The 72089-nt window shown below is 46.0% G+C and overlaps 1 protein-coding gene across 1 annotated transcript; it reads left to right on the top strand.

Annotated features, from left to right (window-relative positions):
- Positions 1-7431: 7431 nt before the first annotated feature.
- Positions 7432-32236, top strand: LOC139275663 (apolipoprotein A-IV-like). Its single transcript, XM_070892831.1, has 6 exons — positions 7432-7474; positions 9576-9729; positions 12902-13359; positions 27218-27280; positions 28646-28709; positions 31756-32236. The coding sequence occupies exons 1-6, from the start codon at positions 7432-7434 to the stop codon at positions 32234-32236; spliced, it is 1263 nt and encodes a 420-aa protein (XP_070748932.1).
- The last annotated feature ends 39853 nt before the right edge of the window (positions 32237-72089 follow it).

Consider the following 72089-nt stretch of genomic DNA (forward strand, 5'->3'; position numbering starts at 1 on the left):
GCAAAAGATCTGTTTATTGTCCTTTATTCCAGTATTGATAAGCATCCATATTGCACTAATTTCATTTCTTCCACTTCTCACCCAAGCCATCGTCATGCGAAGCCGTTCTGGCAACAACAACTTGTAGTTATACCGAACCGCATAAGTAGAAATTAGTGCAGGTGAAGGAGGTATGTTTTAAGGAGCGTCTTGAAGGAGGAAAGAGACGTAGAGAGGCAAAGAGGTTTAGGGAGGGAGTTCCAGAGCTTGGGGCCTAGGCAACAGAAGACACGGCCACCAATGGTTGAGCGATTATAATCAGGGATGCTCAAGAGGGCAGAATTAGAGGAGCACAGACATCTCGGGGGCGGGGGGGGGGGGGTTATGGGGCTGGAGGAGATTGTAGAGATAGGGAGGGACGAGGCCATGGAGGGATTTGAAAACAAGGATGAGAATTTTCAACTTGAGGTGTTGCTTAACCAGAAGCCAATGTAGGTCAACGATCACAGTGGTGATGGTACCGGACTTGGTGCGATTTAGGACAGGGGCAGCTGAATTTTGGATCACCTCTAGTTTACGTGGGGTATGTGGGAAGCCAGCCAGGAGTGCTAGCCAACAGCCCTTTAAGAACTGCTGGATTTCCAAGCTCATGGAGCATGGCAGGAGGCAATGGAAGATGAAGTGGATTCCTCTCAAGTTGTTCATATATTCTCCCATTCCACCGAGGTCCCTCAAAGAATTGATGAAGGGACAGAGAATGGGGAATTATTGGCAGCTACTACTTTGTCAGACATGGCTGTAGGCTTTCACCACAATTGACCCTTTCACTCAAATATCACTTAAATATGGTCAAAAAACACTTGAACATCCCTTCCTGTTGAGTTATGCATTGTAGCCCTGATGGTCATATGGGTTCTACTGATACCTGCCTAACTCTTGAAAGCCTGACAGCTGGCAAAGGTTCGGTGTCCTCACTGGTTGCTGTCTCCTTGCCACTGGGAAAGTGATAATGGTTGGTCTGTCAAACATGGGACCTGCCACTTTCCCTATACAGGTATGAGTTCCAGTTGGCTTATCTGGCAGAGTCTCCTGGTGTGGTGCAGAAGAATTATGTTGCTTAGAGGCATTGTGATCTTTGCCCTAACGGAAAGAACCATCCCAGCCCTTGAAGTTATCTGCAAGTTAGCCCACAGCAGATGACGTGGCTCAGTCACTGCCTCTTGAAGTGGAGGTGGTGAAGAGAGGCCTCTGTTGAGATACCCAGGTTGGAGTGGCGTGGCCTGGCAATACAGGTCCTTGGGTATTGACACGAACACACTTACCACCTGAGGTTTCTTTCAATTTGAATCCTTTCGTGAAATTTCCAAACTCAGCAAATTCATGCAGCCCAGTGGCAGCAGTAAGAGAGATTCTCACCCTCCCAAGTGTATGAGCTCCCAATTGTAGGACGTGCAATTGCCAAGGTTGCAAAACAGTCAACTATAGACTTGGCAAACCCCAGAAATGCACAGGAAAAAATATTATGCAAGATGTTTAAATGCAATAGTAGATAAACGCTCACTGCCAAAATAAATACAGTTTAGCAACTCAAACAACAACAACCTTGCTTTAAGAATTGGGCAAAAGCAGACGAGGTCCGTTGGGCTGTCATTAGCTAATTTAAATGGGCGACTTGCATGCTGGGGAAGGCCCAGGAGTCACGTAACCCAGTGTCGATCTCCTCTGAATAATTGTTGTTGTTACAGTGGGGGTCATCTGCCTTTGGTCCCCAGAAATTACCGAGCTCGGTACGCTACGAATACGGCCTGAGGTTGTCACTAGTGGGAGCCTTGTAAAATTGAGGCTGTTGTACAGGCTTTGCTGGTTGTATCTTTCCACTTTGTAAAACAAACTGGCGCAGAACAATTCTGCTTCAGGCTGTTATTTTGTCTTTTAAAATGTTCTTGTCTGTGATGCATAGAATTGCAACTGCCCTTATGTTATAAAAATTAAAGTAGATAGTAAAAAGCGGTTAAAAAAGCATACGGGATCCTGGGCTTCATAAATAGAAACATAGAGTACAAAAACAAGGAAGTTATGATGAACATGTATAAAACACTGTTTTGGCCTCAACTGGACTATTGTGTCCAATTCTGGGCTCCGCACTTTAGGAAGGATGTGAAGGCCTTGGAGAGGGTGCAGAAAATATTTACAAGAATGGTTCCAGGGATGAGGGACTTCAGTTACGTGGATATATTGGAGAAGCTGGGGTTGTTCTCCTTGGAGCAGAGAAGGTTGAGAGGAGATTTGATAGTGGTGTTCAAAATCATGAGGGGTCTGGACAGAGTAGACAGAGAGAAACTGTTCCCATTGGGAGAAGGGTCAAGAACCAGAGGACACAGATTGGATTGGCAAAAGAACCAAAGGCGACATAAGGAATAACTTTTTTACGCAGTGAGTTGTTAGAATCTGGAATGCACTGACTGAGAGGGTGGTGGAGGCAGATTCAATCGTGGCTTTCAAAAGGGAATTGGATAAGTACCTGAAGGAAAAAAAATTGCAGAGTTAGGGGATTTTATACGTCGACCAGATAGGGCAGACGGGGCCTCAGTTTAATATCTCATCCGAAAGACGCCACCTCTGACAGTGCAGCACGCCCTCAGTACTGCACTGGCGTGTCAGCCTAGACTTTTGTGCTCAAGTCCCTGGAGTGGGACTTGAACCTATGAAGGAGACAGTTGAGAGTAGAGGAAAGAAGACAGAGGTTGTTTTTGCTCTCTGGAATAATCCTGGAGCAGTGGGCAGTTTTGACGAAGGCGGGTGTGGCCAGCTAGCGCTTGATATGGTCCAACCAGATTGGATGATGAATGGCTAAACCAATTCTGCACCAGATATGCTCTCCCTGAGACGTGAGAAAGTGAAGATGGGAACGACCGAGTCGGGAGAGAGTGAAGGTTTTACTGGGGAACAAGGGTGGAGACGAGGGAATGATTGAGCACCCCACAGACCAGAGAAGGGACCTGGAACCTGAAGCCTTAGTACCCACTTTGCCATTGAGAGTGCTCCTTCATCTTACAGTCTTAAACATGCTGTGCATTATCAAGTGTGTTCCTCAATGTCAGAAATAATTATATTAAATGTTCTATTTGTGCCTGCAAAAGACAATTGTGGCACACAGCTTGTTATGAATGAACATGATAAACTTGGTGGGGAAGCCCTATGTCAATGTAATTGGGATTTATCCATATTGTAGCACTTTTCAGCCATTAAGCACTTAGCCAGCAGTTGTAAATCTTACTCGAAGGGCCGAATGACCTACTACTGCTCCTATTTTCTATGTTTCATATGTGGCCTAAAATCAATACAATTGCAACCTGATGATGAACTGGCTGTTTTGAGAAGGGCTAGTTCTGCATGTACTTTCTGAGCAGATTGAATTGTACTTGGGGGCAATTTCAGCCTAACCCCCACCCTCCCCCTTGTAGGAAACGGATGAGATCATACGAACGCTGATTGTACACTCACCCAATTTTCATCACCATTGACGTCAGTGGGGAGTAAAACCAGGGTCCAACTCAAAATAGTTTCCCGCTGGGCGGAATAAGTTAAAATGACCTCATAACGTTGATTTTGTCTGTCTCAAAGATACTTGAAGGGAGAAAGAAATTGCAGGGATATGGGGAAAGAGCGGGGGTGTGTGGGACTAACTGGATTGCTCTTCAAAAGAGCCGGTGCAGATTCGATGGGCCGAATGGCCTCCTTCTGTGCTGCATAATTCTAGGATGTGACCTGATGCGATGTGAAGTGGCTTAACATGACTCCAATCCACTTCACTTGGTCTGCTCCTGAACTGAATTGGGATCAACTTTATTACTGTGACCAGGAGTTTTCAGAAGCATTCATTCCAACTTTGGGTTTACTTCTGTCTCTCAAGGACAGGGCTGTTTGCAACAACTTTACAGCCACACACAGATACAATAGACCACAGTGAAGTAACTAGTTTACTGTTTAATTAGATTAATGTGCACCAACATCAGCCGGCAACTTTGTTCAACCTTCTGTTAATATTTGCTCGACGCAAACAATGACAGGTCAAAATCTTGATCCTTGACCCTACGTTTCCACATGAAAGATAAAATGTAACTCAAGTTAGTTAACTGTTCCTTCCCTTATCAGATGTGATAGATAACGTCAAGTTAATAAACCTCATAAAGCTGAGGACCAGAAAGCAGGCATACAGCAAGCAAGAGGACTGGTTTGAGCCGGGTAAGTGATGTTTCTGGTATTTTCTGAGCTTCAGACAGCAGTGCAGGACAATCTAGTAAAGTGATCAGAAAATGTTCCTCAGAGACGGTTCAATGAAAAGCCCTTTTCGGTATCCCATTTTGCTCAGGTCCTCAAATGGCCCTGTGGCTAGATGCCTAGTTTGACTCTGAGCCACATGGACTGGGGAAATCCCTGGTCCAACATTTGGTCTGGGTTGAGTTAGTTTGTCCGAACCAGCGGAGTGACAGTGGGCCCTGCCATTATCGTCAGCATCCCTGGACAAGGGTTAGAAATAAAACACCCAAGCTTCCCACTCCTGGTGGCTTGTCCCCTTAAGACCACAGGACTTATTGTGGTAAGTAGTTAGATGCTGAGGCCATGCTCTGTTGCTGAGGGAGCTTCTCTACCTGTAAGACTGCCTGGCTTTCTTTTTTTATATACTATTATTTACATAAGTGTGACAGACGTTTGCACAATGTGATGCCTGAAGTGTGATGGATGCATCCCAAGTTATTACAGATCTATAGATAGATAGATAGATAGATGGAATCAACTCCTTACAGGGCATGTTGCTAATAAAATGGTGATCATTTATATTCAGTTGATTCCTTCTGGGTAGTCACAGGATCAATTTGTGATAACTGACCACGTCACTCTGACTGAGGTTGATCCATTACAGGAATGACCACCTCCTACAAGAAACCAGCTATTTTAAATTTCTCTATTTCATACAGCCCAACAAGCTAATTTCATGTGAAATGTCTATTAGATTTTAAAGGGTCCATTCATAAAGCAGCGTTTATGTCGCTGCATCGCGACTGCTTCGCAGTGATACTAACATTGCAGTATAACTGCGGAGTCAAGTCCTGGTCCAACTCTGGAGAGCGGTGGTGTGAGAGTTCCTGGAGGAGGCATCCTCATATCACTTGGGGTTTGGTAAGTCCTTGGACTGTGACCAGTGCGGTGTCAGCCTTGGTGTTAAAAGTCTCGGGGGAGTCCTGAGCACTTTTTCCATTGACTCATTGGTATTTGAATATTTAAAAAGAAAGACTTGGATTTAGATAGCGCCTTTCACGACCACCGGACATCTCAAAGCGCTTTACAGCCAATGAATGTACTTTTTGAAGTGTAGTCACTGTTGTAATGTGGGAAACATGTGAGCCAATTTGTGCACAGCAAGCTCCCACAAACAGCAATGTTTAGAGACTGTAGACGCTCCCACTTACACTCCGAGCAGCTCCTGATAACTGAGAGTTCCGCATCATGCCTGTAACCTAGGTCAGAGCTCTCTACCTGGGCAGAGCCAGGCAGTCCATACTGGCAAGCTGTTAGTCTCAGACTGGTATCTGCAGCTTACATGCATCTTGATACTTGTAACTGCAGCGTTTTGGGTCATTTTTTCTAACGATTTAAGAAAAGGAACTGCAAGTTCAGGTTAGGTAGCCCAGAACATAGAACCATAGAAAATAGGTGCAGGAGTAGGCCATTCGGCCCTTCGAGCCTGCACCACCATTCAATATGATCATGGCTGATCATGCAACTTCAGTACCCCATTCCTGCTTTCTCTCCTTATCAGATTTGGCAAGTGAGCTTATCCCTGCCCAACATCATTGCTTCATCACACAACACAGGGAAGCAACACTGCCCTGCGTCATTGTAAACTCTGTGTTCTGCACCAACCTTTGTTGCAGCCTCTCTGATTGAGTTTGCCAAGTTAGTGCCAACCCTTACATGTGGCTGTGTGCCCACTGGTACTGGATTTCACACAAGACTTGGCACATTAATCTGCATTGAACTTGAGCCCAGAGGTAGAAAGGCATAGTGCTAATTCACATAGACCTAATGCTGAGCACATTCTTCACCAGGTACTGGAGCAACAGATGAATCTGTATAGGTTTTTGCTGGGATTACTGTCACCAAGCATAAATAAAAGTATTGGCTTAAACAGAAACATCCTCTAACCATCAATTAAAAAAATATATATTTCTCCAAATTTAATATTAGTAATTGTGGAAAATGAATGGTTTCATTGCAGATTTCTTTAATATTTAAAAGCCTGCTGTGTATAATCTTTTTTACAATAATTCTTATGGCATTATCTGCAGACTATATAATAGGCACAGTCTTTTCAGTGCAAATGGCTGTTTTTCTGAGAGTTCTAATATATGGAATCACCAATGTGAGGCTGATAGCACGGTTTAAAAGATTAAATTGGTGATTGGGGGGGGCCAAACTTGAGTGTTAAAAGCCTGACTGTTGGAAAAAGAGAATATAGGAATAGGAGGGGGCCATTCAGCCCCTTGAGCCTGTTCCGCCATTCAATGAGATCACGGCTTATCTGCGACCTAACTCCATAGATCCGTCTTTGGCCCATATCCCGTAATACCTTTGGCTAACAAAAATCTATCAATCTCAGATTTAAAATGAACAATAGATCTAGCATCAATTGCCATTTGCGGAAGAGAGTTCCAAACTTCTACCACGCTTTGTGTAAAAGTGTTTCCAAATTTCACTCCTGAAATGTCTGGCTCTAATTTTTAGACTGTGCCCCTAGTCCTAGAATCCCAAACCAGCAGGAATAGTGTCTCTCTATCTACCCTATCTGTTCCCCTTAATATCCTGAAAAGTTCAATCAAATCAGCCCTTAACCTTCTAAATTCTAGGGAATACAGGCTTAATTTGTGTTATCTCTCCCCATAATTTAACTCCTTGGGTCCGGATATCATTCTGGTAAACCTACGCTGCACTCCCTCCAAGGCCAGTATATCCTCCCTCAGGTGTGATGTCCGGAACTGCTCACAGTGCTCCAGGTGTGGTCTAACCAGGGCTTTGTACAGCTGCAGCATAACTTCTACCCCCTTGTATTCTAGTCTAGATATAAAGAGGAAGTTTCATAGTTTTGATGTGCAGAGAAAGAAATATCTGCAAACTTAAAAGGGTGAGTAGGAAAGGGAAAGTTAAAGAATGATTATAAGAATGAGATGGCAGGGAAGCATAAATAAACATAGTCTGTCAACTACCTAGGAGCAGTGAACATCTCTCACACAGCCTCCTTACTCCAGTGATTTAACTCCATGTTTATTTTGTATATTTGGTAATGAATTGCATAGTTGGAAATGAATCCTTAATTCTTAAAGCACTCTAAATATAATGATTATATCCATTCAATTCTCTCGTCTTTACAAGGTTTGAGAATCAGGTGCCACTATGAAGATACTTACAGTTGCTTTGGTGATCCTTGTGGTCAAAGGTATGTATCAAAAACTCTTTAACTAACACAAACACAACTAGCAATGAAAACAGAACAGAAAAGTGAAACCACAGCAATATATCACATTGGTAGACTTTCAGCTTGTAGATTCCATTATCCGCTTAGCGCGAGGAGCGCTTGGTGTTATAAACAAGAATGTAGACAGTGCAGCGAATTAGAACACCAATGTCCTACATCACTGAGTGGCAGAACGCAAAAATATATAAGACCATAAGAAATAGGAGCAGGAGTAGGCCATCTGGCTCCTCGAGCCTGCTCCGCTATTCAATATCATGGCTGATTTGATCTTGGCCTCACCTCCACTTCCCCACCCGCTCCCCATAACCCTTGACTCCCTTATCTCTCAAAAATCCGTCTATCTCCACCTTAAATATATTCAATGACCCAGCCTCCACAGTTCTCTGGGGTATAGAATTCTAAAGACGTACGTGAGGGACAACAACACTGGGGTCAAACATTTCTCCACACTGCAGGTCAGCATCAAGCAATCCCAGCTCGCTACAGAATGACAGCAGATGCAAAGTAAAGCTCCCGACAATCTGCCCCCCCCATGTGTTTGCCATGGTGAAGGACATTAGCGCTGGAAAATGGAGCACTTTTCCTTTCAGTTATCCATTTGAGTTTGCGATTTCAGCTGTGTTTGTTAAACGGGACGGATTCAATGGAAGCATCTCTCCCTAGGAGGAGCAGAAGTTGAACAAAGGCCCTCCTCGGGCAGCTCTTGTGCAGCCATCTTGGTAAGGTCATGGGAACAAGGCAACCTAACACCTGACCCAGTTAGACTGGAGGCAAGCTGACAAATGGGCAATTGCCAGACCACAGATGATGGGCTCATCTAATGTTATGACTTTGATTGTCAGCTCTAAATATAAACAAGCATAATAAATTGGGAATTATTATACATCACAGATTGCTTTTTTAAAATTAAGGTTATTTTTGTGAAATGGTCCAAAATTAAAGCGAATTTCTTCAATGTGATCTTCAGTTCTCCTTTAAATGAGGCAATCTTCAAAACAAATTGCAGTGGGATTACTTGTTGGCACTGCTGTGAGGAAGGAGATGCTGCCTTGCCAGAGTTGCTGTTCTTTGGATGGGACTTGAGGCTGACACTCTGGCTATTCTGGTAGCTCAGGATCCCAGGGCACTATCCAAGAAAAATCTGGGAGTTTTCCCAGTGTCCTGGCCAACATTCCTCACTCAGCCAGGATCATCTAAAGAGACGTCTTCATTCGTTCCTTCTCAGTGCTGGTTTTTGGGGAGTGGGACCTTGCTGTGCACAAAACGGCTGCTTCAAAGTCATTCGTTGTTTGTGAAGCACTTTGAGATGTTTCCGTGAGGTGGACACACTTGATTATTAAAGCTAGTGTTAGAAATGTGTAAATAGCAGTCGGGAGAGAGAGGGAAATCTGCCAGGGCTCCAGCTCCTCGTTGCTATCCGGTGCCCTCTGCTGGAAGATGTGTGTATGGACAACAGGTGAGAACGTTGTGCAGGTTGCAGGCGCCCATTGACCTGTACAGCAGCAAAGGTCACGTCTTTAGCACAGGAGACTGAGGAGCAAATACACAAATTAGTACAGGTACAACGTCCAAAATCCGGAATCCTCGGGACGGGGGTCTGTGCCGGATTTTGGGTTTTGCCGGATTTAGGGCCTCATTGCCCGCCGATCCATCGCTCCTCGCTGATTCCCACCGCTCCTCCTCTCGCCGATTCCCTCCGCTCATCGATCCACCGCTCCTCGCCGATTCCCACTGCTCCTCTCGCCGATTCCCACTGTTCCCTCCGCTCCTCATTGATTCCCTCCGCTCCTTGCCGCTTGCCAATTTTTGCCGCTCCTTGCCAATTCCCACCGCTCCTTGCCCCCTGCCGATTCCCGCGGCCCCCCGGCGCTATGTTTTTTTTTACCGGTTTCCTCGTCCCTCGCCGCCTGATGTCGCCATCTTGGCCGCCTCAAAAATGTCCGGTGTTCGGAATTTCGGATTCGGGACGTTGTACCTGTAATGGCATTCGGGAGGTAGCTATTCAATAATCATGCTTTAAAGGCACACTAAACACTGTTTTTTTTCCTATGTCCTTGCCCAGGAACCCAGGGTGCTGTCATTCCCCAAGAGGAAGCCACATCCAACAAGTCCTGTTTCTGGCTGCAGCCCTTTTTGGACTTGTTCAATATCGGGAATGACATAGCCAAGGTTGCTGTTGGAATCTTGTCACAGTCTGGGGTCGCCAAATCAGCCATGTAAGTAGTCAGCTCCCAGCTATTAAAGGAGCTATCTTCAGCCGGTAGTTCTACCTGTCTCTCCTCCTTTAAGATGCTCCTTAAAACCAACTCTTTGACCAAGGCCTGCCCTAATATCTCCTGTGTGGCTCAGTGTCAAATTTTGCAGCGCCTCGTGACATTTTACTAAGTTAAAGGCGCTATGTACTTGCAATGATGTTTGTGAGTGAGAGAAGGTCAGAATGTTTTTATGGGTTAAAAATAGATATAAGGAGCTTCCCCTGAAGTCTGAGGTGGTCGATGCTGGACCACGCAGACTAGGAAGATCTGGTCAATGCTGAGTTCGCTGATTGCGAGTCAGGACAGCAGGAATTGCACTAAGCCCAGCAGCGAGGTGGGGGACCCGAGGCCAGTATACGCGTGGTAACCAACCGCCAAAGCGTGAGCGGCTGGAGAGAGCGCGGTAAAAGGTCAGCAGAGTCTGTGCATGGAGAGCAGCGAGCTGGGGCCGGGGGGCCTGGGGCACAGGGTCAGTATTCTATGGACAAATATCACAAAAAGTTCCAAAATTAATGCACACTGCAATCTCTGAAAACCAGGGAGAGAGGATCTGAGGGAGGGAGTAGGTCAGTGGGAGTGTGTGTGTGTGTGTGTGTGTGTGTGTGTGTTAGGCCCGTGCAGCAGAGCTGGTCTCCAATTGTCTTGGATCCCCTTGCCATTGGACCAAGGCCGAGCTCTGTCAAGCCCATGTGGTGGCTGGTGTGCAACGGCCACCCCACGTTAAAAAAATTCACGCACAGTCATCTTCCACCCTTTAAAATGAAGTTCGGGACCTGGCCCACGTTGATCTCATCAGTCACTTTAAAACTCATTTTAGTGTGGAAGCAAGTCATCCTCGACTCTGGGGGAACTGCCTAAGAAGATGATGTAAATGCTAATTGTTGCTGCCGTATTAATATAAGTTAGCTGGGGGATGTACAGAGGGTTGATTCCCCAATCAAAGCAACGCTAGTCAGGAGACCATGTCCCTGCAGAATGTTCCCTATAATTTTCTTTTTGAGTGCGTGGCCCCTTTAAGGGTCAGTTTTGTGCCTGCGCGAACTTTAACATTGCGGAAGCTGATCTCGGGCTGCGCGGGACCAATAGAGAGCCTCGCGGCCTGTTGGGAATGTTGTCCTGCAGTCCCTGATTTTTCATCCATTGAAATGACTGGGGCTGCCGGCCACAGTTTGCTGACTGGGCTCCCTGAGATTGCTGGGAAACCCAGGCGGAAATCAGCCCTAAAGGCTCATCACTTTGTGCTCTATCACAAATTAAGTTCCACCAGAAAATACGAGTATTTAGCAACAGATAAATGCCATTAAGTCCAACACGCCCATCCCTTTTCCATACCCGATCTTCTCGCTTTCTCCCTCAGCCTCTTCTCTCTCAGAAGTGAATCTAACACAATAAATGGTAGGACATTGAGAAGTGTAGAGGAACAGAGGGACCTTGGAGTGCATGTCCACAGATCCCTGAAGATAGCAGGCCAGGTAGATAAGGTGGTTCAGAAGGCATACGGAATACTTGCCTTTATTAGCCAAGACATAGAGCAAGGAGGTTATGCTTGAACTGAATAAACCACTAGTTTGGCAACAGCTAGAGTACTGCGTGCAGTTCTGGTCACCGCATTACAGGAAAGATGTGATTGCACTAGAGAGGGTACAGAGGAAATTTATGAGGATGTATTTTCACAGGATCATAGAGAATTTTAGCTATGAGGGAAGATTGGATAGGCTGGGATTATTTTCTTCGGAACAGAGGAGGCTGAGGTGAGACCTTATTGTGGTGTGCAAAACTATGAGGGGCCTAGATAGAGTGGATAGAAAGGGCCTATTTCCCTTAACAGAGGGGTCAACAACCATGGAGCATGGATTTAAAGTAATTAGTCGGAGATTTAGAGGGGATTTGAGGGGATTTCTTTTCACCCAGAAGGTGGTGGGGGTCTGGAACTCACTGCCTGAAAGGGTGGTAGAGGCAGAAACCCTCACTACATTTAAAAAGTACTCAGATATGCAGTTGAAGTGCCGTAACCTACAGGGCTATGGACCAAGAGCTGGAAAGTGGGATTAGGCTGGGTGGCTCTTTGTTGGCCTCCTTCCATGCTGTGAATCGTTTGGATTCTGATTCTAACTATCTCTTGCAGATTTCAATGCTTTCCCCGGTAACGTTATTCACAAGTCTAATCGTTTTTAAAGTGAAAAACTCCAGTTGACTTTCCTTCTTCTTTCTAATTTTGAACTTGTATCTCGTAGTGTTTGAGCCCCTTCACCATAATGAACTACTTCGCCTGGTACAAATTTGTCAATTCCCCTCCTAATCATGACAATTTCAATGAGGTCACCTCAAAGTCAAGGATAACAAGTGCAGCTAACTTTATCAGACCAACTTTGTGACAGTGAACATGATCTTTGTTGCTCAATTCACTGCCCTCTCAAGAACAATAATATCCCCCCAATCTCTCCTTATGGGCTTTCTCAAACATGAACATCAGTAGGTCATTATTATACATTCTACACTATTCCTCTGATTGCATGCTGTGTGTCCTCTCGTGTGCTTGTATCAAGAAAGGAGTGAAGAAGCAGAGAGATGTACAAAGGATCGCTTTGAATAAGCAGATAGTAGTGATGCATTCAAAGAAAGCAAGACTTGCATTTATATAGCGCCTTTCATGACCACTGTACGTCCCAAAGTGCTTTACAGCCAATGAAGTACTTTTTGAAGTGGAGTCACTGTTGTAATGTGGGAAAATTAGCAGCCAATTTGTGCACAGCAAGCTCCCACAAACAGCAATGTGATAATGACCAGATAATCGGTTTTAGTGATGTTGCTTGAAGGATAAAATATTGGTCAGGACCCCGGGGAGAATTCCCCTGCTCTTCTGCGAAATAGCGCTATGGGATCTTTTACCTGAGGTCGCAGACAGGGCTGCGGTTTAACGTCTCATCTAAAAGACGGATTTAAGGGGAGGCGTGCTGCGTATTTGAGGGAGAAGGGAATAAAGGGATATTTAGGGGGCAGGGTGGGAAGAGGTAATTAGAATGGGATCATAAACACCGGCATAGACCAGGGATCGGAAAGACCTGTTTCTGTGCTATAGATTCTATGTAAAATGTGCAAACTTCACTATATCATTTTTTTTCTCCCTCCAAAGATCAACCCTATCAAATAATAATGGCAGTCTCGATGACTTCATTGAAAACTTAGTGAAGGAGCTGTCCTCTGTGGTGGAAGATCTGCAGTGGAAGGGGGTTTCCATCAGCGATCATGTTACAGCGCAGACTAAGGTGGCCTACGACAAGCTGTCCTCTGCCGACAAACTGCTGCACCAAACCTTGGGCAATGAATCGTATGCTGCCGTTCACCAGAAACTGGGGAACCTCCACAGAGACTTTCGTCAATACACTCAGCGCCTAAGCCTGATCCCCGAGCGCCTCAATCAGACGTACGTGGACACCACCCACCAGCTAGAGGCGTGGCACAAGATGGCCACTCCATACACCGAGGGTCTCCGGCAGAGAATAATCAAACAAATCGAAGAACTTAGGCTATACCTGTCTCCTATGATTCATGAAGTCAAGGAGAATCTCTCAAAATTAGGAAATGATTCGAGTAACATCCCAGTGCTTTAAAAGTGTACCTGAAGAGTTCTGCCACCAATGGGGTTAATTAGGGACTTAACACCAGCACAGGCTCGACAGGCCGAATGGCCTCCTTCTGTGCTGTAACCGTTCTATGATTCTGTGAAAATACAAATTAAACTTCAATAATGTGAAAGACCTTTGTAACCAGCCCCCATTTAATATCGATATTTATAATTAATATAAACATATTCAAGTTGCTGTGGCAAAAAAATTGGCCTGAACTGAATGATTTTGTTGTTTATTTTTAAAACCAACACTGTTTTTCCCATGAATGAGCGACCTTCACGATTCCTCCTGTTGACCCCTGAGTCAGTGTTAGTCCTGTGATGTCATAACACCGACCATCCACTCTGCCAATCTGATGACGTCATATTATTCCTCCAATCAAATTATCGTGAATCTGAAACCAATGTCATAAAAGCAGACGAATAAAAAAATCTTAATAACTAGTGATATTAAAGCCAAATTTTGCCTCCCTGGATAGTGTCTGCAATTGGAACTTCAAATATAAGCTGTCTGGGGCTTATGAGTTCTGTTGCTATTGTAACATGCAGGAAATTACTTGGCTAATGAGAGGATTCTTGGATTGGATTAAGAGAGAAATGAGGAGACAAATTATGATCAAATTGTGATGCTATTTGGGAGTCACTAGGAAAGTTGTTACTGTTCGAAAAAGTTTGGCAATGCATCAAGAGGCAGGCATGGATGAAAGTGGTTGGATGAGGTGATAGAGTGGGCAGGCGGATTGCCATAGCTCATCCAACCCTTCTGTACAGAGATCAGAAAATATGGAGCACACTGGCTGCAGAGGCACAGAGAGAGAGTAGTTGAGATATAGTAATTACTGCCCATTCTTACAGATAGGGTGATATAATGTGATAGTCAGTCAGGCAAATGGCAGCTTACAATCACGTCCCTTCAAGCCTGAAGAATAAAGATAAACCACTGAACGAGAAATATTTCTTCGACAATCCCATAAGATGATAGAAACGAGCCAACAGCCAACTGGAATAGGGTGCATGAGATATTCAAGTCTTAATTCTCTCTGCCCATGTCTAATCTGAAAAATATACCTAAAAATTGCTGGGGTCATATAAATATGTAAAACAAATCCAACTAACTCACCTATTATTGATTAATATCACTAATTTTGTTCTTTCTGAAAATATGTAACAACTTGAGATGCTTATATTTTAGAAACTGAATTTCTGTGTTAACATTAATAAGAATGCTGAATTGTTGTAATGTCATCAAAGGTTGCAAATGGATTTTGAAAGTGCACAATATCTTATGTACTGTATTCATCATAATACACAAAATAAAAGTGAATTGTGCTCAGAAGCAGAAACTCGCCTATTGCAATGATCTCCTGACTGGCCTTCCACCTTCCTTCCTCCGTAAACTCGAGCTCATTGGCCCAGAAATCCCAGCCTCCCCGGGTCCGTACAGAGTTTCTACGGACCCGAGAAGGCATCTGAAAAGCGCGTACGCTGAAAACCGGCTTTTCCGATCTGTCAAGTTTCTGGCTTGCCCGATCTCCCGCATATCGAGAGAGAGGACATTCCTACGGCAGACATTGGGTTATTTGCCCATCTCTTGCCCTGCGAATGTCCTTGAAACTCTTGCGCCTGGCGAAAGCAGGCGTATGGCCTTTTCCCAGCATCAGAGTTTAAAAACATATCAAAAACATATTAAAATAAAATTTAAAAATACATATTTAAGTTTTAAAAACTCTGCACACTCAGGTAATTTTATTTTAAACCATAATTAAAACTTTTTTTAAAAATCCGGCAATTTTTTTTTTTAAAAACATTTTTATCAACTTTAATTTCTATAGTGTATTTATGTGAGGTGTTTTTTTTAAGGTTTTATGTAGTGTTTGGGGGTGTTTCTCATTCATAGAAATAGGCGTTTCGGACTTACGAAACTCCTATTACTATGAATGAGAAAATACTTTACCGTGATTGGGTGTCCAGGCCCATGTGACTCCTGCTGGCGTCCCAACGTGAACATGCTCCGTTGCACAAGAAGAGGAGGTCTCAGGACCGTGATCTCTGGCAAGCGTACGACCAAAATGTAATTGCGCATCTTCTATCCGATTTTTAGTTGAACGCCCACGGGAAGAAGAAACCGGGATTTCAGGGCCATTAAAAACTCTGCTCCCCGTGTCCTAACTCGCACCAAGTTCCGTTCATCCATCAACCCTGTGCTTGCTGACCTACATTGGCTCCCAGTCAGGCAATGCCTCGATTTCAAAATTCTCACCCTTGCTTCTGAATCCCTCCATGGCCTCGCCCCTCCCTATCTCTGTAACCTCCTCCAGCCCTACAATCCTCTGTGTTCTCGATCAGGCCAACATCCCCAGCATCGAAGCACTGACCACACTCGACCAGCTCCGTTGGGCGGGCCACATTGTCCGCATGCCCGACACAAGACTCCCAAAGCAAGCGCTCTACTCGGAACTCCTACATGGCAAGCGAGCCCCAGGTGGGCAGAGGAAATGTTCCAAGGACACTCTTAAAGCCTCCCTGATAAAATGCAACATCCCCACTGACACCTGGGAGTCCCTGGCCAAAGACCGCCCTAAGTGGAGGAAGTGCATCCGGGAGGGCGCTGAGCACCTCGAGTCTCGTCGCCGAGAGCATGCAGAAAACAAGCGCAGGCAGCGGAAGTGTCATGTATTCAACTATCATTGTAACCCATGTATAAGCTGACCTAAGTTGTACACCTTGAGAACATTGACCACAAGGGGGTGAACTTGTGGGAGGCACTCCAAACCTGAACTTTCAGTATAAAAGGGGAAGCTCCACCCATCTTCATCACTTGAGGTCTTGGTAATAAAGGTTACTGGTCACAGAGTGACCTTCTCTCAAATATGGGCCTCGTGTGCATCTATACTGTATAGTAAGGACATATTATTGGCGACGAGAAACTGGGATTTAAACCACGCGAGCATGGCCACTGGCAGCACAGAAAAGAGGTACTGTGTTGGTGATGATGCGGCCAGTAATGGGGCCATCAACCCTGTTAATGGTGCGCTTAAGGACAGTTACAGAGACAGTCAGAGACGATCGACTGGTAATGGACCTTTTGTTGCCAACAACGGGGCCTCCAACTCATGCTGGAGGTGTGGAGGCAAACACCCAGCCAGAGCTTGCAGGTATCAGCAATATACCTGCAGAAACTGCAACATCAGCGGTCACTTGGCGCGTATGTGCAGGAAGCCTGCAGCCAGGTTGATGTATGAGGAGGACGGGCCTGATGTAAGCCCTACGAGGCCAAATGAATACTGGGGGAAATTGCTGGAAGCTGAAGTTCAGTGAGTTCATGTGGAGCACGTATACAGATCATATACCAGGACGCCACCGATAATGATGAAAGTACTCCTCAATGGCATCCCAGTATTAATGGAGCTAGACACGGGGGCTAGTCAATCCCTGATGAGTATCAAACAGTTCGAAAAGTTGTGGGTGTCCAAGGCCAGGAGGCCAAAATTATTGCCAATTGACGCACAGCTACGGACATATGCAAAGGAGATCATTCTGGTGCTAGGCAGCGCCACGGTAGTCGTGACCCACAAAGATTCGGAGAACAGGTTGCCACTCTGGATTGCCCCCGGGGACGGTCCCGCACTACTGGGGGGGGAGTTGGCTTGCTGTCATGAACTGGAAATGGGGCGATGTCAATGCAATTTCTTCTGTGGAGCTCACAGATCCTGGACAAATTTGACTCATTATTTCAACCTGGTATCGGCACTTTCATGGGGGCCAAGGTAAACCCGGACGCCAGGCCAGTACACCACAAGGCCAGAGCGGTGCCAAACGTGATGCGGGAAAAGATAGAATGCGAATTGGACTGCTTTCTGAGGGAAGGCATCGTCTCGCCAGTCGAATTCAGTGACTGAGCGAGCCCGATTGTACCGGTGCTCAAGGCGGATGGGTCGGTCAGGATATGTGGTGATTACAAGGCCACCATCAATCAGGTGTCACTCCAAGACCAGTACCCGCTACCGAGAGCGGAGGACCTCTTTGCGACGCTATCCGGTGGCAAACATTTTTCAAAATTGGACCTGACCTCAGCTTACATGACCCAGGAGCTGGCGAGTGAGTCGAAGAAGCTGACCACCATCATGACACACAAGGGGTTGTTTGAGTATAACAGATGTCCGTTCGGGATTCGCTCGGCCGCCGCGATCTTTCAGCGAAATATGGAAAGCCTTCTCAAGTCGATTCCAAGGACGGTGGTTTTTCAAGACGACCTCCTCATCACGGGTCGTGATACTGAAGAACACCTCCACAACCTGGAGGAGGTGCTACGCAGACTGGACCGGGTAGGGCTGTGACTGAAAAAGGCGAAGTGCGTCTTCTTAGCTCCAGAGGTAGAATTCCTGGGGAGGAGGATAGCAGCAAACGGGATCAGACCTACTGCGTCCAAAATGGAAGCTATCCAGAGGGCACCCAGACCCCGTAACACGATGGAGCTGCGTTCGTTCCTGGGGCTCCTGAACTATTTTGGTAACTTTCTTCCCAAATTGAGCACGCTGTTAGAGCTGCTACACGTGCTCCTTCGCAAAGGTCACGATTGGGTCTGGGGGGACAGCCAGGAAAGGGCTTTTGATAGAGCACGCAATTTGTTATGCTCCAATAAACTGTTAACGTTATATGACCCATGTAAGGAACTTGTTTTAACGTGCGATGCGTCATCCTATGGTGTCGGGTGTGTGTTGCAGCATGTGAATGCCAATGGTCAGTTACAGCCGGTAGCTTATGCCTCCAGAAGTCTGTCCCAGGCAGAAAGGGGTTATGGGATGGTAGAAAAGGAAGCGCTAGCATGTGTATATGCAGTAAAAAAAAATGCACCAGTACTTGTTTGGCAGGAAATTTGAGCTGGAGACAGATCACAAACCCCTAACGTCCCTTTTGGCCGATAACAAGGTCATAAATGTGAATGCATCGGCCCACATACAGAGGTGGGCACTCACGTTAGCCGCCTATGACTACACAATTCGGCACAGACCAGACACTGAAAACTGCGCTGATGCACTAGCCACCACCGAGGGGGCAACTGAGCATGATGCTGAGATGGTCATGGCTTTCGAAAGCGAAGGCTCACCTGTGACAGCCCGTCAGATTAAAGTCTGGAAAATGAAGACCCGCTACTGTCTTTAGTTAAGAAATGTGTCCTGAATGGGAACTGGACAGCCATGCACGGGGAATGCCCTGAGGAATTTAAACCATTTCATAGGCGCAAGGATGAACTCTCGATTCAGGCCGATTGCCTACTGTGGGGAAACCGAGTAGTCATGCCCCAGAGGGGCAGAGAGGTGTTTATCAGAGAACTTCACAATGAGCACCTGGGTATTTTCATGATGAAGGCAATTGCCAGGTCACACGATTGGTGGCCAGGGATAGATGCAGACCTGGAACTTTTTGTTCGCAGGTGCAACACGTGTGCCCAGCTGGGCAACGCACCCAGGGAAGCCCCCCTTAGCCCCTGGTCCTGGCCCGCCATGCCATGGTCACGCATCCATGTGGACTACGCAGGTCCTTTCATGGGAAAAATGTTTTTGGTTGTAGTGGACGTCTACTCCAAATGGATTTGAGTGTGCCATTTTAAATTCAAGCACATTCTCTGCCACGGTAGAAAGTCTACGGGCAATGTTCGCCGCCCATGGTCTACCGGACGTCTTGGTCAGTGACAATGGCCCGTGCTTCACAAGCACTGAATTCCAGGACTTCATGGCAGGCAATGGAATTAACCATGTCAGAACGGCACCGTTCAAGCCGGCCTCAAACGGCCAGGCGGAACGAGCAGTGCAGATAATCAAATAGGGGATGCTCAGAATCCAAGGGGATTCCCTACAAAGCCTCTTATCACGCCTCCTGTTGGCCAATAGATCCCGACCACACTCGCTCACAGGGGTTCCACCCACAGAGCTGCTAATGAAAAGGACGCTCAAAACCAGGTTATTCCTTATACACCCTACTGTGAAAGAAATTGTTGAGAGCAGGCGTCAGTCACAATGTGACTACCATGACAGGAATGTGAGGGCACGATGTATTGATGTCAATGACCCTGTTTTTGTCCTTAATTACGCTGCAGGGCCCAAATGGCTTACAGGCACTGAGATTGTCAAAGAGGGGAATAGGGTTTTGGTAGTTAAACTTACCAATGGACAAATCTGCCGCAAACATGTCTATGTTTGCTACACACAAACAATGAAGGTTAAAAATCTTTATCCTTCACCCTAGTAAAAACAAACAAAAATAACCCAAATCTCTACAGTTTGCAGTTCTTTCCCTTATCGGATGGAATAGATAAGGGCAGGTTAATAAATCTCAGAGACATGAGGTTGGGAAACCAGGCACAACAGCAAGCAGGAGGACTAAACTCGGACAGGTAAGAAGTGTTTCTGGTCTTTCAGGATTAATCAACCGTGGAAGAGAAATAGTTACAATGCAGCAGAGGTTTCTTTGGTGGTGACCAGGCGAACAACTTGGCTCACGTGAAATTTCGCTTGGGTCTGCTGATGGCTCAGTTACCAAATGTCTGCTATTTTACTGAGATGTACTGACCAGATTTGATCCCAAGCACTGGCGTGAGGGCATTTACAACTGCCCTCAATGTCCCTGTTCTCTATCGAGGAGCAGAGGGGGTTTCATCCGGGATTCCTTTTCCTAATCATTATCCGATGGTCTGAGCCGCTCGTGCACACATGTTGAGGACGGGATCGGGCTGGTGGATGATGCTCCCTGTGGTCGAGCAGCCTACTGACATTCGCTGTCACCTTGAAATCGGGTAACGTAGGCGAGATAGAAACATAAAAAAATAGGTGCAGGAGTCGGCCATTTGGCCCTACGAGCCTGCACCACCATTCAATAAGATCATGACTGATCATTCACCTCAGAGGATAGCCACCACCCGAGGGACTGTACACCACCTGGGGTTCACAAGAAGAGGGACAATCTGGAAAAAGAAGAGCAAATTCTGGTCTTCTATTCGAAACTGAAGTGGCATGTGATTATGTTCAATAACAGAAACTAGATATCGGCAGCAATGAAAGTAAGAATGAATGTTAAACTTTTATCTGCAGCAAAAAAGGTACTGAACAAAATGATGTGATTCTTGATTTTAAGTAAGTGAACAATGAGTAAATGTTCAAGGACTTAAGCAGTCAAATAACAATTTATTTGCATGTGCCTCAGTGATAACTGACTACCATCAGCTTAAAAACCACTGATCGGGCTGTTCCACTCGAGATCTGACCACCTCCAGCATAATGAAATGAAGTAAATTACTTCAAAATGCAAACAAGTTCATTTATGTGAAGCTCAGGGTTCGATATTAATATTTGCATCTGTCGAAGGTAGTGCTTCCTTGTACCATTTTGTGAAGGATTTAAGAAAAGGAATTTGGGCTTCGGTTTAGCATGATATAGAATGGACTCTTTCTGCAATGCGCAAGAATGCGCTTCAATCAGACCTCAAGCATTACATTACCAAGCTGCTGTTAATTTTGAATTGCAGAGGTTTTTTTATAGGAAGTGTTGTGTATGTTTACTGTGTGATGTCTGTAACACTGTATGCAACATTGAATGTACCCTTGTACGGTACACACCTTACCAGTACACTAGAGGGTGCTGTTGCTGGAGACCCAGGGGTTGCTTGCACACGGCAGATAATCCAGTATAAAAAGGAACACACGGCTTGTCGTCAGCACTCAGGAGCTGCTAATAAAAGACTGCAGGTCTGCAGAGTTTAAGCACCATACTCTGCCTTATGGAGTCATTACTAAAGGTGCCTACATACACTACAGGAAAGATGTGATTGCACTGGAGAGGGTGCAGAGGAGATTTACGCGGATGTTGCCGGGACTGGAGAATTTTAGCTACAACGAAAGATTGGATAGGCTGGGGTTGTTTTCTTTGGAACAGAGGAGGCTGAGGGGAGACCTTATTGAGGAATATAAAAGTATGAGGGGCCTAGATAAGGTGGATAGGAAGGACCTATTTCCCTTAGCAGAGGGGTCAACAACCAGGGGGCATAGATTTAAAGTAATTGGTAGGAAGTACAGAGGGGATGTGAGGGGAATTTTTTTCACCCAGAGGATGGTGGGGGTCTGGAACTCACTGCCTGAAAGGGTGGTAGAGGCAGAAACACTCACCACATTTAAAAAGTACTTGGATGTGCACTTTGTAATGTCCTTACACACCTCCCTTTATATATCTGGATGACCAGGTGAGGAGTATCTCCCACAAGTTCACCCCCTGTGGTCAAGGTGTGCATTTCTTAGCTGTATGCAGTGTTGTTATGAAGGTTACAGTTACATGAAGGTTACATACATGACATCACCCCACCCCCCCCCAAACGTCTTATGGGGTCAAAGATGAAGTCTTTCAGGCGGTCGATGTTCTCTTGTGGAGCACCGCAGTTGGGGCTCTGGTTGTTGAGCCTTGGCATGCTTCTCTGTCACCTGTGGTGATTCTGGCTTGTCCGGGCTGGCCGCAGGGACTGTGCATGCTGCTGAATGTTCTTGTTGCTCGTTCACTGGCAGTGGTGTGGGCAACATATCATGATCTTGCTCAGGTTCCTCAGTGTCCATGCTGAACCCTTTTTTTACTTGGTCCAGATGCTTGTGGCATATCTGTCCATTGTTAAGTCTGACCACTATGACCCTATTCCCCTCTTTGCCAATTACAGTACCCTCAAGCCACTTGGGCCCCAAAGCGTGATTAAGAACAAATACGGGGTCATCGATTTCTATACATCTCCCCTTTGAGTTATTACGGTCATGGCACTCATTTTGGGACTGGCGCCTGCCCTCAACAATGTCTGACAGGACTGGATGAATGAGGGACAGCTGAGTTTTAAGTGTACGTTTCATGAGTAGCTCCGCGGGCGGGACTCTCGTGAGTGAATGCGGTCGGGACCTATAGACCAGCAGGAAGCGCGGTAGGCGGCATTGAAGGGAGGGTCCTTGAATCTGGAGCATGCCCTGTTTTATGATTTGGACCGCACATTCCGCCTGGCCATTGGAAGCCGGCTTGGACGGTGCCATCCTGACATGTTTGATGCCATTACCCGACATGAACTCCCGGAATTCATAGCTAGTGAAACACGGGCCGTTGTCGCTAACCAGGATGTCCGGCAAGGCGTGGGTCTCAAAGACCGCACACAGACTCTCCACAGTGGTGGATGTCATGCACGAATTCAATATGATGCACTCGATCCATTTCGAAAATGCATCAACAACAATGAGGAACATTTTTCCCATGAACGAACCCGCGTAGTCTATGTGAATGCGTGACCATGGCCTGGTGGGCCAGGGCCACGGGCTGAGTGGGGCCTCCCTGGGGGCATTGCCCAACTGGGCACACGTCGTGCACCTGCGAACACAGTGTTCCAGATCTGAGTCAATTCCCGGGCAATGGCCTTCATTAGCACAATGCTTGGGTGTTCGCTGTGGAGTTCCCTGATGAATGCTTCCCTTCCCTTCTGGGGCATGACTACCCGGCTGCCCCATAATAGGCAGTCGGCTTGGATGGAGAGCTCATCCATCCATCTGTGAAACGGTCTGACTTCCTCGGGGCATGCTCCATGTGCGGGCGCCCAATCCCCAGTCAGGACACATTTCTTAATCAAGGATAGGAGAGGATCTCTCTTGGTCCAGATTTTGATCTGGCGGGCTGTGATGGGGGAGCCTGCGCTGTCAAAGGCATCGACAGCCATGACCATCTCAGCGCTTTGCTCTGTTGCCCCCTCAGTGGTGGCCAGTGGAAGCCTGCTGAGCGCGTCAGCACAATTTTCAGTGCCTGGCCGGTGCCGTATGGTGTAGTCATACGCAGCCAGCGTGAGAGCCCATCGCTGTATGCGAGCTGACGCATTGGCATTGACAGCTTTGCTGTCTGACAACAGGGATGTTAATGGCTTGTGGTCCGTTTCTAACTCGAATCTTCTGCCAAAAAGGTACTGGTGCATCTTTTTCACCCCGTTGACACATGCGAGTGCTTCCTTTTCACCATCCCATATCCCCATTCTGCCTAAGCCACAGGTTGGAGTTGGCCCTCATCATTACTCTGCTGCAACACGCACCCAATCCCATAGGATGATGCATCACACGTTAAAACCAATTTCTTACAGGAGTTGTACAGAGTCAATAGCTTATTAGAACAAAGTAGGTTTCTGCGCCCGATTGAAAGCCCGTTTCTGACGGTCCCTCCAAAACCAATCGCAACCCTTACGCAGGAGCAAGTATAGCGGCTCCAACAATGTGCTTAAGTTCGGCAGAAAGTTCCCGAAATAGTTCAAGAGTCCCAGAAATGAACGCAACTCCGATGTGTTGCCGGGCCTGGGCGTACGACGGATCGCCTCAGTTTTGGATTCGGTAGGCCGGATCCCATCTGCGACAACCCTCCTGACCAAAAACTCGACCTCTGGGGCCAAAAACACACACTTGGACTTTTTTAGTCGCAGGCCTACCCGGTCCAGTCGGCGTAGCAACTCCTCCAGGTTGTGGAGGTGTTCCTCGGTGTCTCGACCTGTGATAAGGATGTTGTCCTGAAATACGATTGTTCCAGGGATGGATTTGAGCAGACTTTCCATGTTTCTCTGAAAGATAACGGTCGCTGATCGAATGCCAAACGGACACCTGTTGTAGACAAACAGCCCCTTGTGCGTGGTGATGGTGGTCAGTAGCTTGGATTCTTCAGCCAGTTCCTGGGTCATGTAGGCTGAGGTGAGGTCCAACTTGGTGAACAGCTTGAAGTCTGCCAGCGTGGCAAAAAGATCCTCCGCTCTTGGAAGCGGGTATTGGTCTTGTAGTGATACTCGGTTGATAGTGGCCTTGTAGTCGCCACAGATCCTGACCGAGCCATCCGTTTTTAGGACAGGGACGATGGGGCTTGCCCAGTCGCTGAATTCAACAGGCTAAATTATGCCCTCTCTTAGCAACCTGTCCAACTCACTCTCAATTTTCTCCCGCATCACATACGGCACAGCTCTGGCTTTGTGGTGCACTGATCTGGCGTCCGGGGTGATGCGTATCACTACTTTGGTACCTTTGAAAGTCCCGACACCAGGTTGAACTAGTGATTCAAATTTCTGTAGGACCTGTGAGCATGAACTTCACTCCACAGATGAAATGGCGTGCACATCCCCCCATTTCCAGTTCATCTCGGCTAGCCAGCTCCTTCCCAAAAGCGCGGGACCATTGCCCGGGATAATCCAGAGTGGCAGCCGGTTCTCTGATCCATTATGTGTGACCACCAACATTGCACTGCCTAGCACTGGGATGATCTCTTTGGTGTACATCCGTAATTGCGTGTCAATGCGTTCTAGTTTGGGTCTGCTAGCTCTGAGTGGCCATAGTTTCTCGAATTGTTGGACACTCATAAGTGACTGACTGGCCCCTGTGTCCAGCTCCATGTGTACCGGGATGCCGTTTAATAGGACTTTCATCATCATAGGTGGCGTTTTGGTATATGAGCTGTGGATGTTTGCCACATGAACCCGCTGAACTTCAGCGTTCATTGCTTTGTCCCAAGCCATCAACCTGCCTTGCAGACCCCTCTTCTGGTTCATCTGCCTCGTAAATTAGCCTCGCTGCGGGCTTCCTGCACATTCTGGCTAAATGTCCACTGACGTTACAATTTCTACAGATAAATTGTTGAAACCTACAGGTTTTTGCAGCATGTCTGCCCCGCACCTCCAGCATGAGCTGAGATCGTTGTGAACAAAAGGGCTGTTACCAGGCATTCCTCTCTGATTGTCGCTTTGATTACTCTTGAGCACTCTGTTAATGGGTGTCAATGGCCCCATCCCGGGATGCATTGTCCACCATGATGGCGTAAATGTCCGTTCAACCTGCCATTGTCTCTGTTGAGTCCGGTATGCTCTGTCCTTCCCGACGTCGGTGTGTATAGAATCGTTGTCGGGCCATATGTATACTGCTCGCTGGTTTGAGGTGCTCACCGATCAGTTTGCTGAGCTCTTCAAAGGTTTAGTCCGCCGGCTTCTCGGGTGCGAGCAGGTCTTTCATCAGCGCGTACGTCTTAGGTCCACAGCTGGTCAGTAGATGCGCCCTTCGCTTGTCGACCGCTGCATCTCCCAGCCAGTCCTTCGTGACAAAGCTCTGCTGGAGCCTCTCAACGAAATCGTCCCAGTCCTCACCAACACAGTACCATTCCTCTGTGCTACCGGTGGCCATTCTCGTGAGTCATTGATTCCCGTTTCTTGTCGCCAAATGTAATGTCCTTACACACTACTATAAATTCACACAAGGCACATTCTGCAGACAAGGTCACTCTGTGACCTGAACCTTTATTCACAGGACCAAGAAGTGATGACCCTGCGTGGGACCTCCCTTTATATACCTGGATGACCAGGTGAGGAGTGTCTCCCACAAGTTCACCCCCTGTGGTCAAGGTGTGCATTTCTTAGGTGTATACAGTATGCAGTGTTGTTATGAAGGTTACAGTTATATGAAGGTTACATACATGACACACTTGAAGTGCCATAACCTACAGGGCTACGGACCTAGAGCTGGAAAGTGGGATTAGGCTGGATAGCTCTTTGTCGGCCGGCACGGACACGATGGGCTGGCATGGCCTTCTTTCGTGCTGTAAATTTCTATGATACTATGATTCTTATCACGCATTAGGAACTGCATTGGACCCGTTTCATACTCCTGCCAATATTGTGCAGGGCTATTTCAGCAACCACAGAGACAGAACTTTCATACCATAAAGCTGGGCCAAATTAAAACCCAGGCCCCAAGGATAAAAGAACATAGTGGCCCACTACCACACAGCCCTGATTCAAACTACATTCTTCATCAAGTGATAGTGCACTATATATCCTTGCTGGTGTATATTTTTTAATGGATTACAGTCACCCAGTATCACTAGGTTCATTGCCTTGACTTTTAAAAAATAAAATTTTTATTAAACAAAAACACTTTGTAAATGTAATTTCCATAACTGTTGATTTTTCACTTTTAAAATGCCTGCGGTCTGTATTCTTTCCACAATAATTGTTGCTTCATCCTCTGGTATCAGTATAATAAACGTGGTCCTCTCAGTAGTGATGATTAAGTTGACGGAATTCTCATCTTTTAGGGGGCTGAGTTACTCAATCTGCATTGTCCAGCAGATTTCTCTTGTCTTCCTGACATTTTGGGAAGGATATGAATTGATCAACTTGGTCTTAGATAATCCTGCTGTCACTAGAATTTTGGAAAAACGAAATACTTTTTCACAATTTTGCCGGCCAGTGTTAGCATCAAAAACCCTTTGATGTTGGTGGAGTCTGGCCCAACTGCAGAGTAAAGCTTCAACCCCAAACTGCGAAGTGCACTCCCTTCACCATCACTCTTCTTACATCTACACTTCCTGCTGCCTCTCTGATTCTTAAAGTAATTAGTAGGAAGTACAGAGGGGCTGTGAACCCACAACTTCCTGACTCCGAGGCGAGAGTGCTACCCACTGAGCCAAGGTTGACACTTTAACTCTGGTTTTAACTGTGGCTCATTGGGAACTATGAAGGAGGCAAATGCAATTAAAACAAGGTCTGGCAACCATCACGAGGTCTGGGACTTTCTTGTTGGCTTAGCACTGTAAGGTGCGGAAGGTGCTTCTCCAGGCTGTCCATCAAAGGGGTTCAATAAGTGTTGGATTACACACTTTCCTTAAGTTACCACCAAATAAAACTGTGCTGCATTTTAACTATTTCACTTGCACTTTCCTGGGTCTTGTGTTCCACAAGTCTCCATTCGTATAACGACTAAGTCATTGAAGTCTCAGGTATTAAAAGTTTACATTGTCTTTGCAGAGTTTGTGAACCTGATCATCATGAAGATACTTGTGGTTGCGTTGATGCTGGTTGTGGTGAAAGGTATGTCACAAAAATGACTTTGATGTCAGCTTTGGATCAGTGGGTAGCACTCTCACCTCGGAGTCAAAAGGTTGTGGGTTCCAGGCCCACTCCAGAGACTGGAGTTGCTTTCCAAATACCTGGAATAATCTTCTGGATAGGGTAGTGGAGATGAACACTCGGGAATCAGTCAAGAGCCAATTAGAAGTTGCAATATGGGAACTATGGTAAGCTGAGCAAGGTGACCCAAATTGTCTCCCAATCTGTATACAAAAGCAGGACAAGAAAAAACAGAAAATAATAATACACGATAATTCAAAACAGTTGCAATATATTAATCTTCCAATTTTTAGATTGCATTGCATGAATGTGAGTGGGGCAATTCTAAACAAAAATATAAGGCAAAGGGAAAATGAATCAAGGCTTTTGCTATTCATCACTATCTCACAAAGACCACCTCTGTAATCTCGCCCGTCTCTGGCCCTCCCTGAACCCACCTGCTGTTCAAATCCTCATGCATGCTTTTATTACCTCCAGACTAGACTATTCCAATGCTCTATTAGTTGGTTTCCCATCTTCCACAAACTTGAGCTCATCCAATGTCCTACGTCGCACCAAGTCCCGTTCACCCATCACCCCCTGTGCTCACTGACCTCCTTTGGCCCCGGGACCATCAATTTCTCAATTTTAAAATTCCCGCTCTGGTGTTCACATCACTCCATGGCCTCGCCCCTCCCTAGCTCTGCAACTTCCACTCGCTCTATAACCCTCCGAGAACTTTGTGTTCCTCCAAGTTTGGTCTCTTGTGCATCTGCCACTTCCTTTGCTCCACCATTGACATCTGTGCCTACAGCCATCTAGGTCCTAAGTTCTAGAATTCCCTCCCCAAACCTCTGCCTCTCACCTCTCTCTCCTCCTTTAAGATGAAGCTTAAAAACTACCTCTTTGACCAAGCTTTTGGTCACTTGTCCTAATTTTTCTTTGGTTACTGGTGCCAATTTTTGCTTGATTACGCTCTTGTGAAGCACCTTGAGGCGTTTTAATGTATTATAGGTGCTATATAAATGCAAGTTGTTGTTGTTGCGATGACCCGTGCTGGGTAGTCTGTGCTCGCAGGTTCTTAGGTGAGGACAGGATCAGACTTAGTTATGGAATCATCTATGGCCAAGTAGTCCAGTGACACTGCCGTGATGCTCACATAAAGAATAGACAATTGGGTAATATAGCAAGATCTACTGGCACCAATGGAACTGGAGCCAACAAGTGTCACCATCGTCAAGAGAAGAGGGCAGATAATTGGCAGTAAATAAATAGTTAATAAGGATGGGGGAAGGCAATTATTCATCTGATTTCTAAGAGAACTGTTTATTGTGTTTTCATGACCAGGAATTGAGGCTCATGCCATCCCAGGTGAGCCAGAACCTCTTCTTGAACTTGCTAAACCAATGATGTAAGTACTAAATCTCCGATTGTTGTACCGCTGTTAATCCTCGGCCAATAGAATAGTGAGCAACGTGAGTCAGCAGTGTGACACAAGGTCTGGCCACATTGTTTTCTAACACAGCTCTTCTGGTTTTCTTTTGCCATGTTTTCTAGTCCAGCTTCAAGATTTTCAGTTCTTGTTGCATGACTGGAATGCAGCCAATTCCTAATTTGCAGAGTCAACGGGCAACTTATATAGTCTGTTCAGGCTTTGATGTGACTCAGAACCAAAGGGAGGCACAAAGAGTATATTTCCTTCCTATTTCTTTTATGAACCTGTATGGAACATAGGAACAGGAAGTGGCCATTCAGCCCCTCGAGCTTGTTCTTGCTTCGCCATTCAATGAGATCACGGCTGATCTGCGACCGAACTCCATATATCTGCCTTTGGCCCATATCCCTTGTAGGGGCCCAGGAGAGGCGTGAGTTCAGGGCCAGGGGCCCAGGGGCAGCACGGGCCAGCCCACACTGCAATATGTGTGCGCACTAGGTCCGTGCAGCAGAGCTGGTCTCCAGTCATCTTGGATAATCCTTGCCACTGGACCAAGACCGAGTTCTCTCAAGTCCGTGTGATGGCTGGTGTGCAACGGTCACTATACATTAAAAAAATCCACGCACAGGCATCTTCTACCCTTCAGGATGTAGTTCGGGATCTGGAATATTAGGTCCTTCATTGAAACACCTATGAACTCATCCCTTTTTGGCGTGGAAGCAAGTCATCCTCGTTTCGAGGGACCGCCTATGATGATGATATCCCTTAATACCTTTGGTTAACAAAAAGCTATCAATCTCAGATTTAAAATTAACAATTGTTCCAGCATCAATTGCCGTTTGTGGATGAGAGTTCCAAACTTCTACCTCCCTTTTTGTGTAGAAGTGTTTCCTAATTTCACTCCTGAAAGGTCTGGCTCTAATTTTTAGACTAGGCCCCCTAGTCCTAGACTTCCCAACCAGTGAAAATAGTTTCTCTCTCTACCCTGTCTTTTCCTCTTAATATCTTGAAATATTATTTCATGATAACCTAATGAATATTTCTTAACTAAGTTTTCTTTTCCCTCATTTAATGCATACGGCCTGTTATTTCAACCTCCCATGCCTGGGTCCATTTATCCAAAATTCCTTCACATCTTCTCATTCATGATCAATAACCTTTCCAAGCCTGTAAATTGCACACTATCTTCCACTTTTCCCCTCGATCTATACCCATGCTGTTTACATCTCAGAAATAATAGCTTTCTTGACCTATTGCTAATTTCAGTGGGCTCCTTGTACATCTGATCGGTGACCAGATCATTCTCGGGTCCCGTCATTCTCTACCTTTCCATGGTCAAGTCATTCTCAGATTAAAAGAAAGACTTATATTTATATAGCGCCTTTCACGACCATAGACATTCCAAAGCACTTTATAGCCGATAAAGTATTTTTGAAGTGTAATCACTGTTGTAATGTGGGAAATGCAGCATCCAATTTGCGCACAGCAAGCTCCCACAAACAGCAATGTGATAATGCCCAGATAATCTGTTTTAGTGATGTTGATTGAGGGATAAATATTGGCCAGGACACTGGGGATAACTCCCTGCTCGTCTTCGAAATAGTGCCATGGGATCTTTTACGTCCACCTGAGCGAGTTGACGGGGCCTCGGTTTAACGTCTCATCCGAAAGACGGCACCTCCGACAGTGCAGCACTCCCTGAGTACTGCACCGGGAGTGTCAGCCTAGATTATTGTGATCAAGTCTCTAGAGTGGGACTTGAACCCACAACTTTCTGACCCAAAGGCAAGGGTGCAACCAACTGATTATTGTCTACCTTTACATGTTCTTTACCGTGACACATTAGTTTGCCACATTTTGTTAACAGTAATAATTAGTTATACAATTCCGGTAATTTCAACAAGTTATTAATCAATAGTCTATACCCAGTGAAAATATGACAAAAAAAACAAAATGTTTAGGAATAGAAAAGGGCTATTAATCTCAATGGAGTCTCCCCACCTCTCCACTTCTCATTACATCCTTTCTAACATCCTCATTTTTAACTGGTGTCCCCTTGAATATGAACTATATATGTGAACCTGCGTAGTTAACTACCTTCATAAGCTTAAGAACTTCAATTTGGTTACCTCAAGGTCAAAAAACCAAGGCCATCAACTTCCTTTCTTTATCAATTAAATTTCTGATATCAAGAATCAATGTGTGTTGCTCACTTCTCTATCCTGTCAATCATATCCGACCAGTCTATCCTAACTGGGTAGCCAAGATGCAAAGATCAGTAAATTATCACAGCATTTTCAAGAGATAAAGGGACGGAATTTCCGGTCCTTCGCTCTCTGTTTTTCGCCCCGGATCGGTGGCAATGGCGGCAGTGAGATCTTCTAGGTGGACAGTCAGCCTCCAGCGCCCCGCGGGGGGTTTTCGGGGACGGTTTTGTGGCGGTGCGGGGCAACACCGCCCGGAAGAGCTGCGCCGGTGTGCAACGCCCCCTGGTTGCGACACTGGCGCACATTTTGAGTCCTGTCCGACCCGTAACGCACCCCGCAGTGACCACCTGGGAAGCGGGGAACCTATACCGACTGCAGAGAGGTCAGCGTGATTGTTTCTTTTAAAAAATTTTTTTTGCGATTTATGTTGTGGTGGCGTGGGCTGTGTATTGGGAATGTTTTTGTGTGGGGTCTGTTTCCCCCCCACCCCAGGCCTCTCTCGGAGCGCTCCCGGCCCGGCTCTTTAACTCGGGATTTTCCCACGCTAGCGTCCCAAGAGAGGTGTACAACGCCTCCCTTAGCGCTGCGCCCCACACTCAGGGCTCAGCTGCCCAATTTTGCTGACTGAGGCGCAAACTATTCGCGGGTGCAAACTTTACCGTCCCGCCGCCATTACCGCCCCGAAATCAGCAAAGCAGAAAATCCACCCAAATTCCTACTTTACTGGTTTCACATTGTATAACCTCTGTATCAAGCACCGGTTTCGAGGCTGAGATCTACAGACATAGATTTAGGTATTTTTTTCTCCTCCACAGGGTAATCCAAAATCTGAGTGCCATTTTTGAAAATCTACCACAGAACATTACCTTTCTGACAAGAAAGCTCCAACAGCGCATAGAAACTCTTGGAGCAAATTTTGAGAAGCAAGCTGGTATGATCAGAGACCGTTTGTCCTCTATGTTTGAACAGTTGCAAGAAGCTAATGAAAACATTTCCAAACAGAACGGACTGTCCATTATCCAACACCTAGAGATACTGAAGAAAAACATGAGCCAATTGGACATGAGCCGAATGCCTGCTAATTCCAGCCAGCCGTTTGAAGAAACGATGCGACAAGAGCTCATCCAGAAAATGGAGGCGATCCAAGAGGTTTTCGGCCCTTTCATGAGTGCACTCCGAGGAACATTCAGCGAAGGAGTTGAAAACCTGAGGAAATCCATATCGCCTGGGATTCAAGAAATCAGGAAACTTGTCTCTGCGTCAGAAACCATGGCAACACAGGTGGACAAAGCGTAATTGCCTTAACGTTGCTTGGTGGATTCTGACACGAATTAGGTTAATTAGGGACAGAGAGTACAAATTAAACTTCAATCCAATCATAATGTGAAAGAGCTCAATAACCAGCCCCAATTCTATATCGGTATTAGCATAGTATTACATAGTATTTACAGCAGCGAAACAGGCCATTCAGCCCAGCAGGTCCATGACGGTGTTTACATGAGCCTTCACCCGCCATTCTTCATCTAACCCCATTAACATATCCCCAATATAAATATATTCCAATTGCGCTGCAAATAATTGGCAAGAACTGAATAATTTAGTTATTTACTTTACAACCGACAACATATTCCGTCCCCCCATTACTCTCTATTGATTCTTCCTGACGACGCCTGAATATCTGTTAAGTGACTGATGTCCCAACACACAACATCCACTGGGCCAATCAAATTATGTCACAAAATCCACACATCTGGAACCAATGACATATATCATTAGAATAAAATTGTCATCTATAGTAACTTAAAAGTCAGAGTAGAACCGTTTCTTTTAAACTTTCATTTAATTTAGCCTCATTGATGTGATCAATTGGACGACTGGAGGTATTCGTTGGGACCAATTTTCACGGCCTCCTCCCGGTGGGAACAGGTGCTTAGCGGATTGAAAATGGTAGAACATAACATGAGAAATAGGAACAGGAGTAGGCTGTCCCGCCCTTCGAGACTGCTCCGCCATTCAATAAGATCATGGCTGAGCTGATCTGATCTTGGCCTCAACTCCACTCCCCAGCCCGCTCCCCATCACCCTTGACGCCCTTATCATTCAAAAATCTGTCGATCTCCACCTTAAATGTATTCAATGAGCCAACCTTCACAGCTCTCTGGGGCAGAGAGTTGCACAGATTCATCACCCTCTGCGTGCCCCATCCATGCTCCCGGTTAGGCTGCCTCCATTTAGTTGGGGCCTAAGTGCCCATTTGTTTCAGGCGAGAGCCTGATGCTACTTGGGCTCCTGTGACCTCCGTGGGACCCCAGCACAAGAGACCAATGGGTGGACCGAGGAGCGTGCACAGTCTTTGGCACCAGGCGTAAATTGGTCTAACTGCGGCCCTTCAAGGGATTGGTCTATCTGCGGGCCGCTCAAAAAGAAAAGATAAGTGTAAGTTTTTATTTTGAGATTTTTATGGTGCGATGAAGAATATAAATGATGCTCTTGGCCCCACAAAAATCTTCCGACCCACTTTCCGTCAAACCGCACACATCCCCTGCCTATCTCCCCCCACCTGCCCCCCCCACTTTTAATTCGTTGCTTCTGGCTTGGGTTGACGGAGAAACAGCTAGAATTCCCGTCCGCCTAGATCGGCGAGCTGCCTGGGGGGGAACTGCTTCAGCACTGGCGGATATCGTTGATCGAATGAGGCACAGGCCTCACCATAGATTGTGCTTCATTGTTACCAACCCTGCAGGATTGTCCTGGAGTCTCCAGGAATTAACAATCCATCTCCTGGACGCTGCTGTGAGCAAACCCGGGAGAACAATCAGAGGGGCATTAAAAAAACATTAGGTGGTTTGACCGGGCTGAATCACAAGATAACATCCCCACTTTATTCAGGAGTGACAAGTAAGGAAAACTTTTGGGGCTGTTCCGTGTGGAGACGTGGGTGGTAATGGATTACGAGGCTGGCAAAGATGAATGTGGTGAGATTATGGGATGGAAATGGGCAGGTGCAGGAACAGAGAGTGATTTAATCCACCTGTACAATAAATACACCGAGTGTCAACTTCCAGAGTGGAGATGGTACATAGAGAGAGAGAGAGAGAGAGAGACAAGAGAGAAAAAAAAGTTGAGAAGTTACAATCGTTATTCTCCGCACTTGTTGATACAAAGATACATTGGGGCTGAAATTGCCCCGCATCCCATCCGGGGACGGTCAGTTATTGCCCGGGCGCCCCTCAAACGAGACGGAGCGCTGTCTCAGACGCCCCACCTCGCTGGAGGGATGTTCCCGAGGAGTCAGCGGCGTGCTGACACACCACAACGCCGCTCCCCTTCAGTTAAAGGATAGGGCCGCTGTGGACTCTGCAGGCCCTTTGGTGGCCACCACTGGGCCCCAAGGGACAATCTCACCGGGCCAGCAGCCTGTCACCCAAAGAGGAGTGCCGGGCTACATGATGGTCGAGTAGGGCTAAAATCCCTTGGTCAGGGAGATAAGAGCTGACCCCTTTTCAGCCTCGGTAATAAAGACAGTTCACTAAAGTCAACAGTATTGGTCCATTAATCCCATCAACCAAGTGAGCAACCAACTGGTAAAAGGTGCATGCATTCTAATCTTAGTCCTCTCTGTCCTTGTCAGATCTACAGAAATATCAATCATTCACCTACAAATGTGTGATTAAAAAAAACCTCAACTAATTTGCTCATTATTCAATAATTAATATCACTAATTGTATTGTCTCTGAAAACTTGTTAATGCTAAAATAAAAATGGAACTATTAATATTAATGTTGAATTGATTATGAATGAATGTATGAAAATGGACGTAGTGTATACATTGTAATGCACAGAATAAAGATAATGTAAAAGCTTTAAATAAAATAACAGCATTAAATTTGTCCTAATTAAGTCATCTATTTTCAGATATTAAAGGGGAGAAATTGGGTTATTTTGCACCTACCTTGAGCACCCCTGGGAAAGTGGGATTAGGCTGGATAGCTCTTTTTCAGCTGCCACAGACAAGATGGGCCAAATGGTCTCCTTCTGTGCTGTAAAACAATGACTCTATGGATTGATCTGGGTTTTTTAATCTGTTTTACTTGGCTCTGGGTGGAATGGGGAGCATACACTTGGCATCACAACTGAATGGAACAGGCTGGATGGGCCATTTTCGATGTTGGTCATTTTCCATATGTTTGAGCTCTACTGGCTATTGAATGACTACAGGATTCAGGCTCAGTTGTGATGCCTTGCATGGTTGGCTAGCCTCCAAACTCATGCAGAAACTCCCTCTCATTCATGTTTTTCAATCTGCATTATTTTAATAAATGATTTAGTTTTAGTCCATTATTTAGCTGTGACTCAGTGGGTAGCACTCTCGTCTCTGAGTCAGAAGGTTGTGGGTTCAAGTCCCGCTCCAGAGAGTTGAGCACAGAATCCAGGCTGGCACTCCAATGCAGTGCTGAGGGAGTGCTGTACTGTCGGAGGTTCCGTCTTTCGAATGAGAGGTCTAACCTCTCATAACGAGATAATGTATAGCGCCCTCTAGCAAGGAGGTATCTATATACTGTATAGGGAGCTGTATTGGGAGAGTGGGTATGTGAAGGAATGCCATCTCAAAGCTCCACATAGCTGTCTGAAATCTCCCAAATAAATAGAGTTAAGTTGAACTAAGAGTGTTCAAGAGACTATAAAATACACCGATGCTCCTTCTGCTCTCTCTGGTGAACGTAAAAATCCCATGGGAATATTTCAAAGAAAAGCAGGGGAGTTATCCTCGGTGTCCCGCCCAATATTTATCCCTCTATCAACATCACTAAACAGATTATCTGGTTATTATCATATTGCTGTTTGTGGGAGCTTGCTGTGCGTAAATTGTCTGTGGCGTTTCCTACATTGCAACAGTGACTACATTCAAAAATTACTTCATTGGCTGTAAAGCACTTTTGATGTTGTTAAAGGCACTATATAAATACATATTCTTTCTTTACAAGGTTGTTCATAACCCATGTAGGCAATTGGGAATAGGAATGGGAGAATGTGGTAACAATTGGTACAGAGAAAACTCGAGACCAACAAAAGCTACCTTCACAACTGGATCAACGGACAGAATTTCCAGTCTAAGAGCAACGGTCTAACCAAAATGACATATTAAAATAATGCAGCTTGTAAAACGTGATAGAACATAAGAACGTAAGAAATAGGAGCAGGAGTCGGCCATTTAGCCCCTCGAGCCTGTTCTGCCATTCAATAAGATCATGGCTGATCTGATCTTGGCCTCAACTCCACTTCCCTGCCCGCTCCCCATAACCCTTCACTCCCTTATCGTTCAATAACCTGTCTATCTTCACCTTAAATATATTCAATACCCAGCCTCCACAGCTCTCTGGGACAGAGAATTCCAAAGATTCACTACCCTCTGAGAGAAGAAATTCCACCACATTTCTATTTTAAATGGGCGCCCCCTTATTCTGAAACTACGCCCCCTAGTTCTAGATCCCCCCACGAGGGGAAACATCCTCTCTGCATCTACCCTGTCGAGCCCCCTCAGAATCTTATATGTTTCAATAAGATCATCTCTCAGTCTTCTAAACTCCAATGTGTATAGGCCCAACCTGCTCAACTTTCTTCATGACAACCCCTTCATCTCAGGAGTCAGCCTCATGAACCTTCATTGAACGGGATGAGCATGTTTCAGCACTGTAGGTGAATTGTGAATGAAACTATTCAGTCTGTTGATCAATCTATTATAAGAAGACCAAGCCTTAAGTTATAATCTACAGGTACTGTCGGTAGACTTTCCAAACTGGTGCTGCTGCCTTCTGGGAGTTCAGGGACGGAGGTCAGCGGAATTTGCAGGGCTTCCATTGGAAGAGCAAATTAATAAAATGTACCCTTATATGTGTGAGACCGCTCTTATTGACACACTGATACAAAGATACATTGGGGCCAAAATTGCCCTGCGTCCCATCCAGGGGCGGTAACCTTCCGGGGGCGGGTCAGTTATTGCCCGGGCGGGATGTCCCGCCCCCGGCGTGGAATTGAACTTTGTGCCCCTCAAGCGCTGTCTCAGGCACTTCACCTTGTTGGAGGGGTGCTCCCGAGGCATCAGCGCCCCGCTGAAGAGGTGGGCGCTATGTGCGCCGCATAGTCCGTAGCGGCCCTCCCCAGTTAAAGGGGAGGGCCGCTACGGACTTGGCAGGCCCTTTGGTGACCACCGCCGGGCCACCAGGGACAATCTCGATCGGGCTAGTGGCCCGGCACCCAAAGTAAGGTTAAAATCCCTTGGGCAGGGAGACAAGAACTGACCCCTTTTCAGCCTCGGTAATAAAGACAGTTCACTAATGTGAGCAATATTTGCCCAATAATTCCATCAACCAATTTTAAGGGGATGGGATATGTGTGTTCAGTGGGGTCAGCCATGTGGCACCTAGGAGGGTAAAAGACCCATTCCTGTTATATCGGTGCTGACCTCAAAAGGTCTGCACGGTTCTCTCCCACCTGTTCTGTTCCACATCCTCCAGAAGAGGGCAGCAGCTCCATTTTGGAATCACGCAGAGGAAAATAAGAAAGAGGTGATGATCAGTTGGTCAAGATCGGAGCTCCCTCTCCCAGACTCCTATATTGCCGGGGTTTGTGCAGATTCTGCTGGGACATGCAAATAAGTTGTATCCTTCCTAAAATAAAGAGACCAAAACTCCAGGTGTGGTTTTACCAATACCCTGTACAGTTGTAGCAGGACTTCCCTACTTTTATACTCCATGCCCCTTGCAATAAAGGCCAACATTCCATTTGCCTTCCTGATTACTTGCTGTACCTGCCTGCTAACTTTTTGCGTTTCATATACAAGAACCCCCAGATCCCTCTGTATTGTAGCATTTTGTAATCACTCCCCATTTAAATAATAATTTGTATTTTTATTTTTCCTCCCAAAATGGATAACCTCACACTTTCCCACATTATACTCCATCTGCCAAATTTTTGCCCACTCACTGAGCCTATCTATATCCCTTTGTCGATTCTTTGCGTCCTCCTCACAACTTGCTTTCCCACCTATCTTTGGTATCATCAGCAAAGGGTGACCTTGAGCTTCCAAACTCTTGCCATTTTATTTCTCCACTCCACTCCCACTCTGACCTCTCCGTCCTCGGCCTCCGACACTGTTCCAACGAAGCTCAACGCAAGCTCCAGGAACAGCGCCTCCTCTTTCGATTAGGCACTTTACAGCCCTCTGAACTCAACATCGAGTTCAACAATTTCCCATCATAATCTCTGCCCCATTATTATGGACAGCAGCTGTTGATAATGGTTCTGCTGCTGCCATTTACAGCACCTCGAGACCACATTTGTTTTTTTACTTGGCTCATTAGCCTAGCTTTTTATGCTCAAATCTCTGGAGTGGGACTTGAACGCTCCACCTTCTGACTCAAAAGCGAGGGTGCTGCCCACTGAACTACAGCGGACACAGATGCTCCAAAAGCACACTAGAGGGTCTTTTCCTGCCTGCCATTGTTTGTATGTAAAAATGGACACCCATAACACAGCAGACAGCCAGGTTCCCCAGCCAGGGTGAGTTTATCAGGCCGTTTACAGTCTAAACTAAAACTAGCTTCAGAATGGCCGTTCGTTATGAGCTTGCTATTTTTTCTAATAAAAATTCAGATTTCAACAGAACTTACAGCTCAAATGAAATTCACAATTGCTGAATGGAAATTGTTATGTTAGCCATAATCTTAGAGTGTATGAGTGTTATGGGTTTTCCAACTGGCAAAAACAATCTTTCATTATTTCTTATCTCAAAGCCATTCATAAATTTGTAAAACTCTTTTAGATTCCCCCTTTAACCGTCTCTGCTTGAGTAAAAGAAGCCCCAATTTGTCAAGCCTTTCTTTATAACGATGCTCTCTTATACCTGGTATCATTTTAGTGAATCTTCAATATACCCTTTCTAGTGCTCTGATATCCTTTTTATAATAGGGTGCCGAGAAATGCACAGAGTTCGCCAACTAAGGGCTAATCAATGCCTTATACACACAGTAACTGTGACAATATCAATATAGTAAAGGTTATACTTGGAGGGCTTATGGGGAAAGAGTGGGGGAGTGGGAATGATGGGATAGCTCTTTCAAAGCGCCAGCACAGGCACGGTGGGCCAAATAGCCTCCTCTGAGTTATTTGATTCTATGATTCTATCCTATAATAAGGAAATAATTTGCATTTACAGAGCGCCTTTCATGACCTCAGGAAATCCCAAAGTGCGTACCAGCCACTGAGCTACTTTTGAAGTGCCATCCATCTGGAGAATAGCAGCGGCCAATTTCAACACAGAAAGATCTCACATGCAGTAATGACACAAATGATCTGGTTGAGCGAGGTTGGTTGAGCGTTAATTGTTGGCCAGGACACCGGGAGAACTCCCCTTCTCCACTTTGAATAGTGGCATGGGATATTTTACATCCACCTGAGAGAGCAGACGCGGAAGAAATGCATAAGTACTGAATGTACACAAGGTCATAGGATTATATACAGAGAAACAATAGAAAGGGGAAGACAACTGGGTAATGTTTACAGGATGGTGCCAATCTTAAAGTTTCAATCCTTTTCCTGCCCTCCCTCCAAAACAGAGCTGTTTTAATGCTGCCCAGGTCTTTATTCAGCTCAGTGTCAATATTATTTTAATTGGCAGTTCTCATAGAATCTCAGAAATTTACAGCATTTAAGGAGGCCATTTTGGCCCATCCTGTCTGCTGGCCGACAAAGAGCTATCCAGTCTGGGGTGAGCATTCCATCTCTTCTGACCCACAAGGAGCTTAAAACCAGGCAAAAGTTCTATAACTTATCTGGACCGCTTAAGACCATTCGGCTCCTCCCACCCTGTTGCTGTTGCCGGGCGACAGACAGCACGGGACTCCCTCTGTGTTGAGGTTCAAAATAAGCCACGGCGCCATTGACATCATCAGGCTGCGACTTAACATAGAAACATAGAAAATAGGTGCAGGAGTAGGCCATTCGGCCCTTCGAGCCTGCACCACCATTCAATATGATCATGGCTGATCATTCATCTCAGTACCCCTTTCCCGCTTTCTCTCCATACCCCTTGATCCCTTTAGCCGTAAGGGCCACATCTAACTCCCTCTTGAATATATCCAATGAACTGGCATCAACGACTCTCTGCGGCAGGGAATTCCACAGGTTAACAACTCTCTGAGTGAAGAAGTTTCTCCTCATCTCAGTCCTAAATGGCCTACCCATTATCCTAAGACTGTGTCCCCTGGTTCTGGACTTCCCCAACATCAGGAACATTCTTCCCGCATCTAATCTGTCCCGTCCCGTCAGAATCTTATACGTTTCTACGAGATCCCCTCTCATCCTTCTAAACTCCAGTGTATAAAGGCCTAGTTGATCCAGTCTCTCCTCATATGTCAGTCCAGCCATCCCTGGAATCAGTCTGGTGAATCTTCGCTGCACTCCCTCAATAGCAAGAACGCCTTTCCTCAGATTAGGAGACCAAAACTGAACACAATATTCCATGTGAGGCCTCACCAAGGCCCTATACAATTGCAGCAATACCTCAATTGCTCTTATACTCAATCCCCTAGCTATGAAGGCCAACATTGCATTTGCCTTCTTCACGTCCGCTGTACCTGCATGCCACCTTTCAATGACTGATGAACCATGACACCCAGATCTCGTTGCATCTCCCCTTTTCCTAATTTGCCGCCATTCAGATAATATTCTGCCTTCATGTTTTTGCCACCAAAGTGGATAACCTCACATTTATCCACATTATACTGCATCTGCCATGCATTTGCCCACTCTCCTAACCTGTCCAAATCACCCTGCAACCTCTTAGCATCCTCCTCACAGCTCACACCGCCACCCAGTTTAGTGTCATCTGCAAACTTGGAGATATTACCCTCAATTCCTTCATCCAAATCATTAATGTATATTGTAAAGATCTGGGGTCCCAGCACTGGGCCCTGCGGCACCCCACTAGTCACTGCCTGCCATTCTGAAAAGGACCCATTTATCCCGACTCTCTGCTTCCTGCCTGCCAACCAATTCTCTAGCCACGCCAGTACATTACCCCCAATACCATGTGCCTTGATCTTGTACATCAATCTCTTATGTGGTACCTTGTCAAAGGCCTTTTGAAAGTCCAAATACACCACATCCACTGGTTCTTCCTTGTCCACTCTGCTAGTTACATCCTCAAAAAATTCCAGAAGATTTGTCAAGCATGATTCCCCTTTCATAAATCCATGCTGACTTGGACCGATCCCATCACCGCTTTCCAAATGCGCTGCTATTTCATCCTTAATAGTAGATTCCGACATTTTCCCCACTACTGATGTCAGGCTAACCGGTCTATAATTACCCATTTTCTCTCTCCTTCCTTTTTTAAAAAGTGGTGTTACATTAGCTACCCTCCAGTCCATAGGGACTTATCCAGCGTCAATAGACTGTTGGAAAATGATTACCAATGCATCCACTATTTCCAGTGCCATCTCCTTAAGTACTCTGGGATGCAGACAATTAGGCCCTGGGGATTTATCGGCCTTCAATCCCATCAATTTCCCCAACACAATTTCCCGCCTAATAAGGATATCCTTCAGAGCCTCCTTCTCACTAGACCCTCGGTCCCCTAGTGCATCCAGAAGGTCATTTGTGTCTTCCTTCGTGAAGACAGAATCAAAGTATTTGTTCAATTGGCCTGCCATTTCTTTGTTCCCCATTATTAATTTACCTGAGTCCGACTGCAAGGGACCTACGTTTGTTTTCACCAATCTTTTTCTCTTCACATATCTATAGAAGCTTTTGCAGTCAGTTTTTATGTTCCTGGCAAGCTTCCTCTCATTCTCTATTTTCCCCCTCCTAATTAAATCCTTTGTCCTCCTCTGCTGAATTCTAAATTTCTCCCAGTCCTCATGTTTGCTGTTTTTTCTGGCCAATTTATATGCCTCTTCCTTGGATCTAACACTATCCTTAATTTCCCTTGTTAGCCACGGTTGAGCCACCTTCTCTTTTATTTTTACTCCAGACAGGGATGTACAACTGTTGAAGTTCATCCATGTGATCTTTAAATGTTTTCCATTGCCGATCCACCGTCAACCCTTTTAGTATCATTTGCCAGTCTATTCTAGCCAATTCACGCCTCATGCCATCGAAGTTAGCTTTCCTTAAGTTTGGGACCCTAGTTTCTGAATTAACTGTGTCACTCTCCATTTTAATAAAGAATTCTACCATATTATGGTCACTCTTTCCCAAGGGGCCTCGCACAACAAGATTGCTAATTAGTCCCTTCTCATTACACATCACCCAGTCTAGGATGGCCAGCTCTCTAGTCGGTTCCTCCATATATTGGTCAAGAAAAGCATCCCTAATACACTCCAGGAAATCCTCCTCTACCGCATTGCTACCAGTTTGGTTAAACTAATCTATATGTAAATTAAAGTCGCCCATGATAAGTGCTGTACCTTTATTGCACACATCCCTTACTTCTTGTTTGATGCTTTCCCCAACCTCACTACTACTGTTTGGTGCTCTGTACACAACTTCCACCAGCGTTTTCTGCCCTTTGGTATTTCGTAGCTCCACCCATACCGATTCCACATCATCCAAGCCAATGTCCTTCCTTACTATTGCATTAATTTCCTCTTTAACCAGCAACGCCACTCTGCCTCCTTTTCCTCTCTGTCTATCCTTCCTAAATGCTAAATACCCCTGGATGTTGAGTTCCCAGCCTTGGTCACCCTGGAGCCATGTCTCTGTGATGCCAATTGCATCGTATCCATTAACTGCTATCTGCGCAGTTAATTCGTCCACCTTATTCCGAATACTCCTCGCATTGAGGCACAGAACCTTCAGGCTTGTCCCTTTAACACACCTTGCCCATTTAGAATTTTGCTGTAATGTGGCCATTTTTATTTTTTGCCTTGGGATTCTCTGCCCTCCACTTTGACTATTCTCCTTTCTATCTTTTGCCTCTGTCTCCCTGCATAGGTTCCCATCCCCCTGCCATATTAGTTTAACTCCTCCCGAACAGCACTAGCAAACACTCCCCCGAGGACATTGGTTCCAGTCCTGCCCAGGTGTAGACCGTCCGGTTTGTACTGGTCCTACCTCCCCCAGAACCGGTTCCAATGCCCCAGGAATTTGAATCGTTCTCTTCTGCGCCACTCCTCAAGCCACGTATTCATCTGAGCTATCCCGCGATTCCTACTCTGACTAGCACGTGGCACTGGTAGCAATCCCGAGATTACTACTTTTGAGGTCCTACTTTTTAATTTAGCTCCTAGCTCCCTAAATTCGTCTCGTAGGACCTTATCCCGATTTTTACCTATATTGTTGGTACCTATGTGTACCACGACAAGTGGCTGTTCTCCCTCCCTTTTCAGAATGTCCTGCACCCGCTCCGAGACATCCTTGACCCTTGCACCAGGGAGGCAACATACCATCCTGGAGTCTCGGTTACGGCCGCAGAAACGCCTATCTATTCCCCTTACAAGCGAATCCCCTATCACTATAGATCTCCCACTCTTTTTCCTGCCCTCCATTGCAGCAGAGCCACCCACCTTTGCATGTTAAGTAGGCCCAGCCTGCTTTTAGCCGGATCCACGTCCAGGGCCTGAATTGCAGCGACCGGGAATGGGGTCAATTCCGATATTTGAAACCCCTCTCCCTGACACTTTCCTGTCCGTTGGGGGCGGGGGGGGGGTTATAATCGGGACCCCACATTTCTGGAAATCCTACAAAAATAGCTGCTGGGCTCTTTACATTCACTCCCACCTCTTCTGCAGTGCTTAGCAACCCACCTAGCAACCCTGGACGGCCATTTTATACGAGCACAAATGAAGAGGAAATGGCAAGAAATGGGATGCATGATCTATTAAGCTCCTCATTTGCATTGAACCACCCAAAAACGCTTGAGTGCTACCCCACCCCCTCATCCAATGGAAATTATGTTGTAAAATAAATAGGGCGAGCAGACTAAAGTGGGAGGAGATCTGACAGAAAGGCAATAAAGGGCAAAAAGCATGAGGTGTAATTTGCAGAGACTGAGTTTGGCAAATGGTTAAAGGTAAGGTCAGTGTATGCAGGAGTGCGACAGACAGCAGAACAAAGGAGAAAAGGAATTTAAAGTATCTCAGAGAGAGAGAATCGTGGAGAGTTACAGCACAGAAACAGGCCAGAGGGCCCAACAAGTCTCCATATGAGCCACTTACTCTAGTCCCATTTGATTGCTCATTTCCCACATCCGATAATATTGTTCAAGCAAACATCCAATTTCCTTTTGAAAGTACTTCGCTTCAACAATGATTTTTACATAGAATTTACATCACAGAAACTGACCATTCGACCCAACTGGTCTGTGTCGGTGTTTATGTTCCACACGAGTATTATAAAGCTGACCAGGAGTTTGAGAGTTGAACTTACTTTGGAATCAGATTGTTGCAAAACAACATCAGTGTTTGTGATTCATATCGGAGCGTATAGAAACATATAGAATGTAGAGCCCAGAAACAGGCCATTCGACCCAACTGGTTCATGCTGGTGTTTATGCTCCACACAAGCCTCCTCCTAATCCTCTTTATCTCACCCTATTAGCATAACCTTCTATTCCCTTCTCCCACATGTGTTTATCTAGCTTTCCCCTAAACGCGTCTATGCTATTCGCATCAACTACTCCCTGTGGTAGCGAATTCCACATTCTGGGTAAAGAAGTTTCTCCGGAATTCCTGATTGGATCTATTCGTGACTATCTTTATTTTAGTGGCAGAGAACAAGAGAAAATTGGTGAGGAAATAAATAAAAAATGTAGAGGATGAGAACATATATTTTTGAAAGATTCCTGATAGTGGGGTTGTCTTGTGAAGAAAGGTTGGGCTGCTACTCATTGGAGTTTAGAACAATGAGAGGTGATCTTATTGAAACATACGAGGCCGAAATTGATGGCCTTACCGCCCACTGCCGCCAACATTCCTCCGCGGGGTGCGCCCAGTGACAGTTTCGGGGTGGCCTGCAGCGGGAGAGAGGGGAGAGCCGCCGGGAACCGCCCACTGACGTTATTGGACGGCCAAGTGGCGCAACTGACTCCCCGCCCGCCGAGATGCCAGATTGGTGCGGCGGGAGTCGGCACAAGAACGGGGGTGGACCGCTGTGAGGAGGCTGGCCTGTCCCCGGCGGTGAGCATGAAGAGCTGAAAAAAAAGGTTAGTAAACGATGTTAACATTTTTTCTTTACAGCGAGTTACCTGGATGGGGTCCCCTGAAGGTTCTTCCGATGTTTTTTTTTTAATGCTTTTTATTTGCAGCTCTTCGACCCTCCGTGGGCCCGACTCCATCCTCAGCGGCACTTGGGCGGCAAGCTCCTTTGCCGCTGAGAATGAGAGCTCCTGCCCGCTACCGCCCAGATTGATGCGTAAGTCCCTCTTTTGCCGTCGGCCGCCCTTTCTGTCATGTATCTTACATTATTATATATAACTGCATCCTAACATGCTATACATGACTGTAATAAGATATGACCTGTAACCACCAGCATACCTTACCACCAGGGGTGCACTTGCAAGAGAGAGGTATATAAGGGCAGGTCTCAGGCAAGTGCAGCATTCCAGAGCTGTGAAATAAAGGTGCAGGTCCAGAGTGACCTTGACTTCACTACATGCCTCGTGTGAATCTGTACCGAGGGGACAGGACTTTACAGTGCCGACGAGTTACGGGATTACAGAATCCACAGAATGGCGAACAACGGATCAGATGAAAAGTACAATGCGGGAGACAATTGGGAGGACTTTATAGAAAGGCTCCAGCAAAGCTTTGTAACCAAAGACTGGTTAGGCGACGATAAGGCAGACAAGAGAAGAGCCCATCTCTTGACCAGCTGTGGCTCGAAAACATACGCTTTAATGAAGGATCTGTTGGCACCCAAGAAACCAGCAAGCAAGTCGTTTGAAGAGTTGAACAGACTGGTAAGAGACCACCTGAAGCCAGCGAGCAGCCTACACATGGCCAGACACAGGTTCTACAACTACAGACACTGTGTGGGCCAGAGCATACCCGACTTCGTGGCGGAACTTTGGAGGTTGGCTAGTGAGTTCTCCGATGAACTGAGGAGAGAAATGCTGAGAGACTTTTTCATTGAAGGAATAGGCCACGCAGGTATATTCCGAAAGCTCATAGAGACCAAGAACCTGACCTTAGAGGCAGCAGCACTGGTTGCACAGACATTCTTGGTAGGGGAAGAAGAAACGAGGTTGATTTACAATGCAGATACGACAACGAACGAAATATCGGAACAAGAAGTTCACAGCACTAAACAAGCTGCTACCCCCACACACAGACAAAACCGGGAGAACAGGCTCTCGACAGCAGGCAGAAGCCATCAAGGGCCACAGGAACGGTCGTTCACACCTCATCAACCCACAATGCGAGCAATCAACTACAAACTGAGAGAAGCTCAAGAGAGATCAGCCAGACGCAGCTCATTCTTTGGGAACACTTTGAACAATGGAACAGGTCTGTGCTGGAGGTGTGGGGGTGGGCACTCGTCAAGGGAATGTCGATTTCAGCAGGCTGTTTGCAGAAATTGTGAATATACAGGGCATTTGGCCCGCATGTGCAAAAAGACGGCAGCTCGGCTGATATACGAATCAGATGGGTCGGAAAGCGGACCAGAAGATGGTGGGGACAGTACCCGGGACACCGATGTATAGCGGGTCAACACGATCAATGGCTGCTGCTCCAACAACAGGACGCCTCCTATAATGATGAGGGTCCTACTCAACGGGATATCTGTCAACATGGAGCTGGATACGGGAGCGAGTCAATCTCTCATGGGCGCTCAACAATTTGAACAACTGTGGCCGCATAAAAGAGACAGACCAAAACTCACAAGAGTCGACACCAAACTAAGGACCTATACCAAAGAAATCGTACCAGTCCTCGGCAGCGCCATGCTCTCTGTCACACACAAAGGGACAGTGAACCGACTTCCCCTGTGGATTGTCCCCGGAGAACCCCCAGCACTGCTGGAGAGAAGCTGGCTAGCAAAACTAAACTGGAAATAGGATGATGTCCATGCCATGTCATTAGAGGAACAGACCTCCTGCTCAACAGTTATAAAGCGATTTGAACATCTCTTTCAGCCAGGTGTGCGCACTTTCAAAGGGGCCAAAGTCAAAATCTACATCACACAGGATGCTAGACTGGTCCATCACAAGGCCAGAGCTGTACCCTATGTGATGAGGGAAAAGATTGAACACAAACTAGACAGGCTTCTGCGGGAAGGCATTATATCACCTGTGGAATTTAGCGACTGGGCAAGTCCCATCGTCCCAGTCATGAAGCCTGATGGATCCGTACGAATCTGTGGGGACTACAAATCTACCATAAACAGAGTCTCCCAACAGGACCAGTACCCGCTGCCCAGAGCGGAGGACTTATTTGCCACATTGGCTGGAGGTAAACTTTTCTCAAAATTAGACCTCACATCTGCGTATATGACACAAGAATTGACCGAGGAATCCAAGCTACTCACCACCATCAACACACATCGAGGCCTTTTCATGTACAATCGATGCCCATTTGGCATCAGGTCGGCAGCTGCCATATTCCAGCGCAACATGGAGAGTCTGCTCAAGTCCATCCCGGGGACGGTTGTATTTCAAGACGACATACTTATCACGGGCAGGGACACCGACTCCCATCTCCGTAATTTGGAGGAAGTACTAAAGCGGTTGGATCGGGTAGGCCTACGAGTCAAGAAATCCAAGTGCCTGTTTCTCGCACCCGAGGTTGAATTTTTGGGCAGAAGGATTGCCGCTGATGGAATCCGCCCAACAGAGTCCAAAACACAAGCAATTCGTCTGGCACCCAGGCCCCAGAATGTCTCAGAACTGCACGCCTTTCTCGGGCTACTCAATTACTTTGGGAACTTTATGCAGAACTTAAGCACGCTGCTGGAGCCTCTCCACGTGCTACTCAGGAAGGGGTGCGATTGGTTTTGGGGGGACGCCCAGGAACGCGCCTTCAATAAGGCACACAACCTTCTGTGTTCCAACAGTGTTTTGACTTTCTTTGATCCAGGTAAAAAGCTAGTTCTCACATGCGATGCGTCAGCGTATGGGGTCGGGTGCGTTTTGCAACATGTCAATAGTGCGGGCAAATTACAACCCATAGCTTATGCCTCCAGGTCACTTTCGCGGGCGGAGCGCGGGTACAGAATGGTAGAGTAGGAGGCGCTCGCGTGCATGTATGGTGTCAAAAAGATGCGTTAGAAACCGACCATAAGCCCCTCATGTCCCTCCTATCCGAGAGCAAGGCAATAAACGCCAACGCCTCGGCGCGAATTCAGCGGTGGGCACTCATGCTGGCATCCTACGACTATGCCATAAGGCACAGACCAGGCACAGACAACTGTGCCGACGCGCTCAGCAGGCTACCCCTGGCGACCACGGAAGGGTCTGATGAATAGGACTGTGAGATAGTCATGGCAATCAATGCCTTTGAGTCCACAGGTTCGCCCATGACGGCTCGCCAAATCAGAGCCTGGACGGCCACGACCCCACGTTATCCTTAGTAAAAAGATGTGTCCTAACCGGTGACTGGGCAGAGGCTAGCGATGCCTGCCCCGAGGAATTTAAACCCTTTCACAGGCGCATACATGAGCTATCATTACAAGCGTACTGCCTGATGTGGGGCAGCCGAGTAGTCATGCCTCTGAGAGGCAGAGAGGCATTTATCCGGGAGCTCCACCGCGAGCACCCGGGGATCGTTCTCATGAAGGCCATAGCCAGATCCCACGTCTGGTGTACCCTGGCATTGACACGGACTTGAAGCTCTGCGTCCGAAGGTGCACCATTTGTGCCCAACTCAGCGATGCCCCCAGGGAGGCTCCACTGAGCCCCTGGCCCTGGCCTACCAAACCGTGGTCGCGGATGCACGTTGACTATGCGGGCCCATTCACGGGCAAAATGTTCCTCGTAGTTGTAGATGCATTTTCAAAGTGGATCGAATGCACCATTTTAAACTCGAGCACAACCTCCACCACTGTGGCGAACCTCGCAACCATGTTTGCAACGCACGGAATCCCTGACATATTGGTCAGTGACAATGGTCCGTGCTTCACCAGCGCAGAATTCCAAGACTTTATAATTGACCATGGCATAAATCACGTCAAGACGGCACCGTTCAAGCCGGCCTCCAACGGCCAGGCGGAGAGAGGAGTGCAAATCATTAAACAAGGCATGCTTAAAATCCAAAGTCCCACGCTTCAGGGTCGCCTGTCGCGACTGCTGCTGGCATACAGATCTCGTCCACACTCACTGACTGGGATCCCCCCCACGCAACTGTTGATGAAAATGACTTTAAAAACAAGGCTCTCATTAATCATCCCAGACATGCACAAAATCATTGAGGCAAAGCGCCTTAAGCTGACTGAGTACCATGACAGAAATTCGAGGGGGAGGTGGAATGAGATTGGGGACAAAGTGTTTGTACTAAACTATGGCAGGGGTTCCAAATGGCTTGCAGGGACAGTAACGGGCAAGGAAGGAAACAGGCTACTGGTAGCACAAATGGACAATGGCAAAACCTGCCGGAGGCATGTAGACCAAGTCAAAAGCAGATTTACCAACAACACTGCGGAACCAGAGGCAGACTACAATGTGGAACTCGCACCACACCTGGTGGACAGACAGAGGGAACAACCTGAGGAAAGGGCAATCCCAACAGACAGCCCAGGCGAGTTAACAACAATCACACCAATCGAAACAGACAGCCCAGGCGAGATATCAGCAACCACACCCAAAGAAAAACAGACACCAAGACAAACAAATGAACCACAACTCAGACGCTCCACGCGAGAGCGTAGACCACCTGAGAGATTGAACCTATAGAGACAATACAACCTTGGGGGAGGGTGATGTCATGTATCTTACATTATTATATATAACTGTATCCTAACATGCTATACATGACTGTAATAAGATATGACCTGTAACCACCAGCATAACTTACCACCAGAGGTGCACTTGCAAGAGACAGTTATATAAGGACAGGTCTCAGGCAAGTGCAGCATTCCAGAGCTGTGAAATAAAGGTGCAGGTCCAGAGTGACCTTGACTTCACTACATGCCTCGTGTGAATCTGTACTGAGGGGACAGGACTTTACACTTTCAAGGACCTTTTTGCCGAAAACCCCGCCCAGGACACCGTCAGGTATCTCGGTGCCATCGGCGGTCCTTTGCACGGCCCTTCTCTTTCACCAATTTTGGCCCCCTAAGACTCTGAGGAGGCTGGACAGGGTAGATGCAGAGAGGATGTTTCCCCTCGTGGGGAATCTAGAACTAGGGGGTATCATTTCAGAATAAGGGGTCGCCCATTGAAGATAGAGATGAGGAGGAATTTCTTCTCTCAGATGTTCGTGAATCTTTGGAATTCACTACCCCAGAGAGCTGTGGCGGCTGAGTCAGTGAATATATTCAAGGCTGAGATAGACAATTTTTGAACTATCGGGGAGTCAAGGGTTATGGGGAGCGGGCAGGAAAGTGGAGTTGAGGCCAAGATCAGATCAGACATGATCTTATTGAATGGCGGAGCAGGCTCGAGGGGCCCTATGGCCTACTCCTCCTATTTCTTATGTTCTTAAAGCTGGAGGGTAGGTGGGTGAGAAAAAAGAATGCTTGTTATTACACTGGAGGTAATCATAGCAATTCTAAGATGGTTCTTAATTTAGGAATTTATTGTCTATTCATTTACTGGAATGTTAGCATTGCATAATTTATCAATATGTGCCCCCATCCATAACCATGCAGGCACATGCACAAGGGATCTTTTATGATTTGAACTAATTATTCAGAGTCACTTGCATGCTCCAAAGTCAGCAGAACTTGTTGGTGTGATGAATGCTTGATTCGATTTGAAACAAATGTTAATGAAAACTTATAGAAACTGCCTAGGTCTCAATTTTACCTTTAAGGAATAAGTCCAGGTTCCTGAGACACACAGGTTAATAACTCATCCAAAGGACAGCACCTCGAAAAATGCAGCAATCCCTTAATACAGTCCCCACTGCTTATAGCGAGTGTACTGGTGCTAATAATCTACAAGGCACAAGTCAGGAGTGTGATGGAATACTCTCCATTTGCCTGAATGAGTGCAGCTCCAACAACACTCAAGAGGCTCGACACCATCCTGGACAAAGCAGTCCACTTGATTGGCACCCCATTCACCACCTTCAACACTCACTCCCTCCACCACCGGCGCACCGTGGCTGCAGTGTGCACCATCTACAAGATGCACTGCAGCAACTTGCCAAGGCTTCTTGACAGCACCTCCCAAATAAACCCACGATCTTTACCACCTAGAAGGACAAGGTCAGCGGGTGCATGGGAACACCACCACCTCCACGTTCCCCTCCAAGTCACACACCATCCTGACTTGGGAATATATCGGCCATTCCTTCATCGTCGCTGGGTCAAAATCCTGGAACTCCCTCCCTAACAGCACTGTGGGAGCACCTTCACCACACGGAATGCAGCGGTTCAAGAAGGCTGCTCAACATCATCTTTCAGGGGCAATTAGGGATGGGCAATAAATACCGGCCTTGCCAGCGATGCCCTCATCCCATGACGAATAAAATATATATTTTTTAAATAGAAGGGCTGGATAGCGTCCTTATGGATAGATTATTCCAGTTTAACAGATTGGGAATAACCAGGGAACATGGGTTTAAACTGTGTAAGAGGAGGAATAGATTGAATGCTGGGTGCGTCTTCTTTTTCCAGAGAGTATTGAGCCTTATGCATACATTGCCGGTTGGTGTGGTGGGTGTTGAATCTCTCTCTTCAAAAAGGAACTGGACCGGTTGCTGACAGGGGCAGAAATCGCATCATAGAGAAGGTAAGTGTCTTTGTAGGTAATATTTGGTTTTGCTCGCCTCAGGAGGTCGGAGAGGAATTTTCCACAGCATTTATTTCCCTTATGCACTAGCCAATATTTATCCCTCAATCAACATAATAAAAACAGATTATCTGGTCATTATCACATTGCTGTTTCTGGGAGCTTGCTGTGCGCAAATTGGCTGCCTCGTTTTCCACATTACAACAGTGACTACACTCCAAAAGTACTTCATTGGCTGTAAAGCGCTTTGAGACATCTTGTGGTTGTGAAAGGCGCTATATGAATGCAAGTTTTTCTTTCTTCTTTCTTATTGGTGCTGGATATTTTCTCTGTTTTGTTCCCTTTCCCGGGAGATAACGTGGCTGCGCGGTGAGGGGGCTGTGTGGTGGGGAGTGGGGGGGCGATGGGAGGAAGTGTTTAGTCATGATGCTTCAGCCATCATGGCAGGGGATAGGCTTGATGGACCAGCTGGTCTTTTCCTGCCCGTCACTTTGTACGTTCATACGTGGTGAAGGTGCTCGCACCCTGCTGTTGGGTAGGGAGGTCTAGGATTTTGACCTGGCGACAATGAAGGGACGACAATAATGTCATGTCAAGGACAATCCTGTTGTGGGGAGGGAGATCGATGAGGATTGTCTTCTGTAAGGCGTGTGAGATTGATTTAATTATTCAATGTCTCCAGCACTTCAGTCATTACTTTCTTTAGACTTTGTCTAAAATAACACTGGTGCTATTTTAACAACCCTGACAACATCTCGGCTGCAGTACTGAAGACTTGTGCTCCAGAACTAGCTGTGTCTCTAGCCAAGCTGTTCCAGTACAGCTACAACACTGACATCTGCCCAACAAAGTGGAATATATCCTGGGTATGTCTTGTCCAAAGTAGGACAATGCCAATCTGGCCAATTACTGCCCCATCAGTCTACTCTCAATCATCAGCAAGGCAATGGAAGGGATCGTTGACAGTGCTATCAAGCGGCACTTACTCACCAATAACCAGCTCACCGATACTCAGTTTGGGTTCCGCCAGGACCACTCGGCTCCAGACCTCATTACAGCCTTGGTCCAAACATGGACAAAAGAGCTGAATTCCAGAGGTGAGGTGAGAGCGACTGCCCTTGACATCAAGGCAGCATTTGACCGAGTGCAGCATCAAGGAGCCCTAATAATATTGAAGTCAATGGGAATCAGGGGGAAAACGCTCCACTGGCTGGAGTCATACCCAGCACAAAGGAAGACACATTGGAGGCCAATCACCTCAGCCCCAGGACATTGCTGCAGGAGTTCCTCAGGGCAGTGTCCTAGGCCCAACCATCTTCAGCTGCTTCATCAATGACCTTCCCTCCATCATAAAGTCTGAAGTGGGGATGTTCATTGATGATTGCACAGTGTTCAGTTCCATTCGCAACTCCTCAGATAATGAAGCAGTCCGTGCCCGCATGCAGCAAGACCTGGACAACATTCAGGCTTGGGCTGATAAGTGGCAAGTAACATTCACGTCACACAAGTGCCAGGCAATGACTATCTCCAACAAAGAGGAGTCTAACCACCTCTCTTGAATCCTGCACCATCAACATCCTGGGGGTCACCATTGACCAGAAACGTAACTGGACCAGCCACATAAATAATGTGGCGACAAGAGAAGGTCACGAGTTGGGTATTTGAACAGTTTTAGAGTTTGTGGGCTAGACTTTCCATCGGGACTGCCCAGTTACCACCCATTTAACCGTTGAGATTGAGTTTAGCGCCCATATTTGATTAAAAATGGAAACTAACACCCAATAATCGCCCATTTATCGCCGGCGTAATTTTCGGCATGCAGTTAACGCCGGGAATTAGTTAAACCATCTGCCCATATTTAAAAAATAAAATCTGACGTCATCACTCGTGCACCGCCAGGAAAACTGTTTACAATGGAAACTAACGGCCAAATACCGGCCAGAATATCGGCGAGCGTTACTTTCGGCATCTCGCCCATATACCGCCCAAATGATCGCTCGCCCAAAATGACGCTCAAGAAAAGCTGCGCTCACCTGGCCTTAACCCAGCAGTATTGACGCCATGTTGCAATTTGGAGGACTTTTCATAAAAGGCTGCTCCAAATTCATGGGAGCTTTGAAGTAAATTGTGAGTGCTTTTAAGGAGGTTTTAATATCTCTAATCACAATTTGGTGAATTTTGAGTTTCCATTGCGTTTTTAGAGGAAAATTTAATAATTTTGAAGACATATAAATAGGGCATTTATAGTAATGGGGCCTGTAATTTCTCAGTCAGTATTGATGACTACTGACATTGTGCAGAATAGAGATGGGAGAAGGTTTATTGAAGAGCATTATGTGCCAATCAAAAAGGTGGCAGACTGTTGAGGAGGAGGAGACATAGAAACATAGAAAATAGGTGCAGGAGTAGGCCATTCGGCCCTTCTAGCCTGCACCGCCATTCAATGAGTTCATGGCTGAACATGCAACTTCAGTACCCCATTCCTGCTTTCTCACCATACCCCTTGATTCCCCTAGTAGTAAGGACTTCATCTAACTCCTTTTTGAATATATTTAGTGAATTGGCCTCAACAACTTTCTGTGGTAGAGAATTCCACAGGTTCACCACTCTCTGTGTGAAGAAATTCCTCCTCATCTCGGTCCTAAATGGCTTATCCCTTATCCTTAGACTGTGTCCCCTGGTTCTGGACTTCCCCAACATTGGGAACATTCTTCCTGCATCTAACCTGTCTAACCCCGTCAGAATTTTAAACGTTTCTATGAGGTCCCCTCTCATTCTTCTGAACTCCAGTGAATACAAGCCCAGTTGATCCAGTCTTTCTTGATAGGTCAGTCCCGCCATCCCGGGAATCAGTCTGGTGAACCTTCGCTGCACTCCCTCAATAGCAAGAATGTCCTTCCTCAGGTTAGGAGACCAAAACTGTACACAATACTCCAGGTGTGGCCTCACCAAGGCCCTGTACAATTGTAGCAACACCTCCCTGCCCTTACACCCAACACACTTACAGGGATAAGCAGTCATTCCTGGACTTGTCCGATAACACGTGCCTTAGGAGGCTGCGCTTCGAAAAGGAGGTCATCAGTGAGATATGCCAGCTCATTAAGAGAGAACTGCAGCCTACCAGCACCCTCAGGACTGCACTGCCCGTTGAGGTCAAGGTTACTGCGGCACTTTACTTCTATGCATCAGGCTCCTTTTAGGCCTCAGCTGGCGACATTTGTGGTATCTATCAGCACGCCACACATTGCTGCATTCGACAGGTGACTGAAGCCCCTTACGCTTGCAGGATGGACTTTATAAACTTCCCTATGACCAGGGAGGCACAGACTGAGAGGGCTTTGGGTTTCTCGAGAATAGCAAACTTCCCCAAGGTGCAGGGTGCAATAGACTGTACGCACATTGCCCTGCGAGTACCTTTTTAGGATGCAGAGGTGTTTCGGAACTGAAAGGGATTCCACTCCCTGAATGTGCAACTCGTTGTCGACCACAAGAAAATAATCATGGCAGTAAATGCAAAATTTTCAGGGAGCATCCATGATGCGCACAACTTGTGTGAGAACGCTGTCTCTGACCTGTTTAAGAGTCAGCCACAAGGTCACGGTTGGATGCTAGGGGATAAAGGATATGGCCTTGCCAGCTGGCTTAAGACCCCCCTGCGTAAGACCCAAACGGAAGCCGAGAAGCGATCCAATGGAAGCCACATAGCCACACGCAATATCGTCGAAAGACAATTGGAGTGCATAAGCAGTGCTTCAGATGCCTGGACGACTCAGGAGGCGATTTACAATAACACCCTGAGCAGGTCACTCAGTTCATTGTGGTGTGCTGCATGTTGCATAACTTAGCTATCAGGACAGGACAAGAATTGCCAGATGGGACTGCCAGTCCACCAAAGGCGAGAGGGCAGGCGGAAGAGGAGGGCAAGGAGGTGGACGAGGACCTCGGGAGGACAATCAGGCTGCCGTTGAAACCATGCCCCCATCCCACCCTAGACCGCAGGAAAAGCCCCATGGTAGTTATACAGCTGCAAGACTGTTGCGTCAGAAGCTCAGAATGAACGCTTTGCGTGAAGTTACGTTGGAGGTAGTTACGCAGCTGCAAGACTGTTGTGTCTGCAGCTCATAAATAAACGCTTTGCGTTACGTTGGTTACATAAGAACATAAGAACATAAGAATTAGGAACAGGAGTAGGCCATCTAGCCCCTCGAACCTGCTTCGCCATTCAACAAGATCATGGCTGATCTGGCCGTGGACTCAGCTCCACTTACCCGCCCGCTCCACGTAACCCTTAATTCCCTTATTGGTTAAAAATCTATCTATCTGTGATTGAGTACATTCAATGAGCTAGCCTCAACTGCTTCCTTGGGCAGAGAATTCCACAGATTCACAACCCTCTGGGAGAAGAAATTCCTCTCAACTCGGTTTTAAATTGGCTCCCCCGTATTTTGAGGCTGTGCCCCCTAGTTCTAGTCTCCCGACCAGTGGAAACAACCTCTCTGCCTCTTTCTTGTCGATCCCTTTCATTATTTTAAATGTTTCTATAAGATCACCCCTCATCCTTCTGAACTCCAACGAGTAAAGACCCAGTCTGCTCAATCTATCATCATAAGGTAACCCCCTCATCTCCGGAATCAGCCTAGTGAATCGTCTCTGTACCCCCTCCAAAGCTAGTATATCCTTCCTTAAGTAAGGTGACCAAAACTACACGCAGTACTCCAGGTGCGGCCTTACCAATACCCTGTATAGTTGCAGCAGGACCTCCCTGCTTTTGTACTCCATCCCTCTCACAATGAAGGCCAACATTCCATTCGCCTTCCTGATTACCTGCTGCACCTGCAAACTAACTTTTTGGGATTCATGCACAAGGACCCCCAGGTCCCTCTGCACCGCAGCATGTTGTAATTTCTCCCCATTCAAATAATATTCCCTTTTACTGTTTTTTTCCCCAAGGTGGATGATCTCACATTTTCCGACATTGTATTCCATCTGCCAAACCTTAGCCCGTTCACTTAACCTATCTAAATCTCTTTGCAGCCTCTCTGTGTCCTCTACACAACCCGCTTTCCCACTAATCTTTGTGTCATCTGCAAATTTTGTTGCACTACACTCTGTCCCCTCTTCCAGGTCATCTGTGTATATTGTAAACAGTTGTGGTCCCAGCACCGATCCCTGTGGCACACCACTAACCACTGATTTCCAACCCCAAAAGGACCCATTTATCCCGACTCTCTGCTTTCTGTTAGCCAGCCAATTCTCTATCCATGCTAATACATTTCCTCTGACTCCGCGTACCTTTATCTTCTGCAGTAACCTTTTGTGTGGCACCTTATTGAATGCCTTTTGGAAATCTAAATACACCACATCCATTGGTACACCTCTATCCACCATGCTCATTATATCCTCAAAGAATTCCAGTAAATTAGTTAAACATGATTTCCCCTTCATTGTTGCGTCTCTTGATTGCACTATTCCTATCTAGATGTCCCGCTATTTCTTCCTTAATGATAACTTCAAGCATTTTCCCCACTACAGATGTTAAACTAACCGGCCTATAGTTACCTGCCTTTTGTCTGCCCCCTTTTTTAAACAGAGGCGTTACATTAGCTGCTTTCCAATCCGATGGTACCTCCCCTTACAGTTACAGTTGATTTATGTTACGTTTCATCTTTGCCTTTCCTGGCCTGTCCTCACCATTGTTTGCAAACTTTGTATATGCTTAACATTTCTGCTATTGGAAGACACTGCACAACAATGTTAAGTTAAATAAAAATTTTTTTTATCATATGTTGTACTGAAATGGCATTAAATTACTTTAAATCACCAATGGTTTATACATTACTCACGTGGCACAAGAACAGGTTCAACACCACCACGGCTGGCCGACTGATTGTGGACCCCCACTAAAGCCAACGCCCGGTCCTCAAGGTCAGTCAGTTGGCAGAGGTCTGTCGGTCCGCCTCTGCTCGGCCCGGTTTTTCGACAGTTTCTTTTGCAAAGGTGACAAGAGCATGGCCTTATTGCCTAGGTACTATTACAGATATCACAGATATTAATAGATACTATTACTATTACACAACACACACAACACAACGCTCAGATAATCCCCAATTAGTCGGCGTCCATGTTATTCATCATTAACGTCATACGCTAATATGTTTTGTATGCAATTGAATGCTCGGTTCTATCTAAGAATAAATTTAATGGAATCGAGGTTAGGAACTAATGCACGACACAAAGATTACCAGCCTAATTACAATCCAGCAGATCTACATTTGAATTAATGAGTCATTGCATCATTGCAATTTATAAATTTAATAAATTTAATACATACTCTTCTGGAACCAACAAGGTTGTTCCAGCGCTTGTGATACTAGTTCGGCTCATGGACCTCTTGCATAGTTGACGAGACCACTTCGGCGATCTCCGCCCATATACATTGGTTTCCCACGACCACTCCGCGTCAATTCGGCCCAACGACTTTCCACCTTCTGAATGAGGGCAGCGTTGGCCTCCTCAGAGAAGCGCTTTGCAGGTCTTCTATCACCCATCTCCTCTCCCACCTTACCCAGATCACACCCTTCAGCCACCTACTCCACCTCTACGACATCAGTCATCATCTCATCGACATCTATTAATCTCTAAATCTCCACTAATCTGCAAACCAGCTTTCCATAAACAACCACTCTCTTTCTCTCTCTCTCGCTCTCTCTCTGTTCTGCGCATGTGCAGATGACCCCTGACCTCCCAAATCGCGGGAAAAGTTAGTCACCAAAAGAAAAACCACGCATGTGCAGAATGGCCGTTGCTATGGACGCCAGCCTTGCACGATGGAATAAATTGCTAACGCCCCTTTCACATTGCTACAGCTAACGGCCAAATTAAAAAATGGAAACTAGCGGGTTTTAGAATGGGCGCTATTCCGGCAATCCCGAAAAAGAATATTATCACTACCTCCGGAAATATCGCCCATAGACTACGATGCAAAGTCTAGCCCAAAATACTGGAATTTTGCCTAACGGGTCAGCATAAAAATCTGGTCAACTTCTTCCCTCATGTTACTGTATGGCTTTGTGTGAAGGTCTACTGACCTCCACCACCTAGAAGGACAAGGACAGCAGGCGCATGGGAACACCACCACCTCCACGTTCCCCTCCAAGTCACACACCATCCTGACTTGGAAATATGTAACCATTCCTTCATCATCGCTGGGTCAAATCCTGGAACTCCCTCCCTAACAGCACCGTGGGAGCAGTTCAAGATGGTGGCTCATCGCCACCTTCTCAAGGGCAATTAGGGATGGAGAATAAATGTTAGCCTTGTCAGTGACGCCCACATCCTGTGAATGAATAAGAAAAAACTGCAACGGCAATCTACTATTTCTAAATTGGTTACCACAGGTGTTAACATAAATTCTGATAAAATTATGTCTGACAGCAATTAATCTTTTAACTAACGTGTTTCTGATATGCTTCAGGCAGGGACAGAGAGAAGGAGCCAAATTTCTAGCAAGCAACGACAGAAGACACCTGTGAAAGTCTCTCGTAAAGGAACCTGTTTTTTTCTCCCCAAACAATGTAATTTGATGCACGGAAAAGACCTACAATCGATGGCCGAAACCACAATGAAATTTAAATGTTGATGGTTATGAAGGAATTGATGAGTTCGATCCAACTTTTTCACTATGATAATACATTCAAATACCAAGGGAATATGACTTAAAAACTAGGACGTTAGGTAATACCGTGGAAATCAAACAGTATCTTATTATTCCTCCTAAAAGGGTAAGAGAGTTGTGGAACAGGTTACCAGAGAAAGTCATTGAGGTAAGCAGGATAAATGGTTTCAAGGATAATGATGTCCATTTCTGGATAGAGAAGAAATTAAGGGATATCAAAGGTTATTCCACAATCGCATGGTCTGGTGGGGAGTCGCTCTATTGTCGGAACTGCAGGCCAGTGATAGGGCTACAACACTGTACGAATGAACTTGTATTTATATAGCACCAATGACTATCTCAGGATATCCCAAAGTGCTTTACAGTCAGTGAAGTACTCTTTGAAGTATAGTCACTGCTGTAATGTAGGAAACACAGCAGCCGATTTGCGCACAGCAAGCTCCCAAAAACAGCAAAGAGATATTGAACAGATAATCTGTTTTTAGTGATGTTGGTTGAGAGATACAATATTCTCCAAAAGACTGGGGAGAACTCCCCTGCTCGTCTTCAAATAGTACCATGAGATCTTTTATATCCACCTGGGAGAGAAGATGGGGCTTTGGTTTAATGTCTCATCTGAAAGACAGCACCTCCAAGAGACGCAAAGGGGTCGGCGCGCACGGCGATGACATCATTACCGTGTGCACAGCAGCCACCCGGGGCATCAACTACAGGATGCGGCGTAAAGCCGTCTTCGCCCGCGGCTGGGTCGTCTCTCCCGCCTGCCTCCGGGTGCCAATCACTGATCGCCCCTGTTAGCGCCGGCCAGAGGCGTTAACAAGCCTTGCGCAAGGGGCAATTTCAGCCCCACAGTGTCCAATTGTAGTGTCCCCAGTTGAGACTGACTCATTCAGAAAAGATCCAGATTGAAGCTGGCACCTGCCTGCTCTATATAGCTCAGTGCCACACCATGGGCTGTATTTATCCCCGAAACTACTGGGGGTGGTAGGAGTTCCATCAATTAAAAAGGACGCAGAGAAAAACTAATGACTGAGATCTACAGGTTTATCTCGCAGGCCATCCACCAGAGATTTTTCCATCAAGTCTCGCTTAGAAAGATTTATATAGTGCATTTCACGACATCCCAGAAATGACAACCAATTGAACAGTTTTTTAAGTGTAGTCATTGTAGTAATGTAGGAAATAATGGCAGACAATTTGCACACAGCAAGCTCCCACAAACAGCAGTGAGATAAAGACCAAATTAACAGTTTTTTTCAGTGATGTTGTTTGAGATATCATTGATGGTCAGGACACCAGGAGAATTCTTTTTGAATATTGACACCTGAGAGGACAGACAGGTCTTCGGTTTAATGTCTCATCCAAAAGACAGCACCTCCGATCAAACACAGCGCCCCAGCCTAAATTATGCGCTTAAGTCCCATGGAGTGGGACTTGAACCCAGGACTTAGAGGCGAGGGTGCTACCCACTGAGCCAAGGCAGACAGGTAAGTATATCAATGATGTGTAAGGACAACGGTGTGCTCTATTGGGCCAATGTTGGTTCTCTTTGGATTAAAAAGTTATAGAATGGCCCAAAGACCCTTTCTTCTCCTTATTTATCTTCTGATGTTGTGAGGACAGAAGCGTCATGACAAGTACCAGACCTCCACCCATGATAATTGTTTGCGTTTTAATTTCTCTACTATGATTTCCCTCTAAACCTCTGCACTGTGCCTATTCTGGCCTTTCGAAAATCCCCGATTTTAAATGCTCCACCTTTGGTGATTGAGCTGCCTGGATCCTAAGCTCCGAAATTCCCTCCCTAAGTCTCTCTGCCTCTCCACTTCTCTTTCCTTCTTTAAGATGCTCCTGAAGACCTACCTCTTTGTCCAAGCTGTTGCTCACCTGCCCTAACATCTCCTAATATGGGTCTGCGTCAACATTTTTTTTGTTGCTAACTCTCCTGTGGAGTGCTTGGGAATGTTTTATTATGTTGAAGCGTTATGTAAATATAAGTTGTTGTTACTGTTGAATATAGATGTCTGTATTCTCACCAGATAAAAGATTAGCTGTACAAGTGCTGTTGTTCAAACGTGAGACAGTGGTGAAGTCAGGAGCTGTAAAGAATGGCTTTTTGGCTGATGCTCCAGGAAATGTAAGGAAGCTGATTACATAGAAACATAGAAAATAGGTGCAGGAGTAGGCCATTCTGCCCTTTGAGCCTGCACCACCATTCAATAAGATCATGGCTGATCATTCACCTCAGTACCCCTTTCAAAAGGCTTTTAACAAGGTCCCACACAAGAGATTGGTGTGCAAAATTAAAGCTCATGGTATCTCTCCATACCCCTTGATCCCTTTAGCCCTAAGGGCCATATCTAACTCTCTCTTCAATATATCCAATGAACAACTCTCTGCAGTAGGGAATTCCACAGGTTAACAACTCTCTGAATGAAGAAGTTTCTCCTCATCTCAGTCCTAAATGGCTTACCCCTTATCCTTAGACTATGTCCCCTGGTTCTGGACTGCCCCAACATCGGGAACATTCTTCCTGCATCTAACTTGACCAGTCCCATCAGAATTGCATATATTTCTATGAGATCCCCTAAACTCCAGTGAATATAGGCCCAGTCGATCTAGTCACTCCTCATATGTCAGTCCTGCCATCCCGGGAATCAGTCTGGTGAACCTTCGCTGCACGCCCTCAATAGCAAGAACGTCCTTCCTCAGATTAGGAGACCAAAACTGAACACAATATTCCAGATGAGGCCTCACCAAGGCCCTGTACAACTGCAGTAAGACCTCCCTGCTCCTATACTAAAACACCCTAGCTATGAAGGCCAACGTACCATTTGCCTTCTTCACCGCCTGCTGTACCTGCATGCCAACTATTAATGACTGATGTACCATGACACCCAGGGTCTCGTTGCATCACCCCTTTTCCTAATCTGCCGCCATTCAGATAATATTCTGTCTTCGTGTTTTTGCCACAAGTGGATAACCTCACATTTATCCACATTATACTGCATCTGCCATGCGTTTGCCCACTCACCTAACCTGTCCAAGTCACCCTACAGCCTCTTAGCGTCCATTCTCACAGCTCACACTGCCACCCAACTTAGTGTCATATGCAAACTTGGAGATATTACACTTAATTCCTTCATCCAAATCATTAATGTATATTGTAAAGAGCTGGGGTCCCAGCACTGAGCCCTGCAGCACCCCATTAGTCACTGCCTGCAATTCTGAAAAGGACCCGTTTATCCTGACTCTCTGCTTCCTGTCTGCCAACCAGTTCTCTATCCACGTCAGTACATTACCCCCGATACCATGTGCTTTAATTTTGCACACCAATCTCTTGTGTGGGACCTTGTCAAAAGCCTTTTGAAAGTCAAAATACACCACATCCACTGGTTCTCCCTTGTTCACTCGACCAGTTACATCCTCAAAAAATTTTAGAAGATTTGTCAAGCATGATTTCCCTTTAATAAATTTATGCTGACTTGGACCGATCCTGTCACTGCTTTCCAGATGCGCTGCTATTTCATCTTTAATAATTGATTCCAACATTTTCCCCACTACTGATGTCAGGCTAACTGGTCTATAATTCCGTTTTCTCTCTCCCTCCTTTCTTAAAAAGTGATGTTACATTAGCTACCCTCCAGTCCATAGGAACTGATCCAGAGTCGATAGACTGTTGGAAAATGATCACCAATGCATCCACTATTTCTCACGCCACTTCCTTAAGTACTCTGGGATGCAGCCTATCAGGCCCCGGGGATTTATCGGCCTTCAATCCCATCAATTTCCCCAACACAATTTCCCACCTAATAAGGATTTCCTTCAGTTCCTCCTTCTCACTCGAGCCTCGGTCCCCTAGAATTTCCAGAAGGTTATTTGTGTCTTCCTTCGTGAAGACAGAACCAAAGTATTTGTTCAACTGGTCTGCCATTTCTTTGTTCCCCATTATAAATTCACCTGAATCTGATTGCAAGGGACCTGCGTTTATCTTCACTAATCTTTTTCTCCTCACATATCTATAGAAGTTTTTGCAGTCAGTTTTTATGTTCCCAGCAAGCTTCCTTTCATACTCTATTTTCACCCTCCTAATTAAACCCTTTGTCCTCTGCTGAATTATAAAATTCTCCCAGTCCTCAGGTTTGCTGCTTTTTCTGGCCAATTTATATGCCTCTTCCTTGGATTTAACACTATCCTTAATTTCCCTTGTTAGCCACGGTTGAGCCACCTTCCCGTTTTATTTTTACTCCAGACAGGGAAGTACAATTGTTGAAGTTCATCCATGTGATCTTTAAATGTTTGCCATTGCCTATCCACCGTCAACCCTTTAAGTATCATTCGCCAGTCTATTCTAGCCAATTCACGTCTCATACCATCGAAGTTACCTTTCCTTAAGTTCAGGACCCTAGTCTCTGAATTAACTGTGCCACTCTCCACCTTAATAAAGAATTCTACCATATTATGGTCACTCTTCCCCAAGGGGCCTCGCAAAACAAGATTGCTAATTAGTCCTTTCTCATTACACATCACCCAGTTTAGGATGGCCAGCCCTCTAGTTGGTTCCTCGACATATTGGTCTAGAAAACCATCCCTAATACAGTCCAGGAAATCTTCCTCCACCGCATTACTATCAGTTTGGTTAGCCTAATCTATATGTAGATTAAAGTCGCCCATGATAACTGATTAAGTGAGCTTTCCGTTTTAGCGAGATGATGAATGTGACTTGAGAAATCAGCATGGGTACTTCTTAGTTATGAAGTGTCAGCCGTGGCTCAGTGGGTAGCACTCTCGCCTCTGAATCAGAAGATTGTAGGTTGAAATCCCACTTCAGAGACTTGAGCACATAAATCCTGGCTGACTCTCCAGTGAAGTGCTGCACTGCCTTTCAGATGTGATGTTAAACCGAGGCACCGTCTGCTGTCTCAGGTGGATGTGAAAGATTCCATGACATAAGAACATAAGAACATGAGAATTAGGAACAGAAGTAGGCCATCTAGCCCCTCGAGCCTGCTCCGCCATTCAATAAGATCATGGCTGATCTGGCTGTGGACTCAGCTCCACTTACCCGCCCGTTCCCCATAACCCTTAATTCCCTTATTGGTTAAAAATCTATCTATCTGTAATTTGAATACATTCAATGAGCTAGCCTCAACTGCTTCCTTGGGCAGAGATTTCCACAGATTCACAACCCTCTGGGAGAAGAAATTCCTTCTCAACTCGGTTTTAAATTGGCTCCCCCGTATTTTGAGGCTGTGCCCCCTAGTTCTAGTCTCCCCGACCAGTGGAAACAACCTCTCCGCCTCTATCTTGTCTATCCCTTTCATTATTTTAAATGTTTCTATAAGATCACCCCTCATCCTTCTGAACTCCGAGTAAAGACCCAGTCTACTCAATCTCTCATCATAAGGTAACCCCCTCATCTCCGGAATCAGCCTAGTGAATCGTCTCTGTACCCCCTCCAAAGCCAGTATATCCTTCCTTAAGCAAGGTGACCAAAACTGCACGCAGTACTCCAGGTGCGGCCTTACCAATATCCAATGTAGTATCTCCAAATTTGCGGATGACACTAAGTTGGGTGGCAGTGTGAGCTGCGAGGAGGATGCTATGAGGCTGCAGAGTGACTTGGATAGGTTAGGTGAGTGGGCAAATGCATGGCAGATGAAGTATAATGTGGATAAATGTGAGGTTATCCACTTTGGTGGTAAAAACAGTGAGACAGACTATTATCTGAATGGTGACAGATTAGGAAAAGGGGAGGTGCAATGAGACCTGGGTGTCATGGTACATCAGTCATTGAAGGTTGGCATGCAGGTACAGCAGGCGGTTAAGAAAGCAAATGGCATGTTGGCCTTCATAGCGAGGGGATTTGAGTACAGGGGCAGGGAGGTGTTGCTACAGTTGTACAGGGCCACACCTGGAGTATTGTGCACAGTTTTGGTCTCCTAACTTGAGGAAGGACATTCTTGCTATTGAGGGAGTGCAGCAAAGATTCACCAGACTGATTCCCGGGATAGCGGGACTGACCTATCAAGAAAGACTGGATCAACTGGGCTTGTATTCACTGGAGTTCAGAAGAATGAGAGGGGACCTCATAGAAACGTTTAAAATTCTGATGGGTTCAGACAGGTTAGATGCAGGAAGAATGTTCCCAATGTTGGGGAAGTCCAGAACCAGGAGTCACAGTCTAAGGATAAGGGGTAAGCCATTTAGGACCGAGATGAGGAGAAACTTCTTCACCCAGAGAGTGGTGGAATTCTCTACCACAGAAATTCACTAAATATATTCAAAAAGGAGTTAGATGAAGTCCTTACTACTAGGGGGATCAAGGGGTATGGCGAGAAAGCAGGAATGGGGTACTGAAGTTGCATGTTCAGCCATGAACTCATTGAATGGTGGTGCAGGCTAGAAGGGCCAAATGGCCTACTCCTGCACCTATTTTCTATGTTTCTATGTTTCTATACAGTTGCAGCAGGACCTCCCTGCTTTTGTACTCCATCCCTCTCGCAATGAAGGCCAACATTCCATTCGCCTTCCTGATTACCTGCTGCACCTGCAAACTAACTTTTTGGGATTCATGAGCAGTGTTTCCGTAGTGTCGTGGTTATCACATTCGCTTAACACGTGAAAAGTCCCCGTTCGCAACCGGGCGTAAACATTTTTGATTTTACGTTTTAAAGTTTAATTTGTTTTAATTGCCGGTGCTTTTAGTGTCCCCTTCCCTTTTATAGGGGGCACTGGGAAAATTGTGATTTTAGTGCCCCAAAAAAAAAAAAAAAAAACACAAAAAAAAAACCAAAAAAAGGAAAAAAAAGGGCCTTGTAAATGTCTGGTGTGTCACCCAGGTCGGGTGGCACGGTTTAATGTTTTATGTTTTGCAGGTAGACTCTAAAAGAGTTTCATGACATTATTTCGAAGATGAGCAGGGGAGTTAGGCCCAGTGTCTTGGCTGATATTTATCCCTCAATTAACATCACTAAAACAGATGATCTGGTCATTATTACATTGCTGTATGTGGGAACTTGCTGTGTGCAAATTGGCTGCTGCTTTTCCTACATTACAACAGTGACTACAGTTCAGAAAGTACTTCACTGGCTGTAAATGATCATGAAAGGTGCTATATAAATTTAAGTCTTTTTTCTTTTCTAAGGCACGTCCCGTCAGTTGTTCTCACAGTCAGACAGTAATTGGTAATATAAATTTGTGTAGTTCTTTTTGCCCAGTCTAGATATTACAGCTGCGATACTTTAAGTCCCCTTTCTTCCGGGTCACACGACATTTGTGCAAACAGTGAGTAGCAGAACAATTAGCGACACAAACGCAGTCTCCACAAATAATGAGGCAAAATGTAGACACTTTAAAAGCACCTTTTTGTTAAAAATAAAATCCTGATTTAAGAGAAAATATTCCATAGGTGCAACGCAGAAAGGGAAACCCTCTCAAAATCCAACGCACATGATGAAATTCCATGATGCACTTTGATATATAACTTGACCCATATTCCTTATAAGTTGTAAATACTGGATTTAAATTGTGCATTATCTAACATGCCGACAACATTTATTGCCAACTTGTTAGGGTTGGTCCGTGCAGCCCTAACTCCTGCACGGTTTCTTACACTGCTCGACCTCACTGTTTAGAGGTGATATATTTCAGATGACATAAGCAAAGTAACCAGTGTAAGTACATGCCTTATCAGTTAATTCCTGTTTCTATCAGTCTATCTCTTCCACTTGTGTTTACAGTTACAGTTTTTACAGTTAAGGTTTACAGTTTACAGCTCATGGCCAATTTTACTGCACACCTCATATGTAGGAAAATTCAGAAGCAATAACTCAGAAAGATTGCTCACTGGCCAGTACCAGTGTCATTCAAAAAAGTAGCAGTACTATAGAAAAGAAAAAGAAAGACTTGCATTTCTATAGCGCCTTTCACAACCTCAGGATGTCCCAAAGTGCTTCACAGCGAATGAAGTTTTTTTGAAGTGTAGTCACTGCTGTGATGTAGCTTTTCCGTTCCCTAATGTCAGCTGTGGCTCAGTGGGCAGCACTAGGTGGGCGGGGCGAGGAGTGAGCAGGTGCTACCGATTACTGCAGGAGTTGGAGTGATTTTGTAAAAAGTTAGTGGTGGGTTTACTGGGGTTTTTTTTTTTCAAATTTTAGGGTCTTTATGGCCCATAAACATCAGCTGCTGAGGGGCCTGGAGTGCCGGGCCCCTCAGAGGACAATGCTCCCAGTGTGAATTTAATCAGGGGAGAGAATGTCTTGAGAAGGGAGAATAAAAGGCCCAAAAACTTGGGCCGGGACCCCAGAAGGTTTGGAAAAGAAAACACGGTGGTGGTTTACTGCCTGGATAAGGAGATACGAATGTGGGATATTATCCAGGCAGTAGATGAGGACTGCAGTGAGGGATGTTGCTTTGCTTGACGACCAAAGCTGAATGTTGGATTCGAAGTGACGGTCAGTGACCAAGAGGAGATGGAAAGACTTTTACTGAGCCTGAAAGTAGGTGAGAAGTATTTGGATGTGATGTATCTTTGCTGTATTCCGAAGAGGTGGTGGCTTCATTCTGAAACCTGCCGGTTTATGTTGAGGATAATGTGATGATAAAAATGTTGGAGTCGTGGGACATTAAACTTTGCTCAATAATAAAGAGGAGATACTATCCTGGAATGCTGGTAGCCGATGGAACCCGCTATGTAAAAGTGCGGTTTCCAGATGAAGGTTTGCTATTGCTGTCTTGGACACGACCATTTAGTAAGAAGCTGTCCAGACCTGCACTGTTATAATTGTGGCAAGTCTGGACACATCGCTCGGAACTGCACGGCAGAGAGCTGTGCGATTTGTTGCAAAGGTCCCACCCGCTGTGAGTGTGAGGCAGAAGGGAGCTCCTTGAGTGACGAGGAGATGGGAGAAGGAGCAGGAGGTGGGAGCGGAGTGGCCAGAAGAGCGGAGCAGGCGGAGGACACAGCCGCCGAACGGAATGAGGAAAGAGCGCAAGAAGAGGCAGAAAATTGCGGAGCAGAAAACAGGATGGGGATGGTGGAAAACACACCGTATGGTGGAAAAGGACAAAGTCAGCAGAGGACATCACGGGTCAGGGACAGAGTCGAGCCATAATATGGCTCGTCTTCAGGTGTCCGTGGGGAGAGCAGAGGTGAGTGTAAATACTCCAAAGAGAGACGGGGAATTATACATCTTAGGGAGCAGGAGGGGACAAGACTAGGAGAGTGCTAGAGGCAGGAGCCTTAAAGGGGCAGCAGGACGGGAGAGGGGAGACAAAGATGCCAAAAGGGAGCAAGATGGGTGGAGATGTGCCATTGTCCCAGAGAGAGAAGAAACGGGGAGCAAGGGTCAGCGGTGGAGGTGAGGCCGAAGGGAGTGGCACTGTTGGAGAAAGCAGATTATCGGGGAGGCTCTCTAAGGGAGATTATGTAGCTGACAGGGAACAGGGACGGGAGATTACAGAAGAGCTCGAGAGTGGGGAGTCCGAGGAGGATGGAGACATGGAATTGGGGGGTGGGTGGGGGGGGGCATCATGTGGTAAGGGAAAGGATAATGATGGGCAGAAGGAGGGAGAAGGGGCAGTTCCGCGGCCTAAATTCAATGTAAGGAAGAGGCTGAAACTGCAGGGAAAGTTCAAACAGGAGGTGAAAAAGAGCCGGAGGCTGCAGGAGAAAGCAACAGTGGCCCAAAAGGTTGGGAAGGAGCCTGAGAGGAGGGAAGGGCCATAGATTAAATGATAATGGGGGGATTATCAGGCACACTTCTTTTATTAGGAGCAATGATTACACTTGTCTCGATTAATGTGAACGGACTGAGGGGGGAGAAGAAATTGCAGCAGTTGTTGCAGTGTTTTAAAGGCACGGACCTGTTGTGTCTGCAAGAAACCTTTTGGGATGAGGATATCCTAGAAAGAGTTCGGAAGGTTTGGAAGGGAGAAGTGTTTGCAAGTTGTGCAGAGGGGTGGCTGTTTTAGTGAGTTCGTCCATAAAAATTGGTGGACAAGGCCACTGAGGGGAGCCCTAACTCCTGCACGGATCCTTACACTGCAAAACCTCACTGTTTAGAGGTGATATATTTCAGATGGCATAAGCAAAATAACCAGTGTAAGTTATGTGCCTTATCAGTTAATGCCTGTTTCTATCAGTCTATTTCTTCCACTTGTGTTTACAGTTACAGTTTTTACAGTTAAGGTTTTCGGGTTTACAGCTCATGTGCTATTTTACTGCACACCTCGTATGTATGAAAGTCCAGACGCAATAACTCAGAAAGATTGCTCACTGGCCAGCACCAGTGTCATTCAAAAAAGTGGCAGTACTATAGAAAAGAAAAAGAAAGACTTGCATTTCTATAGCGCCTTTCACAACCTCAGGGTGTCTCAAAGTGCTTAACAGCCAATGAAGTTTTTTTTTGGAAATGTAATCAATGTTTTATTGTAGGAAATGTGGCAGCCAATTTGTGCACAGCAAGCTCCCTCAAACAGCAATGCTGTTATGACCAGATAATCTGTTTTTTTTTAAGTGATGATGATTGAGGGATAAATATTGGCCAGGACACCGGGGAGAACTCCCCGATCTTCTTCGAAATAGTGTCGCGGGATCTTTTACATCTACCTGTGGGAACAGATGGAGATTCGGTTTTACGCCTCATCAGACAGACAGTGCACCACTCCCTCGGTCAGCCTAGATTTTTGTGCTCAAGTCTCTGGAGCGGGACTTAAACAATCAAACTTCTGACTCAGAGGCGAGGGTGCCACCCACTGAGGCACGGCTCAGTACTGTGAGAATGGTTAAGCACCCAGTGGCAACAGTATTTAAGTACGCAGCAAAAGGTACAGTTTTTTAAAAAGCAACACATTATGGTTCTCAAGCCATGCTGACGGCTGGAGAGACAACAATGAAGGGAAGCTAACATGCTCAGAGTGGATCTCTTTGTCCTTTGGCACCCCAGACTGTTCACTGAAACAACGAAATACATAGCATTAGAAGGAAAGAAAAGAAAGACTTGGGTTTATATACTACCTTTCATCACGACCACCAGACGTCTCAAAGCGCTTTACAGCAACACGCAGACAATTTGCGCACAGCAAGCTCCCACAAACAGCAATGTGATAATGACCAGATAATCTGTTTTGTGTTATGTTGATTGAGGGATCAATATTGGCCAGGACACCAGGGATAACTTTCCTGCTCTTTTTTGAAATAGCGCCATGGGATCTTTTATGTCCACCTGAGAGGGCAGTCATAGCATTTATGTCACAGAAACAGGCCATTCGGCCCAACTGGTCTATGCCGCTGTTAATGCTCTACACGAGCCTCCTCCCAGAGACGATAAGGATCGCCGCTAATCCTTGGACATGGAGTTACTTGTGCCAATGATTGCTCCACAGAACAGGCCCTGTGACTAGTCCATAGGGTCAGTGTCTACCATCAGTGCTACATATCCCCACACTAATGTTTTCCATTGTACGGCTGCTTTAGTTCTGCCACAAGCCTATTAATTAAAAAAGGACAGAATGAATTTCTGGTGTACTTTATTGATTGGGGGAAGCCATCGTCCTCGTGAAAGAACTGCCAGTGTTGCTATCACTGGTGATCTAACCTACATTTATGCCACATGGCTAGGCTGTGAGGTGATTGGATATTTCACTAATGGGACTATTTTGATTCTCCCAGTGTAAGCCTCTCAGTGTGAGTCCACCGATGTCTATTGCAACTGATTCTTCAGCTGAGCACTAAGCTGCTTCACTCCATCTTCCTCATTGATTGTCCATCGTTGATTCGGCCCCTTTCTTAAATTACCATACTCTTCGACAACAGCTTGCTGGTTCATTGTGCTTTACTTTTATTTCCCTCTCTATCCCATCCACACTTCTCAGCAGCATACCTGTCGATTATAGTGTTTATAGAGTGTTGAGGATATATATCATTAACCATCTTGCCTCTTTATTCAATGCAATTGTTCTTGCAACAGATTGTCTCACATCACATTCATTGTATACAGTGTACATGGTATAGTATACAGTGTACGTGGAATAGTATACATGCACTCATTGTATACAGTGTACCTGGTATAGTATACATGCACTCATTGTATACAGTATACATGGTATAGTAAACATGCACTCATTGTATACAGTGTACATGGTATAGTATACATGCACTCATTGTATACAGTGTACCTGGTATAGTATACATGCACTCATTGTATACAGTATACATGGTATAGTAAACATGCACTCATTGTATACAGTGTACATGGTATAGTATACATGCACTCATTGTATATAGTATACATGCACTCATTGTATACAGTGTATGTGGTATAGTATACATGCACTCATTGTATACAGTGTACGTGGTATAATATATAAGGCACAATGTGGGAGTGTCAGCAGAAATGTATGGGCGATGGCTCAGTGGGTAGTGTTCTCGCCTCTGAGTCAGAGGTTGTGGGTTCAAGTACCACTCCAGAGATTTGGAATATCTGGGCTGACACTGCAGTGCAGTTCTGAGGGAGTGCTGCACTGTTGGAGGTGCTGCCTTTCAGATGAGACGTTAAACCGAGGCCCGTCTGCCATTTCAG

Source organism: Pristiophorus japonicus, chromosome 11, assembly GCF_044704955.1.
Source record: "Pristiophorus japonicus isolate sPriJap1 chromosome 11, sPriJap1.hap1, whole genome shotgun sequence".
In the NCBI taxonomy this organism is placed as follows: Eukaryota; Metazoa; Chordata; class Chondrichthyes; family Pristiophoridae; genus Pristiophorus; species Pristiophorus japonicus.

Excerpts from the sequence above, each read along its gene's own strand:
- LOC139275663 (XM_070892831.1), top strand. The coding sequence starts at position 7,432 with ATGAAGATACTTACAGTTGCTTTGGTGATCCTTGTGGTCAAAG. Across the intron at positions 27,281-28,645 it reads GATGCTGGTTGTGGTGAAAG|GAATTGAGGCTCATGCCATC; the intron begins GTATGTCACAAA and ends TTTCATGACCAG. Across the intron at positions 28,710-31,755 it reads GAACTTGCTAAACCAATGAT|GGTAATCCAAAATCTGAGTG; the intron begins GTAAGTACTAAA and ends TCTCCTCCACAG.